This window comes from Lepisosteus platostomus, chromosome 3, assembly GCF_059453375.1.
Source record: "Lepisosteus platostomus isolate fLepPlt1 chromosome 3, fLepPlt1.hap1, whole genome shotgun sequence".
NCBI classification, from domain to species: domain Eukaryota; kingdom Metazoa; phylum Chordata; class Actinopteri; order Semionotiformes; family Lepisosteidae; genus Lepisosteus; species Lepisosteus platostomus.
This window is the reverse complement of record NC_142613.1, coordinates 43,868,791-43,940,879: the sequence shown is the minus strand read 5'-3', so window position 1 is coordinate 43,940,879 and position 72,089 is coordinate 43,868,791. Positions and strand designations below refer to the sequence as shown.

The 72,089-nt window shown below is 36.1% G+C and overlaps 1 protein-coding gene across 6 annotated transcripts; it reads left to right on the top strand.

The window, feature by feature from the left end:
• Nucleotides 1–29,460: 29,460 nt before the first annotated feature.
• prdm1a (PR domain containing 1a, with ZNF domain) lies at nucleotides 29,461–70,042 on the top strand. Of its 6 annotated transcripts, XM_088625697.1 has the most exons (8): nucleotides 29,461–29,517; nucleotides 33,074–33,154; nucleotides 54,917–55,165; nucleotides 58,796–58,915; nucleotides 61,212–61,464; nucleotides 66,069–67,171; nucleotides 67,398–67,526; nucleotides 68,071–70,042. In XM_088625697.1, exons 3-8 carry the CDS (start codon nucleotides 54,983–54,985, stop codon nucleotides 68,638–68,640), a joined length of 2,358 nt encoding a protein of 785 aa, XP_088481823.1. In that variant the 5' UTR covers nucleotides 29,461–29,517; nucleotides 33,074–33,154; nucleotides 54,917–54,982; the 3' UTR covers nucleotides 68,641–70,042. The 6 variants fall into 6 exon arrangements, with proteins under 6 accessions (XP_088481823.1, XP_088481819.1, XP_088481822.1 ...); XM_088625693.1 differs by lacking the exon at nucleotides 33,074–33,154 and having other exon boundaries at nucleotides 29,499–29,517; XM_088625696.1 differs by lacking the exons at nucleotides 29,461–29,517; nucleotides 33,074–33,154 and adding an exon at nucleotides 47,999–48,265.
• The last annotated feature ends 2,047 nt before the right edge of the window (nucleotides 70,043–72,089 follow it).

The window sequence follows — 72,089 nt, the reverse complement described above, 5'->3', positions numbered from 1 at the left end:
GAGAAATCGGGTAGAGTCGGGGAAAAGAGACGAGAGTCCTCTGGTGAGGGCAGTCTCATGACATCCGAACCAAATGCTGAGCACGGAGGATAGGGAGACCCGGAAATATATAGCCCCAGACAACAAAACACACCAGAACAACAAGGAAAGCACAGGGAAACTAGGAAAAGGACAGAGAAGGAGTGCCCTCTAGATGTAGAGGGCATGACATTACCCCCCCACCCCTTCAAGGGCAACTCCTGATGCCCAAAAAATAAATGAGCTGCACAGCACTGGGGGGAGAAAAAAAAACTCATTTAACTGAAAGGAAACCTCTGGGAGTCCACGGCTGAGAGCTACCCCCTCCTCTGGGGTAAAAACCTTTATTGAGTAGAGGAAGGGGGGGCCGGGTGAGGCTCTGGAGGAGCAAGACAAAAATACAAACAAAACAAGTAAAAAGGCATACACAACAAAAATAAACCCTGACGGAACAGGGGAGCAAACAACACATAAAAAAATGACTCACAACAAATAGGGAGACCATGGGGCATGAAAGTCCAGACTAGAGAGACCAGCGGGCAAGGGAGCCCGGGACAGGGAGACAGTGGGCGAGGGAGCACAGGACAGGGAGACAGAACACATAAAAAACAACTCACAACAAAAAAAATGATATGGAGACACAGAACCAGAAGCCAGGGAGGCCAGGAAATCAGAAGCTGGGGAGGCCAGGGAACCAACTGCGGGGTCCAGTGCAGGCTCGGCATTCTGCTTGTTGGTCATTACCCTACTGAACTTTCATTTATTGACAATCTGGCTCTTACAAAACAATTGTAAAAAAAATGCATTTTTGTTTCTTTTGCTTGTATTTCTCCATAGTACACAAATTAACTGCATTAAAATAATAATTCCTTACACTTATATAGCGCTTTTCTGGACACAAGCACTTTACAGGTAATGGGGACTCCCTTGCACCAATCTTCCACCACCAATGTGCAGCCATAGTGCACCAGTAAACTCCCCACACCCCAGCTATCACTGGAGAGGAGAACAGAGTTATGAAGCCAATTTATAGATCGGGATTATTAGGAAGCCATGATTGGTAGAGGCAATGGGAAATTAGGCCAGGATGCTAGGTAATACCCCTACTCTTTTTTGAGAAACACACTGGGATGACCACACATGCTCAGGACCTTGGTTTTGCATCTCATCCGAAAGATGGTACCTTTTTACGGTAAAGTGTCACCATCAGTATACTTGGTCATTAGGACCCTCACAGACCTCAGAGTCTACTGGCCCCACTAATGCCTCTTCCAGCAGCAACCTCAGCTTTACTAGGAGGTACTGGTACTGGACATCCAGGTAATGGACAAGATCACACCTTCTTAGCTTCAGTGGGTTGCCACTTTTGAGTTGCAGGGCAATATAGCTGCTGGCTATATCAAGGCAACAGGATGACATCTTGAGACGTTGTGGAGGACCCCAAATCTGACTGTTCATCTACACTATAGATTCTAAATTCTATGAACAAACAGAAACTAGCCTAAAAAACTTTTTCCACATGGCTTCAGAATCTCCACAGTGTTATATTACATACCTTAAACAAAACTCAATGTGGGCTTTTTTGAGTAGTGGCTTTCTTCTTGCCACTCTCCTGTTTGGGGTATTGGTGGCATGTACACACAGACCAGTCTTTGAGATAAGGCCCTGCAAGTCCTTCAAACTTTCCTTTGGATTCATGTTGCCCTTTGCGATCAGTGTCCTCCTTGCTCTGCCATCCTTTTTTAGGGATGACCTCATCTACGCAAGGTCTTGATGGTGCCATACACTTTCCACTTCTAAGTGAATGGTCTTGACTGTGTTCCAAGGGATATTTAAGGCCTTTGAAATATTTTTATACCCATCTCCTGCTCTGTCTTTCCATAATATTATCCCTGAGGTCTTCTGATTGCTCCCTGTTGCCATAGCTGACTCTTTAGTTTGAAGTACACTACCCACAGGAACAGCTGATTTTATTCACTATAGTTGAACACAAGTGGAGGCACATTTGCTTGCTGTGTGTTTTTGAAAGCAATTGGTTAGACCAGAGTTAACTTACAATGGCTATTACTAACAGGTTTGTATACTTATCCAACCCATTTGTTTTAGGTTTTTATTTGTAATTACCTTTCAGAATGTTTGAGCATTTGTTTTTTTACATTGAGGGTGTTATGATGTGTAAATAAAGGTATAAGGAATTCTAATTTAAGCCTTGATTTCAGGCTGTTAGGCCGCCAGATGTGTTACTTTGGAAAAGGGAGTATAGAGTATAGGGATTATAGAGGCCTTCAGAACATACTTCTATTCCAATCTTATTAAGAGGGGTCATAGTACTCCTTTCAGCCCTCTTTCACAATAAAAGCCTTGAATTTGCTAATGAGTTGATTTACATTCTCTATACCGAAAAATGCAAATAAAAATGCATGTGATTCTTTCAAAACCAAATACATAACATTAATAACTAATAAAGTTTCTGACTTTACCTCTTGCAATCATAAGAACCATGTTCTCTCCTGTTGTTCTAGGATTGGAATTCTCTCATTTTTCTGCTGTTGATGCTGCGTATTTTACTGAGTTGGTAGCTTAAATTAGACCTATTACCTTTGCTTATGGACCTTATTTCTATGCCCCTAGCTTAATATTCACTTCCTTGTCCATTTATTACTATCCTCACCAATGAGTCACCGAAACGTATTCTTCTTTCTGTATTCTTAAAGTATGCCGTCATTAATACAATTACAATCTCTAGGCTCTTCAAATCTTTTAAATCACGGTTTATACAAAGACAAAGCACTGAAACAACCCTTGTTAGGGTAGTTAAGGATTTGCTGATGCCTTCTGACTCTGGGTCACTTTATATTCCTATCCTACTAGATTTAAGTGCGGGTTTTGATACTGTCATAACACCATCCTACTGGTATTCATGGAATAATATTTGGAATCACAGATATTTCCCTTTGGTTGTTTGGGTCCTATTTGACAACAAGGAGCCAATTCATGAATCTAGAATATATTCTATAATAGAATATTTCCCTGTTGCCCCTTATTCTGATTATCTGATTTATAGTCTTGGCTTCCTGATGATGGATAATCAGAATCCTTCCTTACAAATACTTTCTTGTTCATGATTTTGTTTATTTTCTCTTCTTAGGAAACTTCAGAACAGTAGTTCCCAGTCCTGGTACTGGTGATCCACACACCTGTTGGTTTTTGTTCCAGTCGAGACATCAGTTAAACAATCAAACACTTAATTTACTTAATAAGCTTAATTTGAACTGTTTGATCCGAGCTCTGAAACATGTTGGACCTTAACCAACCTTAACCAATGTGTTTTGTACTGTAAGTGAAATCAAATCCCAAACCGGTGACTAGACAAAATGGAAATATTCAACTGAAGCAATTTCTCGGATTGAGTTAAGTGTGTGGGTCACCAGCTCCAGGATTGGAAACCACTGCTTTAAAGTTTATCCTGCTTGAAATATTGAAACATATTTATATATCAAGAGGTCCTGGCCCAACCCAATGATGGGCAAAACAAAATGTTTCGTTATCACCATGCTTCATGTCTGGTAGCTAACAGTAATTTGGTTAAGTTAATGGCTATTAGGAGAGTTTCAGTAATTTCATTTAAGAATTCAATTCAAAGTACTTTATTCATTCCAGGGGGGCAGTTTAAGAAGCCAAGTATTGTAAATAAATAACTAAAGGGAAATCTTTCTGAGCTACTGTGTTTGCAACAGCAATGATTATGTCATGGTGAGTTTAGTTTGGAAGCATCATTGTATGAGTCAAAGATTTCTCAACAGTCTGCTCAAAGAACATGGACACACTCGAATGCATTCAGAATGACGGATATAGAACATTTAGCCTTTTTTTTCTTAATATGATATTGTGTTTACTGTAGTTTACACAAAAAATCCCTCAATCCCTGTTTCTTTACTGAAAAGTTTCCTATGGTGCTTGAAGTGGTAATTTATTTCTATCTTTTTAAAAAAATGTTCTTTTTGAAGAATGTTTTGTTTGCCTTTCCATGGATTAAGACTTACAAAAATATTACCCTGTAAATTTAATGAAATGAATGCAGGCATCCTGTTTTCAAATATGTTTTTGCGGACTAAATATATAAATGAAAATTATATTTTGTTACTTCTTACTAATATTCTCTTGCTTGTATGTTAAACTATGCACCTGCTTTCATATTACAGTATTACTTTCAAAATTTGCATGTTTTGTATAACAGATTAAGATGTTATGCATGATAGATATTTTGAATAACCATCAACTCTTAATTCTGCTGTTAGCAAAACTGTTATCCTGTATAGTTGTAGTTGTGCAAGGATAGTAACCATCAGCTTCACATTTTAAAATAGAAATATGACATAATACATTGTGAATGTATTAATTAAACCTGGTAAGATTTTTTATAATAACAATATTATTTTTTCCAAAGGTTCAATGATGGAAGATGAAAGACAATATAATCTAATTTTTATGTGAACAGTGTTAAAATGCTCCCATTTAATATTAAAGCTTTGTTAATACTTAAATTATTACACATTACACTGTATCTCTGGAATTATTATTTCCCCTCTATATCATCAACAGTGAAGTGAATTTGTTCTTTCCCATCAAACCTCATTTCAGTAGTTTGGGTTAATTACAGTTAATGCAAAGAGATAATGAATCTTTTAGTGTTTAGTGTGAATATGACAGTTCTTGCCTGTAAAGTCAAGGCCACTAAAACCCCCAAAAAGGATTAAAGGAACCACAAAACACTGGTGTAGAGTACTTAAATGATGCAGCTATTGGTGTGTGAGCTTTGTTAGATCTGGTCAGTTCAGACATACAAGGTTTTGGAGTGTGTTCAATCAGAACCACATACAGTATGCAGTGGAGAAATGTGACCATATCACATTTTTCAACTACTCAGTACTCCACTACCTATGCTCTTGGCACTGCTGCACTTGCAAATGTGCATTGACAAGTGTGATGAGTAGTTTGTTCAACTTGACTATAATATCCCGCTCTGGAGTCCTTAGATCAAATTGAAATTGATCAAATTGAAATTGATCTGAATACTCAGTTCCTGTGTAATGAGAATGTGTTTATTTCAACATTTATATGGAGTAACACAGCAGTTGTGTCTCTGACCATTTGGACTATGAGTTTATAGCTTAGAGACCAGTTAGAGAGTAAAAAAGTTATTGATAGTTTTAGACTGTGATTGATAATTGTTCTCTCATACTATAAAAACAGTTCAGAGCACAGGCCTAAGAGTCTAATCGGCTAGTTATAGAGTTAGTAGTTCAGGTGGGTAGCTGCGTCAACATGCATAGGCTGCCAAGGAACAAGTAATAGGTTTATTCCATGCTGAAAAGAGAAGAAAAAAAACAACGTTCCGGCCGTGGAGCCTCCATGGCCAAAACGTTGTGTTTTCTTTCTTCTTTTTTTCAGCATGGACTAAACCTATTACTTGTAGTTATGGAGTTAGGTGAGTTTAGGGTTTCAGTTAGACCAGTGAAAAAAGTATACAGTAATAGGGTTGCAGGGAGAATCAGATTGTCTCTTCCAAGTTTGAAAGGAAAAAGTGTGTTTGCTTTCCCTTAAGGCCAAAGTCTCCCATCATTTAAACTTAATTTTATTACCAGGGAAATCTGGTGAGGCTGAAAACGTTCCACGTTTGTCTTGTCTGACCACAACACCGTTTGCCATGTGTTTGCTGTATCAGGTGTTTTCTCAGATGTGGAATCTGAGATTTTTTTCACTTCCATACAAGTATCCTTAGTGAAGTGACTATGGTGGAGTGACTATGTTGACCTAAGGACATTTTCTACCATCTCAACCACTGAACTCTGTAACTCTCTCATAGTCGCTGTTAGCCTAATGGTGGCATCCCCAATTACTGTACCCCCAGTCAATCTGCTTAGTTCGAAGTAACAGACGATCTAGGTAGAGTCTGGGTGCCTCCCACTTCCTAATGAATGGCTTAACCATGTTCAGAGAGATACTAAGGGTTTTAGACATGTTTAATACCCTTCTTCTGATCTGTGTCTTTATACTGATTTATATCTAAGTTGCTTTAAAAGCTCCTCAGTCTTCATGGTTACCTTTTTGTATCAAAATGTACTACCTGACTAAGAAACCTTAGGGAGATAGGTGCATGTATTCTGAAATCATGTGAATCTCTATTTTTTTCATGTAGACAGAGCACAGTGGCGTCTCATCTAATTCTGTGGCTCATTAATGTAATTTTAAGCCAACTAATCTAATTAAGGTTTGCCATAGCAAAGGGTATTAATACTTATACAACCATGACTTTTCCATATTTCTGTCATATTAATTATATTATACTTCTTTTTTTATTTGCTTTGAATGTGTGGACGGGACTATGTGTATAGCCTCATGACTGAAAGCTTGAAAGCAACCAAATGTAAAAACTGTGCAAGAGTCCAAATACTTTTGCAAGGCACTGTATACACTAATACTAATTGTCATGCATTCTTTAAGATTTTGTTAAAAATAATATATATATACAGTATCTCCACTATCTTTGTTAATTCAACTTTTTTATATAAAGTGTGTGAGTAATTGGAAGTAACTGTGTATAGATTTTACTGAATGCATTGCCATACCAATTTATTAGAGTATACCTCCAATAGCAGGGCTGGCCAACCCCAAGCCGCGATCATAGTCATAGTTTGTAATGCTCACATATGTTAATGTACACATTGGACCATACAACCAACAGATGTTGTTCCAGATCTGCATGAAAAATAGGTAACAACAAAATATGCCTGGTGCAACATTCCATAATATCCCCCATGTGCTCAAGAGTGTTAAGATCTGAGAACTGCGTTCATAGGAGGTAATATGAATCACTCCATCACAATTCTGGCTCTTTGTATAATGCTGCCATTCTGAAATTACCATGTAGAGAAATATTGAGCATTGCTGAGATGCCATTTAAATGGTCAGAATATTCTTTATTATACCCATTCAGTGTTCATAATGAAACACAGGTCAGGTGGTACTATGAAGCTGTTTGGCCCATCATACAATAATACCTTCTTTGCAATTCGTATGTGTTGTCCATGAATCCATATATCAGAAGCAAATTGTTAATTTGAAAAGGATGACCAGTTAGTGTTGTTGAGCTACATCATAGCATTATGTACACCCTCCAGCAACCCTTACCAACAGAACGTATGGCAGACCACAATGTTCCCAAAAGCAGCCTGAATGGTAGAAGTGATGTAAGTGTGTTCTAGGGGGTCCTAGCACTGCATGGGGTCTCTTCTGCACTGATTTATTTGCTAAACTGCTTGAAATGTGATTAATCAAATCAGTTCCCATGCTCCTAGTAATCAACCATCCAGTTTCTCTCTTCAGAGCACCACTGCAATCAGAGATCATATTTTTTCCTCAGACAAAAATGGTCATTCCAACTGTTTTGTGAGGATATGTCCCTCCTGTAAAACATATCTAATGAAATGCTTGATTGTCTTCACAGTCATGATTTCCTTCAAAGAAAAGGAGGCTATCACTAATAGAGAAGTCTCACATCACTAATTTGCTGAACTAATTTGCCAAATCAGTTCAATAGGACATCATCCTGACCTGCCTTTTGTAATCTAGAATCTATTGTGATGTGGTTTAATCTAACCAATTTTTACCTGGGACTGGTGGTCAGCTCACAGTGATCCTTATAGTCTGACGATTGCAAGTCATGCTTCAATCACCCAAGCCCCCAAAGTCTTAAACTCTTTAGCTCATAGAGGGTCATTGACACTACTGCACTATTCCCAAAAACACAGAGAACATAGTTACAACAACTCCTTTACCAGATAGTTTTACAGTCATTTATGCATTCTAAGGCCCACGGCTGTTAAAATACTGTTCTTCAATATTTTTAGGACAGTATATGTATTGGTCTATGTATAGTGGGTACTATACAGATGGGTAGATACTCCATTTGTAATTTTACAAGTATATAATTAAACATGTGGTTCAAATAAAAATATATGCAACCAATACATATACTGGTGCTTTGGCAGCAATATAATTTATTAACAACCTCCTACCCAGAGATACCACCCAGCTCAAGCATGAAGAAAATCTGCTGCTCAGATTTCCTCTATCTTTAATGCTATGCGTGTTCAGAGCAGTATATGGGTGTACCATCTGTAGTTGAGTATTCTGGTTCTTAAAGGGTTGGTTTAAACCATCTGCTTTCTCCTGTTCTTTTATTTCTTGTTTTTTTTTCATGTACTCTAATACATTTTATAAGTATATTTTCCGTTAACAATATTTCTTACCATACAGATAAACTGAGTCAAAAAACTAAAACCGAATTATTATTACGCATAATAGGCATTAACTTAGCTTCACACCTTTTTTCTTATTAGTAAAACATTTGTATGTAACAGTGTGCTATGGCATCTCACCTGATCACAAAAAAAAAGAAACTGAATCGATAACCTCTTCACAAGGGTAATTTAAGATTAACATTACTAGGCAGTCTTAATCACAATTTAGAAAAATATTGTAAAGTGTCTTTGGTGTCATTGTACAAGTTTCTGTGTGTGGCCTTTCAAGTATTCAAACATTTGTTTGCCAGACTGAGCTCTTTGGATTCAAGCACTTCATGTTTATTTTTTTTAATACATTTTATAGTAAGCCATTAAGTCTCTATTGAATACATGCCCATCCCAGAACTAAAACAAAGTAACTCATTCAGACAAAATGGGGACGATCAACAGATTAAAAAACTGTACCACATTTCAAATAAACATTTTGCTTCTCCTATGGGTTAAGACAGTTGCATTGAAATGCAGTAAACCAGTATACTAAATCAAGACAAGCTAAATACAGAAGCTATTTTATATAATATATTTAATACCTATAGATGCTAATAAAAACATTTTGTTGGATGTATGCAGCGAGAGGTCAATTTTAAGAAATTCAGCACATTTTAGTGTGTTTCTGTCTTCATTGTATAGTTTATATGAAAAGGGTTGATAACCGCCACCAACACCATACTAAAAAGAAACATTTAGTTATTTTTGTAAAATTCTGTAATACCAAAGACTGAATCTGTGAAATTAAACGCAGTTAAATTAATTTTAATTATGGCGCATTAAAGGCGTTTTCCTTCACAATACCTTGGGGATTTTAATACGTTGCGTAATTTGCAACTGTGTTAATTTTGTGTACAATTTTCACTAGAATATTTAATGCACGTCTGACTAAAGTAAAACTTAATACTGATAAATGGGATTCTTAAAAAGCTGCCAACGTTCATCAATGAGCATTTGGATATAAGATTATACCACCTAAACCTTGGAACGATAAGATGAAAAGCAGACTATTGTAACTCTGCCAAGGCCGGGTCTTTCGGCGGCCTTATATTTCAGTCATATTCTTATTAAAAGACTGGTATTTATTAATTTAATTATTTATTAACTGAAGATCTCCTCGTCAAACTTGCTCATTTTAATACGTCTGAGAATTTCACCTTCATCTAGTGAATTAAATATAATTAATTGCCTAAAACCAGCGCAACTATACACATAATTTACAACAAGAAACATGAGAAAAAATACTTTTGTTAGCGTCTAACATATTTTTCTCCACAGGTGAAACCTAACTTGAAAATTTACATTGTAGCAACATTTTTTTGCGATACATTTCTTTCAACACTGTGACTAAAAAGAATTCAGTTTTGAGTATTCTATTTACTCAAAACATACATTGTATTTAAAACAACAGATACTGTAGTTTTTTGTACTTTTTACACTATATAATTTACTTTGTAAACCTAATATTGCTAACAATTTGTAAAATTCAAATAACTGCCACATTTGCGGATTTTCTTTTATTTTAATGAAGCACACAACGATGTATTAGTATGGTATTTATAAACATTATTAGTTATTGATACAGTTAAAGTTAATAATTGTCAATTATTAAGAATAGTAGTAATTTCTACTTAGATTTAGGTTTAGAAGTAGATCTGTGCAAGGATATACAGTATGCAATTGTAAACCAAAGGATGAAATAAAAGTACTGCATATATATATATTTGAATTTAAACAAAGTAAAATTAAAGATTTCCAGTGTTTTAGAATTGATATCTTATAACATGTTTAGAGATGTTGAATGTAAGTTTCCTTTTCGTATCTGTTCTAATCTAATCAAAGTGGTCTAATAATAGACAGTGAAACACAATGAAAAACATCCAGCGACGTCTCATTTACAATTCACTTTAATTACCCCACCCAAGTATACCGTGTCAGTAATAAAGAAAAATATCTAGTGATAGACAAAACGTGTAAATCGTGTCTCGAAAAATCACTGTGAAGATAACTACAGCCTTTCAAACATACAGGCCTGTAAACAATTTTAAAACATCGTTTATTTTCTGATAAGGATTGGGATAAGCAACACATCCATCTAGATTAATTGAAGTATTGTAATATTTGTATTCACATTTTACTGCACGCAACACGGAGGTCGAATGTCTTAGCCTGTAGCTGATACTGACGTGCTGAAGCCAATGTAACTCTATAGCAAGGTTCTAGTGCCAACTTCTCACACCATCTCCATGCATAAAAAATTTAAGGTAAGCTTTCATACCTATCGATTACAGCTAATGACAACGAAATCGCTTTCTCATTAATGAAACCTGTAAAGAAAGAGAGAGGGGAAGGGAATAATATAAGCCTTAAACCATTTGTACCCTCAGATTAAAAAAAAAGTTGAAAAAATACCCAATGTCCATCTGATAGCGGATACATATGACCATAAACTAAAACTACACACAGGAAACTGGTTTATTTAGTTTGTCTCTTAAATAAGGAAGAAATAGTTTTCACTATTTTGCTTTTTTTCTTTTTTTAAATATTGAATAAACATTACTCCTTATAACATCATAATCATCTAAGGCATCGAAGAGACACCTCACGTCAGAGGTGCTGTCAGTATAAATCTTTGGAACACATAATCGAAAAACGTTACATCTGTTGTAAATGCCTATAAACTTGCATTATGGAAATATCTTCATTTTTTTAATTCCCGTTTCAGGCGAGAATATATGGAAACCAAATAACTGATCCTAGCTCCTGTGTGTTGAACTTCCATTGGTTCCGTACTTTTCTTACTTCGAAGAACTTTCATTTGTTTGGTATTTTTATATTATTTTATTTCTGAGAATTAGATTTGCAGTCTTCAAACTCCCTTTAAGAATCTCTTAAAAGGTTTCGTGGTAGAAGTTTCTTTCCTTCACATTTTCAAAATATGTTGTTGGATCATTCATTAACTATTTGAAACAGGTTTTTAATGCAAAGGTAACTAAATTAAAATAAAACTTAACTCAAAATTAAAGCAGTGAAGGAAAAATGTCGAAAATGCCCCGTAAATATCACACAAACTACCACAAATGTAAAATATAACGGCGAATTAAACGCATGTTACTGTACCTAAACACATTTGAAGTTGCTGATCACGTGTAGGAGGTGTGAACCATTAACAAACTTTTTCCCTTGCTCCTAAAATTGCGGAAATTATTACGTTGTGCCTTCAACATATCAACAACGTAACTTAGATCAGCAGATCAGGACTGTCTCTATATACACAATTAACTGACATTGCCCTTCTTAATATCGTAGTTCTGTAATTTATATGTTATAGTTTTTGTTGCCTAAATACAGTGAAATAGATTTGATCATGAAGGGATATTTTATATCAGTTTGGATGGTTTAAATAAACATCTTAGTAGTCTAAATGGAAGCCAAATCAAATCAAATAATACCATCGAATACTTAAATATTTCCATCGTTTTGCGAAAACTGTCATGAAAAAGCTTTTTACATTATTATGAAATAGTAGTACATACTGTGAAAGCATTGTGTTTAATGTAAAATATTTTTGGTTTAGTCAAATCGTTCAGTCATCTAACAAATAATATACTCATTATATTCTGAAACAGTATTCAAACCTTTGTCATCGTTTATAGTGTAGGTATTGCTTACTGGGACTGGTAAACGCAAGAACAGGTGTCTGCAGGTTGAGAAGTCAAGTGAAATTTCAAGTGAATACGTCTGAATGAAATATGTCAATAACAAGAGAGTGAGCACGTAAAAAACCTTTCGCAAAACACCTGTTTCTGTATTTTTATTATCGAAGTAGGCTATTTGTTTTGACAAATTGAACAGTATGGACTATTACACACAAATTTCCAAGACCTTAAGGATGCGTGATCAGTTGCTAAATTGTTGGCTTTTATATCGCTATTCTTTGCTATACTGCGTCGATGGTGAATTGCGCTCTATAAATAGAGGAGGTCCAAAATTACAGGTCAGTTTGTTAAAAACTTTTCTGGAGCAGTTGTCATATCGACATCCTTAAATCCACCACGAGTTTGTAAGGATTCATTCTATACAAAGCGTAAACAATTAAGCCTTTATACCTCAATAAAATTATAGCACTGGCTTTTACTTAGAAATAATAACATACGACACCAATATGAAGTATTGGGGAGGCATGTGTTGTATTCTACGGTTTCTGAGAATCACAACTGAGAACACGTCTAGATCACGTTAAGAGGCGCTCTGCTTTAAATTCAAACTGTTACTTATATAAAATAACATTAGTTTGTGATCTCCATGAAAACACTCACCTGTGTTTTTTTTCTAAGATAGTCATCTCTCTCTCTAAATAACAAAGGGTGAAACAAGTGCACAAATTGTACAAATTGTAAAAAAGTAATTATTCAATTTAATTATAAATTTATAGAGTACGTGGACTGCATCCAGTGTAGAAAGTGTTGTGAAGAATTACAGAAAAAAATAATGGATACATTTTAATATTGATAAAAATTCTGTATTAATGATAATTGTATTACAACATAAAAATATACGTGTACTCTGTGTTTTACTTTAAATATTTAGAGTACAGAGCCAATTGGTCAAATTAAATTATGTACATTAGCATTATTAAGTTTGTTGTACTTTTATTGTTTTACAGTAACCACAATTCCCAAACACACATGAAGTGGATTCATGAAGAAACAGTGAATATGCAATGCATGATTTTTATTACAAATACAGGATTTACATTTACATTCATCTTAAATAGAGGTAAATGACTACAAAGGTAATCATTAACTAATATTTTATTAGGAATTCAATAATAAATTACATTTACATTGAATTATTTGTTTGAAAGTTTCCTATGAGGACCCCAGTATGCAGAAAAATGCTTTACTCTTTTTCAAATTCTTAATTAGACCTATAATTTAATGAAATAATCACTTTTAAGTAACAGAGCGCATGGTTCATTCTGCATTCTATTAATTATTTTTTAAATCCATTTTCTATAATAACTCAGAGACAGACATCTCTAGTTCAGATTCCTGAAGGCTTGCTGGTAGGTTAACAACCTATAAAGACCAAAGAGAGAGTTGATTTGAGATCTTATCAAATAATCAGTATCTATTCAAATAATCAGTTCAATTATGTAATTAAGACAGGTAACGGAATGAGATCCAGAAGGCTTTGCTACTCCCAAGGACTACAGTCATATCTTTGACACAAAGAGACAGACGTCTCTCTAAAAATGAGTGACAGCATAATAAGAGCCTTACTGAATGCCTTGTTGACTCAAATCTACAAACTTAAACTCAAAGAATACTTAAGGGCAAAATTAAGTAATATTTTGGAAACACTTAAGAAGCTACAAAATATTTTAAGCAAATGTCCACTGAGTATAGAAGAAAATTCCAGAAATCATTGCTGTTGCACCTTACCATCCATATTGAGTATACTTATAAAAGCAAAAGATTTTAGTTACTTTTCCTTATTTGTGTGTTTTATTAAAAAAATAAAATTACTACATTATCTTTTATCCCCTTTCTGCTACGCTTGAGCTCACAGCCCTTGATTTCCTCAGGACCATGCACATTAGTACGAGGAGTCAAAACACCCCACAAGACTGTGAAGATCCACTTTGGTCTGATTGTCCACCTGCCGTTAATTAAAGCGCAATTAGTTCCCTGATTTCACCAGTTCTCTGTCATTGAGATACTTTCTGACCTCTGAAACTTCAGTCTCAAAATGGCCAAAATTGGCAACGCAATGTATTGAGAAAGGTATGCTTCCCAGCACAACTCCCCTACTTCCCAGAAGGACTCTAAGCCTCTCTCAGAATTCTGCTTGAGTATATCTTTGCCTGTCTCAAACCTGCCCTCTTTGTCAGCACCCAGTCTGCCTAGCTAAGCACCAAACTAGTGGCATGGAACCAAAACCCCCTGATAACTGGCTTCTGGGAATATTGGCCTTGGTGTGAGTGTGAATGTGCATGTCTATGTGTGCTCTATGATGGACTGATATTTCATCCAGGGTGTATCCAACCTTCTGACTAATGCTTTCTGGGATAGGCTCAGGCTCCCCTATGACCCTGTTTTGGAAAAAGTGGTTTGAAAATGGGTGGGTGGATGCATTTTCAAATCTTAGATTATGAATATCATTTAAGATGTCTACGTGCATCCAATAATTTATATTTTCCTGTGTGTTTGTTTTATCTTAGGGCACTGTACACCCCAAGGCATACATGTATTGCACTGACATATTTCCAGAGTCTTCTAGAAAAGATTTGTCATTTTATTTAGCCTCTAACTTTTATCTGCGGTTGTAAAGTAACAAGCATTTTTTCTTCAGCCTTTAAATTAACATTCAAAATTTGTGTTTTTCATGTTGAATCAGTTTTTGTCCACCATCCATGTAAAGTTGCAAAAACTTGTTTTGAAAGTAGTCAACCACCAGCACATTAATGCCCACTGTAACTGTAGAGCTCTCACTTTGCAGGTACCAGAAACTAAGCAAAGATGGGTCTGGTCATCAGCAGGCAGGGAGCCCTAAAAAGAAAGCCAAGCTGCTTCAGTAAGTGGCATCAGTAGACTTGTGCACCATACCACTATATATTAGGTGCTGTCCTTCCGATCAGACATTTAATCCTAACTACTTGGTCATTAAAAATTAAACGGCACTGTTTGTAAGACTGTGTCAATGCCAGTGTCTTGGCAAAATTTCATTCTGGATTACCCCTTAATTCAATTGGTGAATTAATTTTTGTCTTTACCACGTTCCCCATTGTGTAGCGGGGCAGTTGGCACATAATGCTTACTTAGTGGCTTTTTGAAAAATGCTTAAGGATCCTTCAGGATAACAAAACACTATATAAGTGCAAAAATTATATATGCTTCTTCTTTTTGCTGTTGTTGTAATCTGTAGGCTATTCTTTAACACTTTGTCTTCATGGATACTGTACAAAAACTGTAGGAATTCAGATATAGAGAGCCACTGGCCTAGACAGTTCATGAAAATTATAAGAAAATACTCTTCCAAGCGTGAATTGTATGAACTATGCACAATGAGATGAACAGGATGACTCCTGTGACATCTTTTACGGTAGTGCCAATCCCTCACTTCTTAAAGCTGCATTGCAAATGTGGTAAACAGTATATATAATTAACCTTAAGTGAGATAATTCATTTTCTCTTCCTCTGCTTCCCACTCCATACCTGCGCGATCCTATAGCAGCGTTACTGCCCCAGAGAGCTGAGTAATTTTGTTAATATATTATTGAAATGTAAGTAAATTGTGTGCTGCACATGAGTAATAAGAGGAATGTGTTATCCAGACATTGGAAACCTTTAGTCACGCACAGCATATGAAAGAGTCAGCATTGTATTTTGAATCTTCTTTTGTTTTCTCTGGCCTTTGGTTTAATAATGCATCCCCAAACCTCAGAACTAAAAATCCAATAACTAGGTTTAGATTTTTAATATTATCAGCAGCAATAAACTATCTGGATGTGAAAAAAAAATCAGCTTCATGTTTTCTCGAACTATTAAACTATTGAACTATTAAAAAATGATAATGTTTTATTAATGTAATAATAAATTACATTGATTTAGTGCTTTAAATCTCAAAGGATTATAAGGCACTTAAACGTAGCAGGGGACCCATTTCATACTGTAGTTCAGCACCCATCTGGGTAACACTATTCATTATGTACCACCAACCCCACTACATAGCAGATGTAGCAATTCAATTTAGCGGATCAGTCAATGAAGGAATTTTTCAGAATCTTTGGTACAGGTCATATTATGCAAACCCAGAACTGAATTATTTTAGGACATTGGTGTTAACACCCATAGCCTTATGAACTACACCACTGGAATTTTAATGACCGAGTAGTAAGGATCTCAGGTTAATGTTCAAAGAACGTATAGCACATGTACGCTCTATGAACTGTGATCCCAGTTGTCATACCGGGGAAATGGTTTGGCAGTCCAGATGGAAGAAGTCTACCTCCTGCAAATACAATAATAGCATATACAACTTGGATGAAATGTAAGATGTGTGAAAAGGACAGAACTCAGTGGTCAGAACTCAGTAGTCAGTGTGAATTCAGAATATGTCATTCCTTGATTTGGTGTCTGTCCATGGTGAATATAGCCTGATAGGCTCCCCAAGACACTGAATTGGACAAGGTGGTTAGGAAATGGGTGGATGGATGATTTGGTGCAGTAGGGTGTTATGTTAAAGGGTGTGTTTTACAGGATTTCTGTGATAAAATATAGGTGATTTTCTTGTCCTTGAAGGTCTAGCAAACCGTTTTCACATCTCGCTTTTTAAAATAAATTTAAGTTACCTACTGTACATTTAAACAGTGAATTTCTGGATACATTGATTACAGACACTTTGAATAAGTAGCCATTCCTTATACTAATATAAATATTTCAAGAAGAAATGACAACATTCTGCTCAATATTTCATATTTGTCTTGCTGTCATCCTGATAAACACAGTGCACATTATGAAAAGTTCACAGCCAGCTTGGCATGAGACAAGCTGCTTTTCCACTGTTTCAGTCCCCAGGCTAAACTACGTTCAGTTCAGGTTAGAATCAACAGCAGAGCTATTTTTCCAATAGTTTTCTTTCCACACGAAATTGTCAGGTAAAGTATCACCCAGTTTGTAACTCAAAGATTTATAGTATTGGTATGCTCTGTTCATCCCTGTGATGAAAAATAATGATTTTGTTTATTCAATCTCTGAGTAAATAAAATATCAAGTTAATTACATTAAAAAGTCGGTAAAACTACTAAAAGTTGCTGTGTAAAAAGTGAAACTGCTTTTTAAAAAGAATATCTGTATCCTAATTAGCAGTTTAAACACCAATCATTATTTATGAATACAGACTGAAACAAATATTTTTTTAACTAATTATACAGAAACACATCTGTTTTCCTCCCTGTAACTTTTTCAATGTGTATATACTCTTATAGCTTCTGAACTACCAAAGTTCACTGTTGAAATATTTATGTGCCTGGGTGGCATTGATCCTTGGTGCTAGACATTGTGAAGAAGAAACCTATACTGTTTCTGGCAGCTGTTCATCAACTGGTATCTCACCTCACTACTGCCCCTTTCTGTTATGGAGGTTGCACAAACATTTGCTTCAGTAATTATTTAAGGCTCATGCTGGCTGTAGCCTTTGCTCTGGCTAGCTGTTCCTGGATTAGGTGCACAAGGTCTGCCTGTGGCAGACACACGCACTGTGATAGCTCAGTGTTTGCTTTTGCACAGGCAGTAGGATTCTGGGGTCAGCTTGTGTGCAGTTATTTCTGGTAGATCTTCAGCATGGCTCTATAAGGAGAAAGGATCCTGGTTCTCACCAGGAGATCGTATTGTCTTGTGTTTTTACAGGGGCCGCAGAATCTAGATCAGAAAATTCCAGGAATTTGACTGGCAGTGAGTTCTGAATAAGCTTTGACCTGCTTCTGCTGGTGTCAGTTGCCATAAGACTTTTTTTTCTTTGTCCCCAGGTCTTAAGCTTTCTTTGAATTCTAATCTGAGTTCAATAGATGTCTTATGGTTACAATATAGCTTAATTTTTTAGGCAGCATCAAGGTAACAGCCTGTACCATAGACAAAAACTTGAATATGTTTTCACACTTTTTATGTCTTTTAAATATACCATATATATTTACTGAAGATGATTGATGTCTTTGTAAAGTTCATTTGTAAATTCCTGCATGTACTTTGGATACAATATCACTAGATATACTGTTAATTTAGCCTTGTGAAACTGTATTTGACAGACAGGAGCAGATATGCTATGAGTTATTCATATCTGTAGATTGAAATGGTTTATGGTTTTCTCCTCTAAAGAAGGGAAAATATTATTAAAGTATTGTTTAAAAAAATGGCTAAAGGGTAAATTTTTCTTCACTGGTGCAGAAACAGTTCTGTCATGAAGGAAAAACCAATTTGTTCCGCTGAAAGATGAATATCTGTGTAGGTTTGTCTCATGAGCCTATGGTCCCACAGCTGTATATGGGTGTAATTAGAATATGTAAAATAGTCATAATTTAACTAAAAAAAGCTTACGTGTTAAATATGTGTTTTCTTTTCTGCCGGCTTTAGATATCCCATTGACACCTTTTGTACCATGATGTTTTTGCCAATAATGTTTGGTTACACCTTGTTTAGTAATCAGAAAACATAATCTCAAGATTTGATCACCATCATGGTAAGAAAATGAACAGAAGCTACAGTACTGCATTTGGGGGCCATGTTGTATTTTGTATCATATTCAATAGTAACGGCAACCAGGAGCCTAACACAGAAGCCAAGGGGTCAAGGTAGGACTACGCCCTGGACATGAGACCACTCCCTCCCAGGGCACTTACAATCACTATGACTAATTTTCCCCTTATTAAAGTTACTGGCTTTGCTGATTTTCATTGATGTTTATAATATTTGTTTGGAGGGGAATTAAATTACACCATATAGGGAGATGAAAATCCGTTTCCATAAATATTTGTAAGGTAACATCCTTTCTTTTAATTGCATAAAATCCTAGACATCATGTTATTGTCAAATCCTGGCCTTGGTTATTTAAAAGTCCTTTAGCTTTGTCCTGTTTACCCAGTGTAGGTGCGTATATAAATAGCTTCCCTTACAATACAACATTTTCTGATTAAAGGTTTCTAGACACTCTGTTCTCCATAACCTCTTATTAAAAGCTTTTTTGATGCAAAGCAGGTTGGAGAAATGAGCTCATAAACAAGAAAATCTGCCCTGACGGTTTACTGCTTCATTGATGTTGCAGCTTTTGTTTTCCATTGCTCCAGTTAAAGGTTTAGCCATACCATAAGTTCAGGCTGGCTCTATTTAGATTTTATTGCAACTGTTGTAAAGGATCAGTTAGGCAGCAGTGAGGAAAGCTGGGTTGGTCACTTTCTCTCTGCCTTTGTATTGTGTGCTGGTTTGTAAGTTGAAGGACATCTACAAAAACGAGTGAAAATCTAGTCTTTGCTGCTGAGGTAGGTAAGTAAAGGTGGTGTATCTATAACGGAGATGTGTTAAGGTTAGAAATGGTCAAATGGTTACATACTGTACATGTATAGGCCCTTTAAGTTTTGTTTTAAGGTTTTCATCTTGTTTACCTTTTTACCTTACTTGTTTGATCTATTTAATAAAAACTTTTTTCAGACACATGCTGACTTCAAATTATGTGGGATTTTGGATCTTTGTTTAAATGGCTTTTTGGGAAAGATGTCGAAAATGTGTCTTTGACAGTTTTACAACTGTATTTAAGGCAAAGCTTTATGAATTAATCTAAAGCAGGGACTCTAAAATACTCATATAAAACTTTTTTTTTTAATTATTTTATAGGTTTTAGCTGAACAAATTATTTGGAATATATTCCCCTGTCAAATGACCACAAACTGACAACCACAGTATCTCCTGAGAAATACAATTTTCAATGTAAATTATTGAACAGATAATTAATTTGTTCAACATTTAATCAATTTTTTCACCGGAACTAATAATGTAATTTGTGCATCATTAAAACAGTAGAAGAGGGTACCCATGGCCTTGACTGCAGTCTTAATAACGTTTTTGCAGTTCACTGTTGTCATGGTCTGCTTTTGAATAAACAGAAACTTCAGCTGGTTCCTTTAGAGACATTCGTCTCTCATTATAAGTCATTTCAGTCATTTTTAACCATTATAAAATAGGCTTTTTTTATGTAATTTATTATATTCCAAGTTTTTCACACTTGATTCATACTGACTGATGTTCATTGGTATGGAAAGATGACATTTCACAATTTTGGAATTTCAGATTATAATGTACAGTATATGTAATATGCTTGCACAGTAAATTAGAGATTAATTCCTGTATTTGTAAAATCTACTGTCCACCGAAATCCCCACGTTTATAATATTTTCCTTTCATTTTCTGTACTGAGCCATATGCCAGTGCAGAATATATACCACATATTTAAAGCAAAACTACAGCATATACAGTGTGCTCAGAAACACATATTTAGGCATTTTTTACCTAAACAAAATATGTGACATCAGAATCTGTTTCTTTTATTATGCTGTACATAGCTGTTTATCTTTTTTTTTTAATGCAACCCAAGGTATCAGTTGGTAACAGTCAACAATATTTCTGGCTATTTTGTTTCAGACACCCACAACTTATTGTCTAAAATAATGCCTCTGGTTTTACGTACTTCCAGATTCCACTTATGTTGTCTGACTCCAGGTCCAGTTTTGGTTCTGAACAAGTCAATGACTTTGGGTACTATGACTCTTGATTTTGAGTACTTCTATCAAGATTCCTCATAGTCTTGCTTATCTTTGTGTGTAATAGAAAGCAAACCAATTGCTTTCTTTTTTAAATTTGTTTAAATCTTGTCTTGTAAATTAAGTGCTGAACAGAAGTTTCTGATCCCCAAACACAGCATGGGAAAACTTTATAAGATGTACCTTTACTATATTGATATCCATGGTTTCAGCTGCTGGCAGTTTCATATTTAATGCTATGTATTTGCGAATAAAACCAGCTCTTCTTGGGAAACTAGTTCTTACATGGCAAATTAGGCATCATTTTGCATCTCGTTTCTTTATTTTACACTCTGTACTTTTTCTTCTGGGGACGAAGCAAAAGTTTAGTAAAATTTTGAAGCTCTATGCAAAAGAGCACTCTGTGTGGTAAAGCTTATTGAATGGTAGATCATTCAAATTATGTAGTGACTACACAATAGCACTAATACAGCTGTATTAGTGCTGTTAAAGTACACAAGTAATCAGTTATAATTCAGTAACTCATAATCATGAATTACAAGATTGGCCAAATGTCAGTTTATTATTTTTCACCTTTCTTACTCCCCTACAACTCAAACTGGAACAAATAATTTTGAGTGATCCTCACCTAAAAAATCATTGAAGTGCTAGTTTTTAAAAAGAATATAATTTGCTTCTACAAATAGTAAATTAGTCCAGGTATGTATGAGTCATTTTCTTAGTTTGCAAGTCAAAGCTGACCATCAAAAATGCAAACAGTGTATGTTTTATTATTGTTGTTGTTGTTGTTTTTGTTGTTTGTCTTGTTTTATGTCTTTTTAAACAATACAAATATTGTTACTAGGTGGACAAAAAAAACTCTGCCATTTGGATCAGAGCCTGAACAACCAGTTGTAAAACAAAATTTAAAATTTCAATTTTAGCGAGGATTGTTCAGGTAAAAGCTTTCTTTTCTCTTTTTGTCATTCGGAATGAAATTAGACAATAGACAGTGTTTTGTATGACTAGCTGCCCTTCTAACCTCTGCTGATCACAGAATGCCTCCAGGTCAGCAGCTGGCTACACTGGTGTTTTGTTCAAATGAGGAACAGGAGAGGAACTTCAGAGCAGTGTTTCTGATGGACCTGTCAGCACCTCCATGCCTGGCCTTTCAAATTGGATAGCTAGGTCACCTGGTTTCATTCAGCCACTGATGTTGATAGGTTTTCCTGTTGCATTATCCAATCATAATTGGTGATAGAAAGTGATATCAGAGGAGACAAGGGAAACCCAGTGCCTCTGCAAAGGCTGGCTTGGAACAAAACATTTTTGTTTAGTTATTGGGATATCCTGAAGCCTATGTCAGCAAGTAGGTAGTGACTGGGCAGCAAACTTTAGTATCAAACTTTGATACTATATTCTTTATATGTCTTAAATCTTTTAATATTTAACTCTATCAGGTTAGCCTCCACCTTAATTATATAGTCTATAAATAATGGAATACTCCCTGTCAAGAAATGTGAAGAGATGTCTTTCAAAACTCTGTGTGGTTTCATTCAGTTCATGAAACTATTGGTTAAGCACCTGTACATTTGACAAACTATGATGAAGTTAGAACAGCAGTGGAGGTTGCAAAATTCCTAGGAATATACTCCATTCTAATGTTGATACATTTGATAAAACAATAGAAAGTTTCTTAAATATGTTTCTCACTAATGTTAATAAGTCTGTTAACAGAGATCAAAGATCTTTGGGACATGTGTGAACCATAACAAGGGGAAAGGGAAAGTATGTATTGTAGTTTGCCTGTACTTAGCCTTCTCTGCGTTCTACAGGGTCTTTTTTTTACTTTTGATCTGAAATTCACAGTGCTGTCTGACTCTCAGGGTGGGGCCCTGCTTTGTTTTACTTTGAAGTGACACTTTATCTGTGTATGTGTGCATTTGGAGGATGCTCAAGATTTGAATGCTGTCAGAAGCCAACTCAAAACAAGCAATTCCAACATATAACGGACCAATATTGTAACCAAGTCCTAATCTTTCACTAGGTGTTATTCTGTTGGGGGTTTAGAGTTCTATTGTTCTGGACTAATGAATGTGGCCAGGAGTTTAGAGCTGCTCAAAGGGTGAGATTCTCTGCTGCAAAGGTGATTGTTATCTGAGTCTTTAACGCTTGACAAATATTTATTTGCACAGAGAAAGCTAAGGAAAGGAGCTCACCTTTTCTTTTAAAAAATCGCAAATATTTTCCTGTCAGCTCTTGGTGCACTTAGTGTGGTTTGCTAGTTTTGTATACAACGCTGTCTTTATCATGGAAGTTTACCCTTTCCCTTAGAAATGATTTGTGTTGTTTAGTTCTCTGACAGTGCAGGAAGCTGATAATGTGAGAAAATGGTGACACCTGCGTAGTCTTATAATTTGTTAAACTCTTAGGCTCCTGCTTGTGTGAATAGAAAAGTATTATATTGTTATCTATTAGTGGATTGATGGGTTGCATTGTTTGTGAATAAAGTATCATTTCACAACAGGGATAAACTAGATTTATAAAAATACTTGGGGGTGGGATCTGTCTATTTACAGATTAAGAATTTAAAAGCAAAAAAATTAATTTTCCTCTAAAAGAAGTCCTGCTCCAAAAACGTATTTTTGAAAATGTTGTTAAGAAGGCAGAAAATTATTCTCCAATGCCCCTTTTGCTACTTTAAACTGAAAAACTAACACAGGAAATAACATAAACATTTTTATTGTTGCGCCATACACTGTTTTGTGCCACCTGAGGCTGAGGATGTTCTGCAATTTGAATCGATGTTTGAGAAATGGAAAGCTCGAGCAATCAATACCACTCAGCACTAAAAGTGCTTCAGTAATTAGTAGGTGCTTCTCTTATCTATTTAGCTACTTTTTCTGATATGCTTTTTTCATTAATAATAATAAAACTGTCATGCACAATTATTCCCTGTTCATATGTGTACTATGCCTTTTGAACTGAAAACCACTAATGATTTTAAAATGGGTTTATCTATATTAAATAAGCTATAAAGGGTTTATCATAAACCACATATTTTAATTCAATAAAATATGCTTCTGCATACTGGGATAAACTCCAGCTCCCCCATGACCCTGAATTGGATGAATCAGTTAGAAAATGGATGGATGGAAAATACACCTTTTGAATGTAGGGAAAAAAATATTAATGAGTCATGTTTTCAAGTAACAAATCAGTCCCTGCTGACATTCATGTATATAGAAATGTAAGTATGTCGATATTACTTTGTTGTTTAATGTTATCTGAAAGAATCTTCAAGAAGTGGTTTGTGTTCCTTAAGGGGAAGGTGGGATTGCTTCAATGACATTATTTCACATGCTGATGAATGTGTCATTCTGTACGGCGGTTCTTTTCACTAAGCCTGGCTCCCTGATTATGCAGCAGGCTTTTGTGCCTTGTTCAGCTCTGCATGGCTCTGTCTACATTCAAGTGGTGGTCTCAATGGTAGCAGAGCTAATCTGTCTTCTGACAGCAGGCCTTGGCTTCGGTTTCCCAGCAGGGGACTATGCTGCCCTGTAATTAGCAAGCCCATCAAACCTGCTGTTTGGCTTGAACTGATATTCTGCCACCCCAGGCACCATCAAACCAAGTCCGCAACCCCTTTTTTTACCTTGCCATTTGCTGGACAGAAGAAAAGGTTTTTTATGGCATTCCAGCAGAATATTGGCACTGCTTTTTAGAGCACAATTGTTTGAATTGTTGGATCCTATGGGCATGATTGTCTGTTGCTGTGGATGTTGGAAAGCTACGGACAAGTGCTTCACTAAAATGACGGTTCTTTATTTGAATTTTTTGCACACCAATTCCAGTGGCTTAAGTATTTGGTAACATGTTCACTTACTGGAAATTCGATTAAAGTGCAACTACAAATGCAAAAACCCTTAAACACAGTTTAGTTTAAGAATCATCATTTGCTTAGTTAAGTCATCTTTGAAAACAATGTATTCTACATGCTTCATCCATGAAAATGTAATAGCAGTATATATAAGAAACTAGAACACAATTTACCTCATTACTGAAATGGTTTAATGGCTTTTATAAATGCTGTTTTTACTATTGGGTTGTAGTTTTAATCCCCATTCTCAGTTAACGCTATATGCATGTAAGTTAAGGCTAAAAGAGTTTTCTTTACACAGGTTTTTTGCTTGTCTGAGAGGGAACAATAATCCTACTGGATTAACAGAGAGTCCACATGGACACAGTAGCTTACTTAGCACTCCCATTTTAAAGCTTTGGAAAAGACAGGCAAGAGTAAAAGACTGTAGACTTATGTAACTTTGATTAACTTCATTCCAGTCACCCCTAACATAATGAAAAGTATGGTTTTAAACCCCTACACTAAATCCTAAAGAGGCATGGGATGCCCAGATTGGAAAGGGATTTTGGACCTCGAGACACTAAAACATATGTCACTTCTGCTGTGAACATAATGCCAATTTGAAAAAATTCTTTCCCACCAGTTAAATATCAGTTTTCTAAATGTTGTTTCTGGTTTCATTTGAAAATGTGTGAGAGCCGCTGAACTTGAAATACAGGATTTGTTAGGTTTATTTAAAACATTTTTGGTTCTAGACTTTAAAAGCTACTTTCACAGGCAAATTACATTTTGCAAAAACCTCTGCGATAAATGTTTCTCAGCTGCAGGTTCCTGTGTATTCCAGAAATGTAGGATTGATGTGGATTTAGGGGTGATTAAGGCCAAGGCGTGGCCCCATTGTAACACTATTCAGATGTGAGAATCCACCACATTTGTTTCAATGCAGTTGGTTTTGGAGGTGTCTCTCCATTTTAAGTGACCTGTTACATCCCATGGGGTCACAGTTTCGCTTCTGCATGCTCTGTTTAAAGAATCTCTTTTCCCTGTCAAAGAGAGAGTAGCAACAGGAAGATAATGTTTGTGTGCACACATTGCTTGACTCCTCGTGCTTGTCAGAAGGCCACTGTGAACAGGTGGGTTGCAGTTCAGAAACTTTCAGAAACGAGGCCACAAAATTATTTTTCTGTAATAGAACCCAAACACATTCGGGGCACTGAGGAGGTGTTTCTTCATTGCCAACACACTGAGTATTTCATTGAAAAACAAAATACATAAACATTTGCATTTTCAAATCCTTTTTGTTCACCATTACTGAAATTGAGACTTCTAGTAATAGTGATTGAAAAGCTTTAATTAAATCTTTCTTACTATGTGTTCAAGAAATGGTGAAGAGAAGCAACATGTTTAATCAACTATTCCCCCACAACTATTGTGCTTCAGCAAATCCATTATATTTTTAAATCAAATCTGGAACACTTAACAATGTGTACAAATTCAGTAATTAAGACCTAGCTGTTCAACTGAAGTTAAAAGCGAGATAAGCTTTTAAGCTCATGTGCAGGGCAAAATCCTTCAAGGTTTTCTAGATCATGGTTTTTAAACCATGAGCATAAATGGTCAGTTTACTTCACTAACAGATAAATCATTTGTACTAAATAATGTGTAAATAATGAGAGTTAATTTAAAACTATGAATATTTAAATCACAGTGGACTACTTCTGATCTGTGTTATTAATAGTTAAAAACTACAAAAAAAATATTAAAATATGAAATGCTAACATTACAATATGTGCATTGTGTAACCATCAGCATTGTTAAATGAGAAGTGCTTAATGAATACTGGGAGGATTGTTGTGTTCTTTTCAAACAAAATGTAATGAAATTCTTTTTGTTAAAAAGTCTTCTGCTACACTTATCCCTACCATTACTGTGTGTATGTGCCTGCAGTAGACTCCCTACAGAGCATGACCCTGCTAATACCCTGATAGCACAGGCTGCTTTGCCAGTTGGGCCGTTTGTTAAAAGGTATTTATATCTTGCTGTGGTCCTGAACAAAGAAGCTGCCTCTGCCTCGAGCCACTAACCTGTCCCCTTTCTGTTCAGTGATGGATTGTCAGACAGGTTACTGCTGCCTGTTTTTGAGCTCCTAAGGTCACCAGCGGAAGCTGACTTTTATTTATTGAGATATTTATTTTTATTTAGCTCTGTTTAGGAAACCCTTCAGGGGTGTTGTTTCTGGGACCAATACAAGGGATCGGGGAGGGGTCACTGAGCACTGTTTTGTCTTTATAAGGTCCCATTTAAAAAATGGACAAACTGCAGTAAAAAAACATTTACAGCTGCAGCCAAGGTGGTAATATTTCAAACATACAGGAATTAAACTAAATTAATGTTAAATTAGGACAGTACACATATAGTACTATTCCATATATATATAAAATCGTATTTCCTCTTAGTAGATGAGGGCTAATTCAAACTTGGGCAATCACAAAAGTGATTAAATAATTCTTGTCACTTCCATCATCTGTCCAACTCTGTCCAGGTCATGGTTACTAAAAAACACAATGAAGGTCTTTTAAAGCAGTCTTTAATTTTGTACATGTACACTGTGTTCCAGTTTAGAATTTACTGGAAGTTCTAATTTCATTGAAGTTTAAAAGTATCTACAGCATATCAGTCCTAGATTCTTATCTCCACAATGCTTAGTCTGGATAGTATTTTATGAATACTATCTTCATCTAAATAAGCTGATGGCCAGGGTCATCTAACCTTTGTTTGTAATTGCTTGATTTCTTTTTCTATTTTTTCCCAGGCATATACTGAACAGAGTTAGAGCAGTAGTTAAAAAGATGCATGTTGCCTATTCCTGACCAGTGCTAGTAAAAGCAAAAAAAGATCAAAGCACGAGTAAAGGACTAATCTAGATGTTTCTCATAGCAATGGATTTCCAAAGGCAGTTGTAAATTCTGAAGACCCATTAATACTTTGAGATAGAGCTAATAGCAACCCTGCAGAAAAGTGCTAATGAAAGGGGGTGCAATGTAACTATTAACTTGCATTACTTCCTAAAGAATGCAGGCTTAGCCTTTTACTTTAGTGGGATGTTTTATGTGATCATAACATAAAAACAAGGTGAGAAAGTTGCAAATAAGTAACTGGATTTTCTCTTGAAACTGGTTGCTTTGAGAGTAAGTCAGGTTTTGTAAATAGAACCAGAATACAAAAATGTACATTTCCCTTGAATGCAATCCCAAACTGTAATGCTTATATTATCTTGTGTAAAAAAAAAACACATGTTGATGATGTCCTCAAATACACACTTTCGTCGCTGAACAAAGTAGAAAAACAAGTGAAGCAAATACAGTATAAGGCAGTAAGAACACAAGACTGAAGTGTCTCAGCCCCTGAATCAGATGACGTTAGTATTCAAACTGCAGGCAGCAGAACAAATGATACAATACTTTGTTACACCCAAATCCATTAATTCAAAGTTATGTTTTATGAGCCATATTTCAGCATTTGCATTACCTTCTAGCGCAAAAGCTAAAAAGAAAATTAAAAAAGTTCAGCTTTGTGAATGGTGAGAGTGGTGTTGGGTGGCACACTGTGTTATTGTTTTCGCCAGGAATCACACTACTGCATTTTATTTTTCAGTGAAACAGAAGCCACAGGGCTGGTTGTGAACTACAAATAACCTGGATAGAATGGTGAAACACTGTACTTCATAAGATGTTGTCATGTTTTAGTTAGGTGCTTTAGGGACTGGCCTTTCTTTTGCTGGTTATGTGGCATTTTTAGTGGAGACTCATTGTACCTTCATTTAATGATTCCGCACAAACCTAATTTGCCTTACCTGTTTTTTAGATGATAAACATTTCCTGTTTACATCCCCACAGAATTGTCTGGGGCTTCCATGCCAGGGCAAAGAGGACATCTTGGTTTTATTGGATAGCATCCCACAGAGGCGACAGCTTGGCCAAGACCCACAGGCACCTTGTTTCTAGGCTTCCAATTGTCTACCACTAATTGGTGTAAGGATTATCACGTCTTGAAAAGGGTTGCACTGTCTGCCCCTCCTATTTCTTTAAACCTTTGAGCTGGTTCACACAAGTCAACATAGCTGCTTTCTTCTTACACACATAGCACCACCTTTGTGGTTTTAAAATAGTAAACACTGGGGGGTGTATACTTTCTGGAATTTGGGTAAAATTAAAATGGAGTATTTCTAATTCTGTAAGTTGTAACATGTTCCAATTTTTTTGCAGTGTGTATAGAGTGGCCAAACTAATTGCATTGTTCATCCATTAGGGTTTGAACTTACTTTGAACACTGTTTCCTGGTTTTTATCACCACATACTGCATTATAGTATTTGAGGAAACAGCACGTATTTTAAACTATTATTAAGTATAAGCAGGACCAAGCAGCATTCTGTTTTACATTTCTCATGTTTACTTCTGGCGCTACTTAGCACATCATTCCCTTAAGTCCCTTAGGCAGCTGTTCACAAAAATGTCTGTTACATATTCATTAGAACAGATCCCTTTATTCCAGAGAATGAACTGCTTAGGGAAGTAAAGGTGCGTACAGAATACAAAACTGCTGAAAGGTTGCTATAGAAAACAAAAAGATTGAAAAGTGTAAATTAATGCCAGAAATCATCAAAATCCCCTATCATTTAAAGGTACCTTTAACATGGGAACTAAGACTTACTGAGAATATCTGATATTGGGTTGCATCCAAAGAGGAAAAAAAAAGTCAGTGTGCAAAGGAAGTAGAGCAGATCAGATGAGGCGATACAGGGACAAACACAGTAATCACAGAGTTGTAAGCAAGTGTGGGAAAAAACTTATATAGAGAATTCCTAAAAAAAAACAGGAAGTGTACAGCTGAGTCTCAAACCACGAATCTCTGCAGTGGCTACCAGTGGATGTTTCAACTGCTCCCAGCCTGCGTCAGCTTTCCTCGTTGCAAAGGGAGGAAGCCCCCTACTCAGGTATTGCTTAACTACTAGTTACTTCTGCTATTGGCTTCTTTCTCCATTAAAACTGATTTACTGTGTCAAATAAAGCCCCTTCATTTCACTATAGTGAAATGCCCCCTTTGGCTCCACTCTGTCAGTTTATTTGGGTTGTGTTTAGAAAAAAGCTTCACTAATGTCCTGACTAGTACAAACAAAGTGACAGCTGATTTATTGGAATTAGCTATAAAGGAAATGCACTGAATAAATCTGCTTAATTTGGCTGGCACTGACATTCTGTAAAATGTCAAATAAAAGCTGTTTACAGTCTTAAACAAAAAGATACTTTACTGGGAAATAAATTGAAAGGTTTTTTTTTCATTTATAAAATATTTTAATAGAATTTTAAGGGGGTTTTATGTTAGGTTTTGTCTGCTTTAATATATACTGTATATACAAAGCTTGATTACCTTTTATTACCAAACATTGCATTCTTTTGGTTAATAGTGCAAGTGATGACAATTTGTTCCCAATAAACATGTTGTGTGATTTGAATCGTATACAAATTTGCATAGCTTCCACCTATTTTGAAGAGGAAAAATTAATGTCTTTAACTCAGTCTGTATAATCATCAATAATTCCCACAGCTGGAAATGTGAAAAATCCTAAAAATAATTTAACTGTATAACACATGTTAATGTCCTTAATTAATGCTTTAATTCTGGAATAGATAAAGTAAAATATTTTCAAAATGTATATCATGAAGATAAGAGATTTCTTATAGTGAGAAAGCTTCAAACTGCTTAACATTTTACTGGAACAGAAATGCACACAATTGTTATCCTCTTTGTAATCAGCTTCTCAGTCTTTATCTTCTTAGTGAGTCTGTGTTTAACCCATTTCTCTAATGGTCCTTAAAAATATTTTCATTTCCAATGAGAGGATTTTCAAAATCCACAGATTTTATTTTGCTATCTGGGAGAGCACAGTCTTGGTGTGGGCTGTTACCTGTGCCTTTGATTGGCCCAACAAAGGGTGAAGAAGACATGATTAAGAAGTTAAATTTTTAAAATCCAACTAAATACACAGATTATGATCTGCTTAGGGCTTTCTTATCTGGAACTGTGCAGCAGCTTAACAGCAGCCCAATTGTTGTCATCTCCAAGGAATTAATGAGGAAATCAGGGCAGTAGACCTGATGTTATTAGGTGGCAGAAAAAGTGGCCTCCAGCCACTCCCCTGAACTGGTTCACTGGCAGGTTTAGTTAGAAGGAAAGAAAAGGAAGGTTGAAGTTAAGTGTCTGGTAAAAGGATTGAGATTGCTTCTAAGTATCCTGCTTACTGGATACACTCTTAACCCCCACGCTAATTCCCGTCTCGATCAATGTCCTTCCTTACTCTTACATGTAATTATTTGAAGGGCTTTGTTTATGTTTGTTGATGTTGAGAATTATTTAAAGACCTCTGTAAAGACATTTAGCTTCACAGAGACTTTCTCATTTCTGTCATATTGTAGTGTACTTTCAGATTTACCTTAGCATACCTTTTCTTAAGAGTTATGAACAAGAAGGTACATAAGATCCCAGTATATTATACATTCAACTTTACTAATGGCTAAAGAAAGAAATCTAAAGATTAAAATACTAGATGAAAATACTGTATTAAACAACTTTGTAAGTACTTTATTCACTTTGCTGCCCATTAAATTAGACTAAAACATTTTTATATAGAAGGAACATTGTAAAACTAATTTGATTACAGATGCACACATTTGTTTTGGAAGGGACTCCACATAATTTCAGAATCTCCTGCAAATGTATTACACTATGATGTAACACTTTTATAAACTTCTATTAAACCTTTATCTTGTTCTGAAGAATTAGTTCAATCACTCTGTATTCAAGAATGTTATTAGTTATTATTATACCATAATTTGTAAAGAAAAGATCATTTATTTTATTTTCATATTTTTAGTGTTCATTTCCCACACACAAAAACATTCCCCAAGCCACATTTCCATACATAATCTTAAAAAGTGGTCAAGCTGTTGTCTTCTTTGTGTGAACTTCCTTACCTGTGAACAATAACAGAGATGTGTAACACGCTGAACTTTATCACTTATGACATGAAAGCATAAAAGGTACCTGATGAATTGGAGGCAAAAGTGTGTTCTTACTCTGTTTGTCCAGAAGATAAAGTTGAATTACGAATGCTGCCTTGGAGATTACTTTCATGTGGGGAGAATTTAATCAAGGAAGGCCTTGTACAGGACAAATTTGTTGCACCAATCCCTAATTCATCTTGTTATTCTATGACAGGCCTTGAATTGTCTGTGTTCAAACTGGGAAGTCCTCATTGGACACCTAATAAAAGGATGAATTGAACCTGAAGGTCAGGCTGAATGAGACCCTCTCACAACCTTGTATTTACTGTACATCAGTTCAGCATCCCTACAGTACATACAGTAAGTGTCTCCCTTACACATTTGAGGTTATCTTAAATATCTTAAGACTAAAAACCAAAACAGACTGTCAAGAGATCCAAGTGAACATATTGTTTTCTTTTCCAGTATTTTTGAGCCTGCATTTTCTCTATATTCACCAAGAAAGTATGTCCTGCTTTTATCTTCTTTTGTACTATTTTAGTAAATATTTCTGTCCAAAACAACATACATTAGTCTTCTGAAAGAATTACAATTCGGTGTTTCTAACTTCTGTTTGCACAATATACTTGTTCTGTTGCAATTTTATTTTTGTAGTAGATGCCGTGTTTTGGAAAGAATACTTTCTCAATTTGTTGTGGACTCAATGAAATTAGTACATGCAAAAGGAAAGATTTGGGACAACAGCAATATGTGTTTTCTAATTCTCCAGGGAGTAAGTATGAATGCAGCAGTTGTACCATTTGTGGTTTTACAGTAGGATGGTCATTGCTGGTAGTTTTGTTTATCAGAGTCCCATGTGTAGCCTGCTAATCAAGACCTTTGAAGGCAGACCTTACCTTATTAATTTGGTCTAATTAGAATCTGTCAGATTATACTGATTAGCCTGGCTTATGAGTCTGAGATGACCAACAGAAGTAGTGAGTTGAATTGGGGTTAGCCTTCCAATGAAAGACGTATGGTCTCCAAGGTGATCAAAGCACTCCCCCTTATCTGTCTTTCATTACTGCTGGAATAATTTCTGTGGTCTTTCAGTTCTGATTTACAGCACATGTGTGTCTGACAAGTATCCCATGATTCCACACAGCCCAGGTAGCAGCAGCAGGTATTGGACTCTGATTAGTATTGAGGGGAACAAAGGGCTGACCTCTCTTCCCTCTTTGACAGCTGGGATACAGATTAAACATTTTTCATCAGTGGATGTTCCTTGGCCCTCGTCAGGTTATGATCATTTCTGAACTGAGAAATGGGGGGGGGGTTGATGGCATTGCAAAGCCTCAAAGACTCACATCACATGATAAGCCCCCCCAGATCCGAAACACTGCCACCTCTTTAATATTATTGTTGGTGACACAGATAAGGGTTTTTGCAGTTGGAATTTTTAGAAGGCAGAGCTCAGTGTGACCATATGCTTCTCTTGTTTTGCTGTAGGACAGAAATAGCTGGCAAGAGCACCAATTGCTTTGATGAGTCAGAGAAGACCCTAAGAACTCTTTTAGAAATCAGCTTCCAGTAAGTACTTTTTTAATGAGTCACTAACAGCTGGAAAAAGTCTAAGAAATGTTATATTACTTAAAGTAAAAATAATTAATCCTGAAAATACCATGAACTGAAACGATGTCCCAAGACATCCACTTAAAACATAATGTGAAGGTTCTGAAGATCTCAGGCTATCTTGAGTTAATAGGTATGCTGCTGAATTGTGCAGAAGAGCAATATCATTGATCAGCCTCTAAAATTGTAAAGTGGGAACATCTGTCTTTACCTTTTGCTTGTTTGTTAGTCTTTCTTCTGTAACAGTTTAGGTATTTAAAATTGTTCATCTTAAATAAAGTTTTTCATTTGAACAATGATAATCATAAAATCTAGAGTTCTTTAACTTATACTAACTTATGTAATAATCACCTTGTGATCAATATAGGTAATAACCTCATGACCAAAGATTATAAAAATGCCATGATGAAGCTATTGCTCTTTTTGGAATATTTACATATTTACATAATTCTAAAACTTTGCTAATTGCCTTTATGTGCATTTGTGTGTTAAGGGACATGGTTGATTAATGTTGGAAAGTTATGTCTTTATGAGAGAAAATAACACAATTTGCCTTACTAAACCTAATTTTGTGGATACTATGATTATGTTTGGAGCAATATGAATAGCCATACTGCCTACAAAATAAAACAGATAAGATCTGGGTTTTAAGGTCTTTTTTATAGGATTAAAGGTAACTGTGTCAAGGATTTTAGCATATATAAGATGATACTGCTTGGAGAGTTTTCTGTGATCTACTAAGATCTAAAGATAGAATTTTGAAAAACAAGCATACACCACTCTAAAATTAATGTGAAGCTTCTATCTTAAATGAAAAGTAAATTGTGGGTGGCCCCTATGTAAGTAGCAAGTCTGGAAGAGTGCTAACAAGTGTACAAGACAAATGTAATCTGATCACCATGGTGTCAGTTAATGGTTAACAAAAGCTCAAGTGAACCTGTTCCCCTTGTGTAAATGGCTTAAGGTGGGATGGTTTCTGGTCACTGCTGACAGGATGCATGAAATTGAGGCTGAAGGCTTAGCAGGGCTAGAAAATGACAGTGGCATAGCAGCAGGCTGCTTTCACTGGCTGTTGTGGATGCAGGAAAAGTAAAGAATTGAGTTACCTAAAAAAAAATGGGGTCATTAAAGGGGAGTCTGACAAGTGGTCGCCTGCCGCGTGGATGACCTTACCCCCCTTCCAACCCCCCCCCCCAGCTGTTGTTTCGCTTACTTTACTAACCGTGGTCCACAACAGGTGCTTGATATTATGAGAACTGCTTGAGATAGTTAGCATGACTTTCATTTCACACTTCAGAGGTAGCTAGGAAAAAGACAAGGACATGCTTTGTTTAGAAACTTGAAAGCACATTCTACCAGAGTAGCTGTAACACAGTGGTGTCTTAAATTGGTGGTGTTAAGGGCAATGGCTTGGCTGTGTACATCATATGAAGGTATCTGTAACAGATGAAGCCATGCCTAGGGAGAAAGGTACTTACATACTTCACTGCTGGCAACCCTCCAGCGAATACTACTGCGCACTGATTACTGAGTGATTACACTATCAAGATTACGGACCTTAACTCTTTGCACTTACATATGAATGAATGGGATTTTTGTACAATTGCTGTGACACTATGAGGCTGTTTTTCTGTCCTTCTTATCATGAGTATACAGAGTGCAGTACAATAAAGTACACACAGAATCCCTAAAAGTGGTAGCTGATGTCATTTAGAGGACTTCACAAGGCCTATCTCTTGTCTGTTTTTTATTAAACAAAAAGCAAAAATGTAATATTACTCAATCAAAATGAAACAATATGTACACCCTTAATAGTCTTTGACAGAATGTGTTCATAGTTTTAGGATTTTTAACTTTTCTTAAGGGTAGATTATGAATTCTGGCTCTGTTATTTGTTCCAGTTTAAAATAAACAGTTTACAGTATTAATATTAATTTAGGTTATCAAAGATCTGTAAAATAGGCTGAAATATCTTCATTACATTGAAGTGATTTATTTTCTTGAACAAGAGGGATAATAATCATTTCAACTCTGTTCACAGGACTAAGGGTAAAGCTGCAGGTAAGGGTATGTAATGATTTGCAAGTCCACATAAAAAACCCGTTGACCTTCCCATGACCAGTGTTCCATAAAGGTTATAAGCTTTTCTGTTAATGTCCTTTTTATTGCACTTTTTATCAGTGCCTGATATGACCTGGGCCTTTATAGGTCCTCTTTAAGGTAGAAAGTTCATTGAAAGTCTCCTGTCAATACAGCATGTTGTGAATATTACACACTACACAGCCTACCTTTCCTAACACAGCGACATGAAAATGAAAAGTTCTAAGAAGCTATGTTACCCTGTAAGTACAGTATGTTCATGAACTTAAAAAGAACTGCATGTAGATATAAGCCAAGAACAACTGCTTCTATTATGCCACATTTTGTGCTTTTGAAAATCCTGAAAGTTTGTCCTACAATTTTTACAGCACCAATAAAGAACTCAAATTTATTAAATGAGAAGGTACTTTTTAACCAATTTAAAATGCCTAAAAGAACAAAATTAAACAATAGAGCTTTTTTTTGTTTACAATCATCTTTTGTTTACAATCATCCTTTGAATTGGCAATCAAAAAATACAGCAGAGATGTTATGCAAAATTATACTGTAAATACTAAAAATGTACTTTTGGCCTATTGAACTCAGCTCAGTGTAGGTTTGAGCTCAAATGAGTGCTACCTTCTTTCCTCATAGGACAAAAAGGAGCCACTAATTGTTTTGTAGAATTACACAGTGCTAGCTCATGCTCACATGATTTGTGAGCCCTATAATTGTTGCCAGTGAGTATTTGCTCAGTGATGCAACAGTTTGCTAATTAAACAGATTGTGTGTGCTTGAAGCAAGAGTCTGGGACATTTAGCCTATTGAACATTTTATGGTTCTAATTGGAGGTCTGTTTGTGTTCATTAACTGACCTTCTGACACGTTTTATCTGGGAATTATGGGAGTGACCTTTGGCCCCAAACTTTCTATTTCAATAAGAAAGGAGTGTGTTGAAACCATGTTTGTTGTAGTTCAGTTACCCAAGACAATAAATTCATTCTTTTGCTATATTTATTAGTGATGTATTAGGTTTTCTTTGTCAGAAGTGCTAAATCAACATAGATTGAGATGGTGAAGAGAAACACTTTCTTATTTATTAACGTATTATATAGCAAATGGAATGTATTACTCATTATCTGTGTGTTTGTATTTAACATTCATTCTCACAGGACTGCGGTAAGTGAAGCAGTCTGGAAATATTAAAATCTTCTGAGGTGGCAAGTAGTGTGGTGATTAGTGCTGCTGCCTCACAGCTTTTCAGTCTAGGTGTAATTCTGGACTGTGTGGACTCTGCGTGTTGCCCCTATGGTCATGTTAGTTTTCTCTAGATGATCTGGCTTCCTCCCACCTTGTAAAGACATGTTGTTTAGGTTAATTAGTGTCTCTGTCCTCCCCTCGACATGATGCAGTCTTTTCTTACACCCAATGTATGGCTGTAGTTTAAAAGTGGCTGTAGTATTATTTTTTCAACTAGATTTTACTCTGAATTTGTGAAATTCTTATAATGTCAAAATTTGTACTGTGGTGGTATGGTCATATTTCGGAATGTATGATAAAGATTACAAAGATTTTTCATTGAGAAACCTTTTGTCATTAGAATGTACTGTATAGCACAAATACTGGTAAATATGTTTAGTCAGATATTGCACTATTCACTGTCTATTCAAAACGGCAGTGGGTAAGTCTGAGATTAAGTTCGTCTTGGGATAAATAGTCCTGTGAAGATTATCTGGTTTTGATTAGTGAGGTATTCATTATGTAATACTATAACCTCTGATGTTAATAATAATTTACAGTAAAAAGGCATTGCTCTTAACCATAGCTAATTGAATGTCTCTGAAGTACAATTAGAGTAGATTTTCATCTGCCGGTGTCAGACATAAAATCAGCCTTTTGTCTGTTTGTTTGCCACCACTAGAGGAAATCTCTAACAGTTATAAAGAAGAACTTGAAGAATTATACAGTAAATTGTACTAATTAGGAAGACATGAGTATTGTTTTTTTCTAGTCCTTTGCTGCATTACCAGTGGTTGATCGATATCAAAAACTCTTCATGAGCTAATATAGAGTTTTATAAGATTTTCTAGTTTTTTAGTTTGGGTTTAACAATGCCACCATATATGGAGTAGTTTGGTCAGCACTTGTCATAAATAAATATATACAGATTGTTTGCTTAAAACTTCTGGGAAGAACCCACACAAACTTATGAATGTCAATAGTCATGTTATGTTTATTATTTCCTGCCTTGTGTCACCAAAGTGTAATTCAGTTTTATCATTCATTTCTGTATATAATGATTAATACACTGAATATTCAGAGGAAGATACTTCCCTCTTCTATTTATTTAGTCATGTTAGTGATTTTATTTTTGTAAGTCTAACCCAAAATTTTACTTTTTCTCACAACCAAGTTCTTAATCAAAATGATTTTTTGTAGCATTCACTTTGAGTTTGTTCAAAACTAATTGCACACTGCAAAGGTGAGAAGGGATAGTGCATGTACTGAATTTGTTACAGGTTTTACTTTCAATTTGTGTAGTGAAATTGGCTGGATCTCTTCTTCAGTAGTTGTCAAAGAGGACAAGTATGACTCAAAGGTCATAAATACTCTACTTGAACAAACTGATATAATTCTTTGCAAAAGAAGGCAAATAATTAAAGATCACATTGCATCATGACTCACAGATTGACACGTATCTGAATTCTAAGAATATTAAACTAGCCCTCACAGCCATTCTGGGTGTCTCAGTAAGCATGTAGCCAGATAAGACACTGCTAAGAAGCCACATCTGTTTTGTACCAAGGGAGAGGGTCAGAGAGTTAATCAGTGTGGTTGCAATTTTAATTCAAGACCTTCATTAAAGGTTTCATTAAAGTTTTCTGCACAGTGGACAATAAATTGTAAGACTCATGACAGGTGTCAGTGGTGTTTAAATTGTGGCTATTAAAAGGCAGAAGGCCGCAACATCACTGTAGTGATGTGTCATCAGGGGTTGTTCAATCTACATGAGGACTTCACCAAAGACAGCTTGACAGCTCTGTACAGGTTATTACAAGATTATATATAAATCGTATTGTGTATACACAGAAATCAAAGAATGATAACTGTAATCAATTGGCTTACCAATCAGCTTTCACTGCACCAGTCCACAGACAAAAATAAAGAAACTAAAACTCAAGTGCCTGCAGCTTGTTGTGATGCAACATGTCTTTGAGCAAAACAAGTTGTTTTGAACACTAAAACCTATGTATTCTCCCTGCACCTCTCATGCACTGTAAGCTTGAAACAGTATAATTATTACATAGTTGACATGTAATTCTTAGTAAAGAGCAGAACAACAGTGAGGAATGTGTTGATATAAAAATGGCAACATCAAAAGAAAAACACTTTCTGTAGTTTGTAAGAAAAATTCAGTGGATCGAAACATCAGTTTGTTTTAGATATAAACAGGTTTGTAAATGCCACAGTATTTAGTCCCCTCCATATAATTTATCTACCAATGCAACTTATTTTCTGTACTACCAAATCCATTGGAAACATCATCATAATTTATTGGAAACGTCAGTAGTAACTCTTTTTCTTGGGCAGATAATGGTATTTTTTAAGAGGCAATACAGTATTTTGAAAAAAAATGATTGGGAAATGTGAGTGCAGTGTTTACTGTACACACAGACATAAATGTTTTTTCATTTGCTTTGAAAAATGTTTGTTTTTCTACAAGACTCGTTTTTTCCTTCATAAGAAATCCAGACACATTGAATTAAATCTGAACAGATAATTAAATGCAGATTTATGATAAAATAAGTGAAGGTCAAAGATGGGTGGCTTACTGCATCTTAAATCTGAGTGACCTGTAGTAGTTTCGCCCTCTCTCCCTGCCATGAGCAAATCTGTCGAAGAGCCATCTTTCACTCTGTGACCTCTCTCCATCCCCAATAAAAGACCTCTTATTTACATTCGGGGGTCAACTGTTGGGGACTGTTCACGAGCCATCCAACGTGGGTAGAAATAGTCAAAGAAATGTTGCCACACTATTGAACAGGTCAGACCAAATCTCTGTAAAAGGAAGTAGTAGCCAGGACAGGAGAGATGAAGATTGATGATTCCCTGAAGGAAGGAGGGGATAGATTGCATCAGGAGCAACCCCAGATTGACGGCTGACTTCTGGCTCCCCTCAGCCATCGCTTTCCAAAAGAAGGAGGCGGTAGAGGGGTTTCAAAGGGCTACTTCTCAAGTACTTCCTGCCTGTGACCGCAGAACATTCGCCATAGAGCAACATGCATGGGTCAGCCAGAGGCCATAGTGAACTAAATCAACACCATGTTCTCTGGAAATACAGCTTGGAGAGCCTGTGATTGATACAGGTAGCTAGCTGGTCAATGCAGATCATGACCATGGGTAGGAGAGCTTTAATTTGGCTTCTCACTTGATAAATGGTTAAAGTGACCATTCATCTTAGAGTTATACTGAGAATAGATAACAATGCAGAGGATGAATAAATGTAAAATGACTTTTAATACTAAGGTGTTTAAATGATAACTGAAAATTGTCATTGACTAAAAAGGAGTCTTTCAATAAACATACTTCTCTTTTAATTTCCTTCAGAAAACAGACTAACCAATAATTCATAGATTCATAGATAAGTCTTATGTCTTCTCTCTTCTTCTTCTTCTTCTTCTTCTTCTTCTTATTATTATTATTATTATTATTATTATTATTATTATTATTATTATAAATAATATCCATGTTCACCCCAAAACTGCTATATAAAAAAAATTGCCATACCTAAAAAAATATATAGAATTACATAAATACAAATTTTGAGAAGTCCAATATATTTCATAGTCATGCTAAATACGAGCTTAACAATAGCTGAAGTCACAATAAATTTGAATTCCTGTATTAGAAATATTCTAATATATTTCTATATTACAACACAATGTATCAATATTTTTTTAATTTAATTAAGATGCTTCTTGGCTTCCTTTTTTGACTATGGAAGAGAGTCGGTATAAACATTATGCAGTGGCAACTGATCTTTAACAGCTGCAAAATTAAAACTATGAGTAAATCTTAAACACTTGTCACCATAAATAGATTCTGGCGGATCTAGATAGTTAAGTTGTCTCTACAGACGAAGCACAAATGATGAGTGCACAACTTTGTCGGATTACAATCATTATACATTTATTTCTTGTAATCTGGAATTGATTGGTGGTGCTGTTTGAAGGAAACAGGAACATATTACAGAGATGAAAGAGGAAATTAGTCTCCAAGTCACAAACGGGCTCCTGCAATTCCACTGTGTTTAATACATTAACATCAATAGAAGCCTGGACTGAAAAGTAGAGTTGGCTTGGTCATAGGAAGACAACATAATTAAGGATGGTGGCTGTTTCCTCTCCCATGTCAGGCTCAGGTGGTGAAAGTTTAGAGGAGCGTCACTCTGATAAAGGACTGTAAAGTTTGCAGGAGTTACAAATGTTTTTCTTTTCTTCACAGCACCTTGAGCTGTGGACAGACACTATCCAGACCTGCTCTCTTTGTGGCCTGCTGAAAGCACAGCCATGGCTTTTATCTTTTAATTCATAAACACAATGCCATTAAACTAGACATTGTAGTAAGCAAATAAAAAAATCATATTGTTGTCACCTCACCGTTTTCAGTGAGGAATCTGAGGTCGGACACAACAGTTTCAGTCACTTGCTAAGTGGAGAAGAGCTAAGTGTCAAAAGAATAGAATAAGTGTCAGGCATTATGTGAGGAAAGTGGGTGATCTATGTCTTCATTTGCTTCACTATATAATCATAGAAAGCATAATTTAGAAATGTTTCATTGTATAGAGAGTACATGTTCGCTATATTGACCCTGAATGGGACTGTTAATTAAGAATAGAGCAAAGCAGAAGACAAATCAAAACCCAACTATTCTGACGCATAGAATATTGACTTACTAAAATCAAAAAAGGATTTGTATTGATAGAATCTGGTAAGTAAAAAATACAGTAACTTTTGTGATGGATTTGCTTGGAATTACACTTGTTTCTTAAGGATAGCAATACAATAAATATTAAAATGCCTCATATAAACCTATCTATATAATATTAAATACCTTAATTATTTGCTGGGATCACCAGCAATATGATTTAATTATTTTCCACAGATTAACATTTGAAAGAGAGATTTTGAATGATTTATAACCAGTCATTTCAGCAGCTACAGATACTTGCTGTTTTCAAGTTATTTATGTTGATAATAAAAAAGATCAAATACATGCATCCTACATCCTTGACATAATAATAATAATAATAATAATAATAATAATAATAATAATAATAATAATAATAATTGCTTACATTTATGTAGCGCTTTTCTGGACACTCCACTCAATGCGCTGGCAGGAATATCCCTTCAATAGTTGAGCAAACATCAGAATAATAAAACACGTTCAAATGTGTATAAATCAGCTGCTTGTTTTCCTTATCAAACGTGTGTATTTTTAAACATTTTAACCATTATAAATGGGTGTATAATTAGATTAATTTTGTCTGTGCTAGAAGTCTCATGACGCGTTTGGTCATTTCACAAAGAGCAGTTGTGTTTTGTCTCAAAAATGACAGGTACAAAATAATTTAGAATTGTTCTCCAGAATTCAAATTTTTGGAGAACAGCCACATCAAAGGTGTCCAATGTTATATTAATCGGTTTATTTGATTCTTAATTCCTATTAAACTGGTTAACACGTTTATCCAAAGTAATTTAGATATCTGCTCATTGATACACCTGGGCATTTTACTCAATCAATTTGAGCAAGTACCTTGATGAATACATCAGCTATAACCTACCTGGGAATTCATCCCACAGTTTTCCAGTTTAGGAGTCAAGATCTCTAATATCTACTCCATGCTACATTTTTAATAAAGATTTAGTTTGCAATACCTTACATAGCAAAAAAAGAAGATGAATAAAATGTTCATTTCCATACTATTCCTTTTACTGTTCTTTCTTACGATTCATTTGACTAAAGTAATTTATTTAACAAAAATGAGCAAGAGTTTTCTCAGATATATTTGAGACTCTGAAAATATGCCATCAAAGGAATCCCATTTTAAAAATGATCTTTCTTTACCCAAAAGCGATTATTTACAATTCAAACTAACATAGCTTTATCCCTGACTCTACACCTATATCATAATTCTACTGCTTGCATAAAAACTCCTGTCTTAATATACATTTCAGTCCTTATTTGATGTTTCCAAAGCTTCAACCTGTTACCTTGCTAATCTATGCTGAAAACAGACGGGTAATGTTTTTTTTTCCTAAAAAAGAGAATTAGAAATTATTATACAAATTAATCTGTGAAGATAAAATGCTAGAAAACTATAATGTTTGTTTGGGAACCTGGCATTTCAGCATCAAAGATCCAGTGCAACAGAAAGGCCATTTCAGTATGTCTTCCATTTGACACCCATTGTCTGCTGTTTGCGCACCAGAATAGTAGTGCAGGTAGATCTCTCAAAGGATAAGACTGTCTCCTTGCAATCTCCACACGCATTAGTAGCAATAGCAAATTAGGTTGATTAAAAGTGAGCAATTCAGTATTGCTTAAAAGTACTGTAAATACTAAAATACAAAAACTTGAAATGCTATTTACATATTTAAAACACATACTAATCCTAGACATATATTTGACTTGATTTTTGTTTTACAGCTGTATTTGAATTTGGTGCCTGAAGCTTAGCAGTTTCTGTGTAAAAGTGCTAACAACCTCCAAATAAATGTGCAAAGTAAACCAACGCCATATTGAAATTAGAGGATATAAATTGCAGGATTTTCGTTTATTCTGGAAAGTAAATTAATTTACTAGGAAGACAATAAATGTTAACCAAGTAGTGAGAGATTATACACTTAGGAATCCTTCCTTATTAAACATTCTGCTCTGTGCACTGTGCTATCACAAAAAAAAACTCATAAAATAATAATTCCTCATTATTTATAGCTCAATTAAGAGATCCACATTATAAGGGACTAGTGGATACTTTGAAAGCAACAGTTTTCACAGCAAACAACTTGTAAACATTTAAATGGAATATTGTGGAAGAAATGTCAAAAGAGATGAAACGTGAGTTATTCACTTAGGTTGGGGTGGTGTGAATAGATAGTAATTGTTTAAGTAGACTTTAGGTTCCAATTATGTTTCATTAAAAACGATATATTACACAAGCCCTGTAACAGAGGAACAGCAGTGGATCTGAAAAAGCTTTGTTTGAGGTATCAGCTTGCCCTTCGTCCAGCCAGACTGAATAAAGAGTGATTTTGTAACTGGTCATTAACGGACACTGAGGCCTGATTTTTTTTCCCCTAGTTAAATGGAAGCTTTGTCTTACTCCTGCTGCTTAAGCCTCCTTCAAGCAGCTCCTCACCTGTCATATCTATCATAGATTTAATTCATCATGCTCTCTGGTCAAAAGCTATGCTGATGGTGTTGGGAGATCCTTCTTATAACTTTGCCGATCAAAGGAGCTTAGCAGTGGCAAGCAAGATTTAGTGAATAAAAGCAGTCTTGTTCGATTGGAATTTAATTTATAAGTTTTATCTGTTGTGTTAATCAATAATTATAGTACAGTCTTAGATACACATTGGTTTAAGGCAGACTAGTATCTCCTATATGTGCGTGTATAAATGTCCATTTTGTATAAATGTGTATATACATGAATGGCTACATGCTATACTGTTTATACAAAGGTCACCCAGAAAGTACCCCACATCTTTTTCTCAGTTAAACTGTCTTTGATGAGTAATTATTGCAGGAATGTTGTAACACTGAAATTCAAAACATGATGAATTGTGAAGTTATTAAATTATTCATATCGTTAAGTTCACAATTGGAATGGAAAGTCTTTAACCTAGAATACTCTTGTCTACAGCAGCCACCAATTCCAGAAAATATCCCATAGAAACAACATGAAGTAAAGTGCTGTCTGACCATTTCTTTTCCACACCCACAAATGCACAATATAGCCTTATGTTCCAGTTTTCAGCTGAATCATGTTTAAGGCATACGATATCAAAAAACATTAAAAATAACAGATATAATATGAAAGAAACGCAATGTGTAATTGTTTGATATAGAGGTGTGATGAGGGACATTTTGAACTATTCAGAAAACATCTATGCACTTATCTATTTTTTATATATCAAGAAGCACAGTTATATATTGTTAAGAATTGACTATGAAATTGACTCTTGGGCTCAGGTCAGTTGACATTTGTTAAAATTGCAATTTATGGTATACATAAATTTTCTGACACAAGATTTGAAAGTTAACTTGTTTTATTTTCTAACCAAGCTTCTCAACGCTGCAAATTCATGTTTAATTTTAATGTTTTAATGTAAACCTGTTTAGTGTTTAACAGAAAAGACGTGAGAAGAGAGCTGGAAGAGACACCAGATTTTATATTAAACTAAGTTTTGCTTAATCTTATCTGCTTGCACAGGAGGCCAAAGTACTAGCTAGTTCCATTGTGTGAAAACCAACAATTTCTTTTAAAGCAGTTTAAAATGCAGTGAGGTTTAAATCAACAAAGCTTTGGACAGATAATAGGTAAGTGTCAAAAACTCCGGCTTTAACTGAAATGTTGTTTTATCTTGTTCTTGTATTGTCTGAAGAAAGGAGTTAAGTTGATTCAATCTGCCATTTTTCAAAAGACAATTTGGGTTAAAAAAGTACAGTAAGCACTTTTTCCTCCACCCTGTTCTTTTTCATCTTTATGTGTCTTTCACTGGTGCAGAGAGCCAAGCTTTTCTTGGCTTCTAGTGACGCGTGCCAAACACGTGGAAGGTAAATCCCCTAATTCTGTCTATTCTGCCAGAATTCCCTGGCCAGCCGCCAAACTAAATATTTCTTCTGGATGAAAACACACTTGTACTATGCTCCACTCTCCAACTGACAGCCCTTTACAAGTCTGTAGAGGGGTTTCCTCATTCAGACTATGAAACACCTAATACAGCATGAAAAGGCCTTTTTTTGTATACGTGTGTTTTTTTACATATATACAAAGCTGTGATTAGAACAGCTCAATGAACCTCAGGAGAAGTCAGAGTTTCAAATTTTGCCTCTCCTCCCCCCCATCCTCTCCATCCAATGTTTGCCTCTTGTGTTTCCTGGCTGCATGCCAACTCCTGTCTGTTGGCTGGTCTTTGGATAAATCAATTAAAAAGGATTTAATATTTGGGTAATTGGAGTACAGGCAACATGTACCTCAGCATATGCCATTGCTTCCATTCATGTGGCACTTGTGGTTAGTCTTAAAGCAATCATTATAGGTGTTACAGTTTCTCGTGTATTAATGAAAAAAGAAAATCTGATACAATTATAGACTTTGGCAGGCATCACTTTTTTCCTCCACTTAAAAAGATATCTCAAAAACTGTCTGTAATTAATTCATTGCTTGTAAGAAAGGATCAGATAAATCACATTACATTTGTGAACAATCAAAAAAGGTGGTTTCGCAAAACATTTAGCTACTGTTAAAAAACTCCTATGTTACGTGCATAACAAATATTTCCAAAAGCCCATGCAGATGACATTATTATAAGCATCTTCTATTGAACTTGGCTGTTTTAGATGTCTGTTTCATAAGAATTACCCAAGCCAGAGGAAGACAAGTGCCAAGTTTTATTTGACACAAAGCCTAAATTGTCATCACACCAGTGGAACATCACATACAGTAAACTTGGAAACTTGCTGCAAACTTGCTACCATTTAGTGTGTGCTCTGTCATTTCAAAATTATCAAAGCATACAACATCACAAATGCTGTTAAGTGTCCTTTTCAAAATTGTTTAGAATTTGATAGTTTTTATTATCTCCACTCTGTTGTGTTAATTGTGTGCTGTGCATAAGGTAAACATTCATGTTAATGCCTCATTTTTTAAATGGGCAACTTCATAATTTAATCACAATTGTTTAATCATTTTATCTGATTACTTTATTAGATCATAGATCAGTGAAACATTTGAAATGTTGTAAAATAGTTAGAAAATGATTTTTTACAGTAACAATTTTTACAGTTACTGTTGATGTGTTTCTCTAATAAGCTACAAATTTTAAATTTAGATTGTAGGTGATTAATTTATTATATAACTTGAGATATCAAGGTTGTAGCACTGGTCTGAAAGCCTTTTCTGGGCTGGCTTTTTGCAGACTGATAGATAAGTGCCTGACGCACCCCTTACTCACAAGAAAAAAAACATTAGAAAAAAAACTGATTAATTCCAGCTGTCGACAAAACCTCAGCAACACTGAAAGCTGAAAAGTGAAGGATGTCATCTCCTGTTCACCAGCCTCCATGTTAATTTCAAGCACAGTACAGAGCTGGCATGAATAAGATCTGAATGGGGGGTAGAGTTTGTCTACAGACAGGGTGGTTTAAACACTATACAAATCCCACACACACTTCCAGGGCTTTGATGAGGGGAGCCCTGCATCGTGTGGAAGTTGAGTGGCACCGGAAGATTTGGTCTGTTTTGTGTAAAGATCTGAAACAAAGGGTGGAAGGGAAGTGGCCAACTGGGGTAAAATTTTACATGCCTTTTATTATCTGCCCACAGTGCTGTGGTAGTGACTCCAAGACTGTGAAAGACTCCGAGATACGGTCCCGGGGGGTGAACAAACTAGGCTTCTTCTTTTGAAAAGAGTCTTTGTAATAGGACAGAGCCGTACCTGAAGCTTGTCTGTACCTCTGTGTGCAGATACCTTGCAAATCATAATTGCTCTGGTTCTGATTCTCACTTTCTTTTACAATGTTCCATTAACAGCATGTTTTATATTTTAATATGTGGCTGGGTTATAATTGCCTTGAACGATTGCCAAGTATCTCTTAATTTTAAAAGCATCTGAGTTTTACTAACAAAAAAGTAAAAAATGAAATGGATAAAAGTGAAACATTTAATATTTTATTATATATTTTATTATTTTGCAAATAGTTTAGACAAAACAATCTGACATCATCGTTTTAGAACTGAACAATCAAATGTCTTTAACCCTTAAAGTCTGATTTATATGACAATTGCCAGTCATTGGAAACACAGTTTTGTGCATTTTTACAGCGTTCATTATTAAATACTGGATTAAAATGTAATTGATTGGTTCTAAAATATGTGATCATAAGCTTAAATTTATATAGTGTCTGCTTGAAGTTCCGTTTGCTACAAGACATAATTGTAATTAAGAAACAGTAAATGACCACATTCTGTGTTATGTAAATTACATGTGTTAATTTAATACAGAAAATTATGCTGATGCTGTTTACATCCTGCTGTGTCATCACCAAAGTTTAATAAAGCTGCTGGGACTCATTTAAATGTGATAATTTACTTACATTTGCTTAACGGATTTGTTAAATGAAGGTTTCAGTTCGGTTGAAGAGTTTATTACTGCTACTAGTGCGTATATTTTCTATCATTATCACATAGGGCGACAAGTTCGTTAAAATTCGCATTCATTAAACAATAAAGAAAAATTAAGACAGCTGAGATGTAACGAAATCTAAATTATCTAAGTCCGTTAATGTGTCAAGCAATAAAGGATCCATTTTTTAGATCTCTTGTGTGAAAAATATGAAGTAGTAGGGAATTACCATTTATGAATTTCGACAGGTATTAATTTAGTCACTATACTTGCTAAAGAGCACAAAGGCTTTTGAAAACAATTAGTCAATCAGAGTGATCAAGATAGTCAGCTATGGGAGAAGTTTGTTTTGTTAATTGCTCCTGTTAAGCCTAATTACTGAACTGGGTGGAGCTGTCAGGACCGGGAGGTGGGGGGACGCTCTTTGCATATGGAAAGTGTAAAATCCTATCTCCCAGTCCTTCAGCACATTCAGACTGGAAAGTAAGAGAGTCAGACGGGAACTTAGATTTGGGATACCAATAAGAGCTCTGGTACGGAGCGTCTCGAGACTGGTGATTCATGGAAATGCTAACAGGTACAAACATGCGCCGTGCGGAGTAGTCTACTACAAATTTCTTCAGCCTTGATCAGTCTTTTTATAAATGATTCTAACAGATCTAAATTAATTTCGTACAATATGTTACAGCCTTTCAGTATACCGTATTTCTACTGCTTTCTTTATAAAAAGATCTTAAAAGTTACAGTGATTCCATCTTAATTGCAGGGTTTTTACTTTTGATATAGAAGCGTTTTGGTTGGAATTTACAGTTAGTGGGTATTTGTTTTTTATCTGCAGCAGTTTTTAACAGTGAACGTAATACTAGAAATACTGTCTTATTTCACGTCTTACCGCTGTAATAATGACTCCTTGTTTAACATTCCACGAATTTGAACTCTTCATGATTTAAAAAAAAAATATTTTGTTGAAGCGTCAGAAGGTATGCAACCAGGTAAGCTGGTTTCATACCTTAACCTAACACATGATGGAAACGACGCTTGAGCTCAGTTCTTAAGATTGGTCTTCCTACGATGGCGTGGGCTGTGTGTGTACAGAACTGCGATTACTTGATTTACATAATATAAATGTAATACTTGGGCGCAATGCATTTAGAATGAGATACCCCATTAACTGAGACATTGTGTCAGACTCTTGGAAAAGTAAATTGCGGAGGACGAGTAATGCGTATTTCTGACGAATGGCCAGCTTGTTTTTCAGACTAGGCTATTTAAATTCGTGCAGTTTATTACATAAATTTGCTTCCTAAATCTATCGCTCATTCTTGTCTCTGTTTGACAAATGCTTTAGGTTTGACACCGTTTTATCAGTTAGGCCCCTGCTGGGCTCTGCTTAACGTGTTTTGGGGTTTTGGCCTGTTTAACTCCTTGCGAGAAGTATCCTTGCGAGAGGTTTCTTTTCTTCATGTCTGTGCAAATGACATCTTGACGTCTGCAATAACATTATTTCAGGCTACAGCTGTCAAAAGGCGAGTGTATATCCAATTACCCTACATCACATTAATTGTACCATTTTTTTTTCTACCGGACTTCTTAATAATTTACAAGTTAGCTGGAAACTGGCTTTGAACTTCGTGACATAAGGTGCACATGAAGGTATGAGGCATTCCTACAGAACTTTATTTTCGTTACAATGTGATTTTAGAACATGGTGTGTATAAAATTGAATATGAAGACTAGGTTTTGTTTTCTTATGTGAGGTGCTTGCTAGAGGTGTGCCTTGCGACTTTAGCCTAAGATTTCACATAAGCAAAAGCATGTGATAGAAAGGGGAGCCATCAGTGACTCATGAAAACAGAGGCTATTTACCGGAACAATGAAATACCTACTACAAATGTGTTAGTATTTAAATAACATCTGGAAAATATATATATATTTTAAAAATCCTGATTTTATAGACAATTGTGTAAAAAAATATTTCTGTACATTGAAAGTCTGCCTTTGATAGAAAAAAAAGAGATTTGTGGAGCTTTGAACCTAGGATGACATTTATCGCCTGTGACGTTTGTGAAATCTAAACATACAGTTAACTCCGAGCTAGTTTCAGGATGACTAGCGCTTCGTGTCGCTGGTGAGCAAAAAAAGTGATGTGCACAAAAGCCTTTTCATATTTTCAGGTATTACATCCTCACGCAAGAAATTCTTCTTGGCATCTTTTAAATGATTTTATGGTGTATAAAATAACTTACAAATTTAAAGTTTGATCATTTTTTATTTGTATGTCTCCTGGAGGATGGCAGTTCAACAAAGGTATTTCTAATTGTGTGTTTCCTTCTTCTGTTGGCAGCCCCTATTGATAGGCACAATTGATTTGGGTGGCATGTGTCTGCCTTACTTGTTGTCCATAATGAAAAGTACAATTTAATCACTGGTGTGCTAAATTGAGCATGATTAGCTCTTACTGAAGATTAAGGCCCTGTCTGGGGTGCAGTATTGATCTAGCAGTGTACTTCACCTCTCACTGGGATAGTCAGCAGCCACTCCAGATGGTAAGGAAAAACTCAGTAGCAAAGATTGTCATAGGAAGTAGGTCAGATTTGAGGGATTAGGAAAGCTAGCTTACCCTGCAGCCCTCCTCCCTTGACTCCAGCGTGTGGCAGGAGGCATGGTTCAACAGCCAGCAACGCTCATGCAATTACACAGAATTAGACCAGCTACACGTTTGGCAGCTTGATCGATTTGTAATTGTGCACGGATGAGTTGGTGGATCATTGTTGCCGCTAACCTCTTTAATGCTTTTAATGGATCTTCCATTGTGGGATTATCCCTTCTCAGAACAATATCTAAAGCACTCCTTCTACAAGTACCCCGATGAAAGTAGCGGTAGCTTCTGTCATTGTTTGGTGTCACCCCCTATAAGGCAAGTGTTGAAGTTTGTGAAGAGCTCTTCTTTGCTATAAATGAGATGGTCAGGCATTGAAATGTAACCCTTCAACCCACCTCACCTAAATAAAGGACATTAAATGACAATAAAATGGTAATATGAAACAGATCAGTAACAACTTGAGCTTCACAAAAGAAAGTGCACTTTTAAAGCTATAAGATAATTCTGTACAAAAGATATTGGTTATAATTAACTTTTATTTTATGTGTACACCTGATATAATGGTAAAAACAAAGAGAGAATGTAAAACGTAAAGGGCTATACGGTTATACTTGGCAGTGCATGCAAATCATGCAATTGGAAAATTTGAATGTTAAGCCTTAACCAGTAAGTAAAAACCAGTGCTGGCTAGGTTTTATTTCCCCCTGAAGTCAAAATGGAAAACATTTTACAATTCAGGTTTAGTTTATTTTCTAAAAACAAATAAGTAGACTTGCTTTATGGCATGCTGAAAAAAATGCAATTCCATGTACAGAAAATAATTTATGCCTTTTTCTTGATGTCCTATGTACTCCCCATGTGTTTGTTAAAAGCAGGAGGGAGCCTTGCTTGTCATGTGCCTGGTATATTTTGCTGCAAGTGTTTAGCTCTCTTCTGGAGAACAAAAGCACAGTCTTCAAATGATATCAAACCCTTGAAAAAATAACAAAGCAGCTGGATGGGATATTCACTTTTGTTTTAAGGAGTTTCCCTCCAGGCTGAGAAGCCACATTAAACTATTGTATAAACAAAAGAGCAATTTGAATTTCACTTCAATGCAGTTCCCCACCCAAACCCAACTCCCCTCTCCTCCCCAGTCCTTTATTAAGTGGGTTTCTGAAGTGAGCCCTGAAGGAGGCAAGATCAGCTAAAGTGGGTTTTGTGAGTTTTTTTAAAAATGTGTGTGTGAGTGGGGGGTGGGTGTCTTGTGGGCTAAATACATAAGGCAAGCTTTTTAGAGAGATGGGTCTAACTTTTGAGGTTTTGGGATGAACCGCATTTTGGTTTCAAAGGGGAATTCTTGTTTTTTGTCTCAATCCTATTTGCTGTGTAATAACGGCAACTGGAGCCCAAATGCTGCCATGTATTGGGACATCGAAGGCTTTTAGTTTTTAACAGGACAAGTCGTCCGCTTCCAGGAAGCAATTGCCAGAGAGCTTGTGAGTGATGTGGTCACAGATCTGTCACTGACAAGAGGAAGGGGGGGGGTGTTTGAAGAGGGTCTTACGTCCCTTCCTCCTCCCCCAGCGCTTGTTTTCTTTTTTTATTATTCTTTGCTACCCGTAGCCCTCCTCAGTTAGCCCATGCCTCACACAGACAGCAGCTGAAGCTGTGTGGCATCTGTCAGTTGCTGGAGTGGAGCTGATAGCATCAGAGGAAACCAGTGGGGATTTCTCAAACAAAAATGTAATACTGTGATACAGCTATTCATAATGCACCCTGCAGCGTCAGACAGAGAGCTACGTGTTGTACACATGGTTCACAAACTGCTGATTAATGAGCAGATTACTATTTATATAAAAAGAGTGAAAACTGACAAATGGCCATTTTTATGTTTATGCCAACTCTACGAATAAAAAATTCCTTCTCGCAACAATTGTTATCAGAAGGACTTTCATTCACTTCATTTAGTAACATAAGTTACTTTGGTGCTCTGCTCTATATCGCCTAGCAAATATTAGTTTGGATTTTTGGTTGCCTTGACTTATTTTTAAATATAATCACTATTGATTGAACAAACATTCAAACAATAATTGACAAAAAACGTAAAAAGTGCATTACATCAATGTAAGCTAATTCCCTCGGGCTTAGCAATCATCTGGGTAGTGAAACTTATGTTCAGTTCTCAATGGTTTCAGTTTCAGAGTAAGACTGGTACAGCTTGCAGGTGGCACATAATGGGCAAGTATCCACATAACTTTTTCTTTTCACAGTCCCTGTGATGATGGCATAGGGTTATTAGAGGAAGTCAGGATTTGTGGTTTGTTTTGTAATAAGAAACAGGAATGGCAATCTGTGCTCCCCACAGTAAACAACTGAGGGTATTGTCTCCCTTCTTCACAGGATGTCCTTCCGTGGGCAGCAAATGGTTGCGTAGGAAGGAGAAGATCAATAATGTCTGCAATAAGAGAGAAATAAGTTTAGGTCCAAAGGATCCCAGGGGAAAGTTTTAATTAACGAAACTTGGTTAACATTAGCCATACTTACTATTCTTGATTTGTGCCCTACATTTTACAGCTATTAACAGCAACAATTATTTTAAACCCCTTTTCGGTGTAAGCTGAAGTTCTGCCCTTGTTTAAACTTTCTCTGATATCATTATAAAAAGGGTTCTATAAGTTGTTTCTCCTACATTGAGAAACCGAACGCTAGTGTTAATAACAAAACGAGAGATTTGGCTTGTGGGAAGGAGTGACAAGGAAAAGGTTGCACAACACGGTGTGTCAGTTAAAACCCTTTTATTGTTAATGAAATATCAGTTAAGCAGCTGGAAAGGAAGGCAATTGTTAAGCATTTTGGAACTGAAAGCATGTTAGCGTATCATTTTCCTGAGGAGGAGTCAGAGCAGGCAGGGCAGTGGAGGATTAGACCTTAACAAGCGAGAAGACACACACAGAGCAGGAGCTCTCCACAGCAAGGGAGAGGCGTGAGTAGAGCACCTGTCTAACACGCTGAGGAATGAATACACACTCTTAAGCTCTATGTGTGGCTCCACTCAGAGTTTTCCAGTAAGTAAGCCCGCACCAGACTACTATTTAAAAAGTTATTTTTGTGTGGTCTTTTAGAATTACAATGTCTATGGCATATTTTGTACTTTTTTTGTTTTTTGAGTCGAAGTCTTTTTTTGTGCTTCTTAAAGTCTTAACCTTTTCAATCTTAAGAGTCTTGCTTTAGGGTGTACTTCTGAGTTTCATTATTACTGCTTCATGGTTTAGTACAGCTGTCATTTATCATACACCCTACAAACCTAATCAAGGTTCCACTATAAAAAATAAAACATTTAAGTTCCTTTTTATTTCAGATGACTGTTTTAAAATCTTCAAAGCCAGTTCATGCTTGGTATATATTTTGTGTAAATTGTTTGTGTTTACATTTCATCAGTCTACATATTATTTTTCTTCTAGAATATGTTTTTAGTTTGTGTCTTCTAAGAATCCCACCAAGAAGATATGAGAAAAGAAACTTGTTTACAGCTTTTTTTCTTGTTCTGTGACGGAACACTGTGGCCAAACACTTGCCTTTTCAAAACTGTCCTTGCTGATCCATTTGTTTAGATTTCTTGTAATGATTATCACAAATTGGCCGGAGCCTTGCAGAGGAAGTTTTTGTGATTTACAGACTTCGGAATTGCTGGTTTACTCGTGAAAGTCTGTTGTCATTGTGACGCGTACAGGAACTGCTTCTGTTGCCTACAGTCCCATTCACTCCATTGAGGATACAAAGAGGACGTCAGGAGAAGGTTGTTTTTTATGCTTGTTTGTGCCTCTGCAGCCGGTGGGAAAGTTTCTGCTCCCTCCCCTTCTTGAGGAAGGCTTACCGGTTCCGCTCCTGCAGCACGCTGCTTCCAATTTTAGCTCCATTCAGACGCAGACTGCAGTTCCTTCCTCTTCCTTCCCTTGTTTGTGACACTTTTTCCACAGTCTGGAGAGACCCTCAGTGGCCATGACCCCAAGAACAACTGCATGCGTAAAAGGGGTTTAATTGGATTTCGGTTTTCCTGTAAAAAGAAGTACATTGTAAAGCTGAAGTTGGGGGAGAATCCAAAGTCTGTTGTGTTTTTTTTTATTCCTGTATTGATTTATTAAATTGTCAGTCTTGTAATGATTTCCCAGTTAAAATGTTTTAAAAGCTAGTCACAGGCAACAAATATCAAATAAATGAAAAACTCCCTTTGCTAAAAAAGCTGCTTTGCTAATCAGATTACTGGAATCAGTAGCTCAAGTGTCTATGTAGTAAGAACCATTGTGCAAAAGTTATTTAATCATAACTGGTTAAACATTTGCTACGTCAGTTTTTTGTATACATTCCATAATTAAATCTGATGGAACAATACTTTTAAGAAAAAGTCCTATTGTCTTCTCACAATAAGTATTTTCTTATCAGGACAGAGGCACATCCCCACACTTCATAAATGGAATTCAGGGTATGCTTTTCCGAGTCTACCCCACTGCCTGTTGCTCAGCCTGTACCAACTGTTCCCTTTTTGCATCCTGAAGTACAACAGACTTGCCTATTAGTCACTCTGTCTCGAAGGAAACCACAGGCTGGAGGACAATGAAGATAAAAGCCTTTCTCTTTTCATTTTAGGCTGCCTCACAGCATAGCTCGGATATTTTAACTGCAGAGGAATCGCAAGAGACTGGAGAGTTCACCATGAAAATGGATGTGGAAGATGCTGATATGACAAAGTGGACAGAGTTAGAATTTGAAGAGAAGTGTACGTACATTGTAAAGGACCATCCCTGGGAATCCAGCACTGACAGTGGAAGCTTGACCCGAGCTGAAGCCTCACTACCAAGAAACTTGCTTTTCAAACATGCACCTAACTCCAAAGAGGTAAGCGTGGATATATGTTTCCTTTATAAATACACTGATTTGTAGGTATTGTTTTGGGTAAATAGAAACTTTTGAGTTTTGGGCCAAAATACTGCTGTTTTTTTGTTTATGACCTAAACTGCTGCTGCAGCGTGTAAAGCTTGTTGTAGAAAACGCACAGCAAATATAAGATTCATTTTCACAATTATAATGTTAAATTGATCAATGTTGTTTTCTGTGTAAAAATAAAATGCGTTTAGAGTTTATATATAATAAAAATATTTTTTATTAGTGTTTGGTAAAAGTGTACTGATTTTCTAAGCTAAAAGTATGCTTCAATATGATTAAAAGAGGCTACAGTTACCAAACCTCATCTGAAAGAGTGCAGGTATTTCTGTAGACCATGATGTGGTACTGTAATTAAAGCCCATTTGCTTAACTTTCCCACTGTCGGTCTTGTTTAAGACCGGGTGGTATACTCTTCTAGCTGATTCAATTAACTATGATTTCAGGAACTTAAAGCTTGTTAAAGATGGCTTTTGCTTTATTTACAGTAAAAGATGAGTAGTAAAGTTCCCCAAAAGATTTGCTAAATAGCTTTTCTCTCTGTGTGGTCAGTAAGTGCACAACTCCATCAATCTCTGCCAGAGAACATATTACAAAAGAGAACACTTGAATTCAGGTATCAATGAACTCCACCAAATCAAGAACAACAATAGGGGTTTTGTAATGTGAATATAATTTGACATCTCTTGTCACGTTAACTTTGATGATACAGTAATACAAGTTTCTACAAAGTACTGTTTGTCTCCAAGCAGTTTATGTCAGCACATCGTATATTTGTAATTAATCTCCTTTATCTGTTCTGTTGACAGTGTTTTTAACTAGTCCATGATAAAATAACAAACCTCCATGTTGAGGTTCCACATACTTTTCCCCTTGTTTCCATTTGACAGTATTAAGGGAATGCAGACTTCTCACAGATTCAGAGGAAAAGAAAAGATAGAACAGTATGTGTTGGACCACATTGTAGCTCGCAACAGACTCACCTTCTATTTTTTTTTGCTAGACTCACTCGATTATATTGAATTATAATGTAAACATTTAACTAATTGCTAAAAAACAAAATATATCTAGTTACAAGCATTGGGGAATTAATTAAATTAATTTAAATCTTTCTTTAAAAATGTTTGTAATTTAACACAGACACCTCCTTAATACATTTTTGTACTGTTGTGTATTTAATTGCCAACTTCGTGGTATCAGAGAAAAGAGGTAGTTATGAGTATTTGTTAAATCTGTGACAAAACAAGGCAGTGTTTACACTTTGAGGAGTTGGGAGTTGGGAGAAGCTTCTTTAGAAATCATTGGTTGATGATCAAAGTATATTGATGGACTGTTTGGAAGACATTGTGAATCTTTGTTAATAAGTTCTTAGAGAGTTGACTTGGCACTAATTTACAAAAATGATCTTTTAACGAACATTTTCTATTGATTCTTCGGGGAAATTCCTTTCCCCCTCCCTCTCCCTTTCAAGTGTTCATTGCATTACTAATAAAAAACTAGTGATTGACTCTACTTGTGATTTTGTTTCATCAAGAGGTGTTGTACCTTGAAGAGATTAAGATAAAGAAAGAGTGATCCCTGCTTTGAAAGAATTTAAATCATAAGCATACAGTTCCTTTGTCATTTAAGAAAACGTTTGAAGGCTTTAAAACCTAAAGGTATTTAGAAAGCTATACTTTTTTGATGTGCTATTTTGTTGTATTTTCACTTATCTGTTCCTCAAGACTATTTTTCTAAGACTGTTTTTATTATACAGCCAAAACATAAATTACAGTCATTGGCTTAAATGTACTATTAATTTCTTTGAAGATGTCAGATTTTCAGTGACCATTGCCACTGAAAAGGGCATTATGCACTGCTATGGATTTTTTTTGACTAGCTGTAAACTTTGATCCTAGAACAAAAAAGGAAATGTTTATGTTCCTTTTCACATGTAGCCTGACTGCAGAAAGAAATGAAATCAAAATGGAACTGGACTGTTTGAGTCTGGGAGGATGGCTTAGGGAGGGTCGAGGTCTTGACCTGAACTGACGGTGACAGATGCCTTTTTTTAGACAGAGCTCAAAGTTTCCAAAAGATGGCTTCTGTAAAAGGGGATTGATACTTGGCCATTATTTAAAGCCTTCTACCTGAAGTCAGTGATCTGTTTACACTGAAGGGCCAGTGTTAATTCAGGAGGGCACTGGTCAGCCAGATTTGCTTTCCCTTCACAACTACTTCCTCCTCTTCATTTAAACTGGCAGCACATACCTAAAGGTCATGAAATAGCACGGTACAACAGAGTATTTTAACTTTAATAACATTTATAATTTCTTTAATAATACCCTATTTAGTGTATACAAGGACATTGTTATATTATCTTCGTCTCATATAATTTTCATTTATAAAGCTCTTTTCCAAGCCCAAGGACACTATACATAGTGATAAAGGAAAAAAAAGAGCATACAGATTTATGTAGAGAGAATGTAGAGCAATCAGACAGGCCCTGGTAAAAACTAAATTAAGTATATAATGTTGTTATAGAACAATGCAGCGCTAGATAATAATAATTCTGTTCAGTTTATCTATTTTCTAGTGTTTAGAAACGTCAAAGATAATTTAGTAATTGAAGTTAGTTGTTTTGTGTAGGTTTCATAGTCTTCAAAAGGTTTCTTTTAGTTTTCTTCTAGTCAGTAACCAGGGAGTATAACAAAAAGACCACTGCAACAGCAAACTGCATATTGGACTATGAAGTAATAGTTAAAAGTGTCACATCTGTTTTCCTTAAATGATTTCACTAACATTCTGAAAGCTCATCCTACCTTGTCATTTTTGCTAAGGGTTTACGGTCCCTGTAAATTGGTTTTGCCAGCACTACCTGTTGATGTTCTGCTTAACCACCTGAACTGTATGACTGTTTTTTTCCTCCACACCCTGTGTACAATGCCCACCAGCATTCTGATTCATCAACAGTGAGCAGAGTAATGGATTAGTCCAGGTATTAAAAAAGCTTAGTTTTACATTTCATGAGTTCACCTATATGACTGAAGGAGATTTTACAAGCCTCTCTTACCTAAGGCAAACTATGAATGGGAAGATTTTCACCTATATTTTGAGTAAAGGCACATGAATGAAGTGTCAAAGTATTATTAACCTTTTTTTGTGATGAACACAAAATGGTCAGTCTGCTCTTTAGTGAGTCTTTCACTAGCTTTAGTAAATTAGTGAAATCTATTGGCTAAAAAATAAAGTGGTGTTGCTTTGTTATTAGTTTTATAATGGTGACTCCCCAGCACATCAAAAGTAGTTAATTTAAAGAGATGTTTAAAGATAGTGTCCCTTAGAACTCTGTGCTGGACTATTAATAAACTTCAACTAATTACTTTTTTTAACCTTCAATTTGATATTATGCATTTCCTTAAGTAAAAAAAAGTCTTGTCAGGCATGTTTTCTATGCCATTTGGGTCATAGGGCCGAAGAATCCCTTTTTATCAGTTGTGTCTGTAAACAGCTTAATATATCCTAAATGTCTGCAGTTTTATTTTAGGGACATGCTTAGTCTTTCATTTAGAAAACAAAAATCACATAATACTTTCTTCTTTTTAGGTGATTGGTGTTACAAGCAAGGAATACATACCAAAAGGAACGCGCTTTGGGCCCCTTGTAGGCGAATCATACACAACTGAGACTGTTCCCAAGAACGCAAACAGAAAGTACTTTTGGAGGGTAAGTGTTTTTTTTTTTAAAAAAAGCTTCAGAATGATGCAAGATCATTTTTTCTTTTTCATAATTCTTAGAAAAAAAACAAATTGGTCACTTCCTGTTCTGTTCATCTAGCACAGGGGGTAGGGGTTTGACTTCCTGTGTGACACTATATATCTGCATATTTACAAAAAGTCACTAAAGCACTCTTATTAGTTATCATGGCAAATTAGCTGAGCTAATGTCTGCTCTTTTGGGAACTAAGTTTTTCTGTTGGTGTAGAATGACGAAGACACAGCCGGGGCTATACTTGGCAGTGTGTGCTGCAAACCACTCTCAAGTAATGAAAGAGGAAGTTAATTTAATCCTTTCACACACTCTTTGTTTTTTGTAGGTGACTTGCATTTGTTTATATAGGTTATACTTCTCAATTCTGAAGCAAAAAAAAAAACAGTATAAGAAAGTTTTCTGGACAGAGCATTGAGAATTAAATTGCTGTCTTAAAGGAAAGACTTAAACAGAATCTGTTTTTTTACACGGCATCCTTTTTGACGTAGCAGTAAAATAGGTATTTCATGACGGTAAATCTGCAGACAAGTCTACAGCTCAAGTTGACTCAGCAAGGAAGTGGGTTTAAACTTCACTCCACAGGCAATGTCTGCTCTCCAGAAAGTGCATAGTAATAATAGCAGTATGCTTTTTACAATAAGCTTTGTCATTAGACATTAACTCACTTCTGTAGCTGTAGTTGATAATTTTACGTATAGAGAGAATGAAACCAAATGACAGTGAAAGAGATTTTTTATTCCTTACAAATTTACAACCCCAAAAAAGCTAAAGTAAAAAAGAACAAGCTTTATCATTGGTATTATTTGTAGTTACGTCCATTTGATATTAAGGTGTTTATTTTCAGGATTATATGTATAGAAACACATCGCTATGCACTGTCTTTGTTGAGCTGATAGAACTATATGTTTTTATAAGTGCTATTTTCATTCTTGTTATGAACTTTCCTTGTGTTTGTCTCTGTGCTCATAGTTTTATGGCACTGGTATGAATTCGGTAACAGTGGCACACGCTTCTGGCAAGTACAGTAAATTACGCTATGGAAAGGTACCGGGCTTTCTAAGTAACTTTAGAAAGCAACTTCCTTTTTAATTTACAGTGTGCAGTGTAATGGTACTAGTGTTCCTGGAAATGAGATGTTCAACGTAAACAAAACAAAAAAAATGTCCCCGCCTCCCTACCTTAATATACATTAACACCTTGTAGTACCCTTGTTACTGTTCCATTCATTTTCTCATAAGAACTACACCACAAAGAGAATTATCTCTCTCTAATCTCTTTGAAGAGACCACATTTATTTCCCCCTTTCTTCATTTACAGGAAGCTATGTATCAGCAGAAATAGAAAAGAAAGTTCTTCATCTCTTACTGATCTACTGAAAGTGACCTGTGTGTTTATCATTTTCACCATATTTAATCAGGAAGCCATACTTCTGCTTCTTAGCTTTTCCGTTCTTCACTCTAATTCAAAGGGCAAAGCTGTAGTGTTCTTTTCCTATTTTTGTACCAGTATTTTTCATTGCATTAATTTTAAAAAACAAACATCCATATGATATCAAAAGGGAACTGTAGTAATATCCTATAGTTGAATAAAAGAAATATTTAATCTGTTTTCTCTCTTCAGAAAATTAATGGCACAAGTTTCTTTAATGGCTTGTGCAGTCTTGATTAGTGTTTTAACCTAAGCAGGATATTTGTGGAAGTCTGCATGTGTTTTTCTATTGTTGCACCACTGTCATCACTTCTGGCATGTGAGCTCTGTATTCTCAACATTCAAAATATTAAAAGATAAAAGGAACATTTTGCAAAAAAAAAGGCTGCAGAATTGCTTTGTGGTAACCTTGTATGGGGGCGTGAGGAAACTGCAAGTAGAGAGAATGCAGAAAAAAAGACTGAGGCTATAGATTCACTATGAGACTTTGAGTGACGTCAATGTACTTTATAAGAACATTCAGAACTGAAGAAGTAGTAGCACCCACTTGTCTGTGTGTGTTGAAGCAGGAGGATTGTAGAATCATAGCTATCAAATTCTTTGGAAGACTTTTTTTCTCACAATGATATACTGAATTACAAAGATGGAAAAGGTAAATGGCTATTACTAGCCCCTTATTATTAGCAAGGTCTAACTTTTCTCTCTACATGTATACAGTGCCTAACTTATAGCTGAAATACTAGGTGGGAGAAGTGGTGACAAAACTTTTGTAATTAAAGCTGGGAAAAAACTTACTTCATTACTAAAACGCATTTATTTGCAGATCTATTGCAATGGAGAGTTCCATCACTTTGTGGATGGTTTCAATGAGGAAAAGAGCAACTGGATGCGTTATGTGAACCCAGCTCACTCTCAGCAGGAGCAGAACCTGGCTGCCTGCCAAAATGGAATGAACATTTACTTCTACACCGTCAAACCTATTCCAGCCAACCAGGAGCTGCTGGTGTGGTACTGCCCAGAGTTTGCTGAACGTCTGCATTACCCACCCTCTGGGGACCTTATGATGCTGAAGCTCAGTAAGTGCCTTTATCCTACGATATATTTTCATTATACTTGTACATGTAGCCTGCTGTTTTGTTTGTCAAGTTAAACACAGTATGACAAATGCCAATAGTGTTTCCTTTCAACAGCAGTAATAAAAATCTAATACTGAGAACATTTGTGGGGAAAAAATGCTTTGTATAAATTAATTTTACCATCAAACTCTATACCATTCAGTTTCTCATTGTTTAACACAGACTGTAGCTTTAAATGTGTTTACCTCTAAGACAAAGATTTATCCTTATTGTAAATTATTTCTGAGTTTAAAGGTATAAACTGTAGCGAGACAAACAGGTAGGGAAAAGAGAAACTCATGGGAAGTCCGTGATTACTTGATGCATCATATTTTATGAAATTGCTTAAAATGCAAAAGTACTTTCTTAAGCAGAAAGACATTTTACTGCCTCAGACCCTGAAATGAGAAGCCTTTTAAACTGGTGTTTTCGTCAGAGGCTTTTGAAGAGATTTAGTAATAGTATTTAATTACATAGCACACTTGGTGTAATGCCATAGTCATCTGTACTTAAAATGTTCTTTCTTTGTAAAAGATTGCTTAACATACTTTCTGTTGTTGCTTAACTGGTAATAAAATCTAGTGTTGAAGGGCTTTGAAACAAAGTAAAAGAAATCCTTGCCTATAGGTGTGGCAAGACAAATTTTAGCTTCCCTTCCTTGTGCAGCTCAGTATCTACAATACCTAAGCTATTATTTGAATTGTGAAAGATTAGTTAGTTTCCATATCAGGATACAGAATGAAGATATACTTTCTCTTCACCAGACAGCTCTTATTAGACATCTGTTGCTTTCTGTGTTTTTGTCACTCTTTGGAGTATAAAAGGTAATTTCACAAGTACATTCAATTAACTTTGTACACAGTGGTAAAACCTGGTGAGTGATATCTCAAAACTCCCTGCTGTGGGGGATCAAATATGCTCAATCATACCAATACAGGTGCTAACCAGAGTTTAAAAGTGAATATCTGAATCAGCAAAAATGTATACATTGGCAGTTAATGAATCTTCAGTACTACTTCTGTCAAGATTTGACTAGAGCTTCCTACATCAGTTTGCAATATTATATATATATAGAGAGAAATTAAAACCAGGTCTGTTTGCTTTCTAAGGGAGGTTTACCAATACATTTGCAGAAATAGAAATGATCTCTCATTTGGAACTTCTCTTTCTATGGTGTGTAATGCAGAAATAAACAAATGGAGAGCTACATATATTTTGCATTTTATATTATTTATTTTTAATTACTTTTCCATTGGTGAACAACTGTGTGCCTTGACTTACACTGAAAAAGAATCTGAATTTGGAAGGAATCTCAAATAGGTGTTTTTTTTACCCGTTTAGAGAAATGTTATGAAAATTAATAAGCACTATTTGCAGACGTGCATGTCGGTCCTATTTGCCCACAAAACTATATTGGTTCGGCACTCAACCTTTCTAATTGTTTACTAAAATATTTGTATTTATGCACCTTTATTAGGAGAGGTTGCAAGGCTAGAGCCTGTCCAGTTGTTTGGCACAGTTATTTGGCACTTAAAAAATCTTCATTGACTACTTGAACTTCCTGGCTGCCCAGCCCTGATGACAGATTGATATCTTTCTGATAAGCCACTGTTTGTTTTTTGTCTAATTCTCTTAGGAGATTTAAGTCTATTATCTCTGGCCTGATCAGTGCCTTCCTGATAGTGGCACTTACTGTGTTTATTCACTGCTGCTGTCCCAGCCAGAGGCATTGATAACTCAGAAACACCACTGTTGTAAGCAGACCCGAATTCCCGCAGTGGAAATAAACCCCCTCCCCTTAGCCCTTAGTTTGGAGGTGTTAAAATAGTAAAAAGCATTTCAATGGTCATGTAAGAATCAAGTTCTGCCAGAATGAATACCCTTAACAGTGAAACATCTGAATTTAAAGAATGGAAAACAAATCCCTAGCCTTTTTGCGCTTTATCTCTAACTTAATCAATGCCATTGTTTGGCTCCAGTGTGCTTTTAGTAGATATCCTGTCCACACCAGAGAGTACGGATGACATTCTTTTAAGAATTTGAAGTTGCAAGCGACAGACAACAAGGACTATAAGTTAAGTTGGAATATGATATTACATTGTAAAAATTGCCATCAATGTAAAAACAGATTATTTTAATATATTCCTCACATAGAGCATTGATGCTAATTTCATCATGAGAGACATTTTGGCACTGTAATGTAATTCTGTCTTACAAAAGGGTAATTTGTAAAATTTTCCAGCCCTTGTTAAAGTTAAAGCTAAAGCTGCTCATGTTTACCCTTTATTTAAATACAATAGGAAATCCATTGAAAAGGTCCTTTGCTGAAGCTTGTTTGTTTTTGCTTCATAGTGATAAATGTTTGACAGGGGCTTTCATGTTTTGAATGGCCTGCTTTCTCATGTCCTCCTTGACAAATCTGGCAACTTGAAACACTTAATATGGAGGACTTACCTGTGAGGTACTTTGATTGACAGGTCCTGACTGATACTTCAGGTGCCCCCCACCTCTGCCACATAAAAAACTATCACCTTTTCAGATTTGTTGACAACATTTGTTATTGATGGGAGGCTCAGGGGATGGACCATAAACCCCAGACAAAAGATGTTCCAAGAGACGCCATGGCGCTGCTACTTCGTGTGAGAGTTTATAAAAACAAAAAAGGAGGTTTGAAGTATAAAGGAGACCTGGCTGTTTTTCTTGCAGGCCACTCAAAAGAATATTTAAATAAGCCTTTGGCTTGATCTTATCTGTCTCCTGACAATTTTTTAGCTGCCTGTACACTCTAGTGCTTTAATAGTTCATCTTTATTTTCTCTTTGCCCTTTGGCTACATAGTTCTTCATTCATCATCTAAAATGATTTGTCAATATCCCACTAATTAGGCCACTTATTTGCTTATTCTATAGCTAAAATGTCCAAAAAGAGCATTCCCTAGCATTCCAAAGTCAATTTTGATTATACCTAGAGTATCTAAATTAAAAAAAAAGTTTAGACACGTGTTACTAAAATATTGTTAAAAAGGCTTGCCTGAACAATACTTAAAAATAAACAAATGTAGAAATATTGCCAAAGCTGGCCTGCCAAGATTGTAGACACCAAATACCGTATACTTAGCTGTGTTGTGTTGAGTACTATATGACGTCCCTATTATCCTTCTCCTTCTCTGCACCAAACCCTTGTTTTTCATTGCTAAGCGGTTGAATTGGCTAGCGAACCACCCATTGTGGTTTGGCACAAGCTGGCTCACCATGCCTGTCATCTTCAACATCGCTGTACCTCAGGACTACTGTTCATACAGACTTTATGACTCGATACTGGATAAACTGGAAGTGGGGGGAAAAAAACAATACTGTAATGTCTTTTGTTGCATTCAACTTTCATGTCGGGGGTCTCCAAAAGGTGAAAGAAAATGCTAGAGCAATACATAAGTCTGCGAGGGAAATTAATGTTGATGATAATTCTTTGGAAGACAAATTATAGACAGTGGTAAGATACAGTTTGCATAACAGAGCTACGACAAACATCTTTCAGTAAATTCATTTATAGACTGAATGATATATGATTTCAACACATACTTCAGCAAAACAAGGGGCACAGCGTCTAAATGATAAGTTATTACTACTGATGTTTATTTGCATAGATGCTTTCATTGTAGGTGCCCTGCAGTATAAAGAATTATTACTTAATATAATCAGTAAAATCATACAATCGTTGGTGTAATAATGTAAAAGAAATCAGTTTTTTTTAATTCATCCAAGAGCACCACAAGTGCCACAGAAACAAAATGAAATATTAAGAACTAAAAAAAACATGTTATGTTAACACCCAGCTTGTTTGTGTTCCAGGTTTACAGTGAATAAGAACAATTAACAAGTTACATTACCTGTCTTAAGAATTAAAAAGATTAGTACAATGTAGTGTAAGAATTACTGAAAAATGTCTCTGGTAGATTACAGGTGATCTACAGTAATTGCATGCAAGTCTTGTGAGTCAGCTTCAGGTGCTGGAAGGTTGATTGGGGTTAGCTGTTCAGATTTCTGTGAGTAATACATTCCAGCACCAAAGAGAGAGAAAGAGAGTGGAGAATGAAGGGGCTCTGGAAGTGTGTGGTACAGTTTGAAGATTGAAGAGTGCAACAGGAGGTGTAGGGAGGGATAAGAGACAAGCTTAGGCAGCAGCAGGATGGCTGAAACCGTGGTTGGCAATAAAACATGAACCTCTAACTGCATCAAGTAAATGGGAGCCAGTGGCGAGCCAGCAGTAATGAAGACAAAGTGTCAGGAACAAAGAGAAATCCAGAAAACAGAAGGAGAGAGAATGGTCAAGAGCGACACTGAGATTCTTGGCAGGGGGGGAAAGGGTGGTGGTGGATTGCACTGAGTGATAATTTAATTAATTTGGATACTATTAATATTAAGTTTCATTTCAATTACAACATAATGCAATGTCAACTAAAATGTGTCTTCTTTATTGACCAATTCAAATACAAATTGAAAAAATTAAATATGAAAATGATTCAGTGGACTAAATAAAGTAATGAATTGCTTTTTTTATTCTTCACAGAACAGAGCCTTATGGAAGCAAAGCAAAATGCAACAGAGACTGACAGTATCCAGGAGAAAAGCTCAGGGAAGAAAGAACACAGTGTTTCAGAGATCCTGAAGGGAACAAGAAGAGACCCCGTGCGACCACAGTCAAGTCCCACAAAGTCCTTGCAAGATTCACCCAAGAAACCCAGCTTGGAGCAGCCTTTCTTCCCCCGAGTGGTCTACCCCGTTCGCCCACACATCAATGAAGAATACTTGAAAGCCAATACTGTGTATGGTTTAGACCGTCCAAGTTATGTCACCCACTCCCCTGTTCAGTCTTCTGCCACTCCCAGCCCTTCAGCCCGCAGCAGCCCAGAGCACAGCCTACAAAGCAGCAGCCCACACAGCAGCCCAGGCCTCACCCTCTCTCCTCCTACCCCCTCCTCTCAGGAACACAAAGAGGGCTTTCCATTCCCCAATGGACTTTACAGCCGGGGCGGTTTGGGTCATTACCCAGGTTATACCCCACCTAGCCACCTTGGCCCTGCCTTCTTACATTCATATAGCTCAGTGAGTCCTCACTATTCCAGGTACCTGTTACCCCACTATCCAGTTGGTTGCAACAGCATAACCAGCCTGAATGGGTTGGGTGCTGGGCCAGTGGGAAGTCTCTTTCCACGTATGTACCCTCTCTACAGCAATCTGCTGTCAGGGGGCAGCCTGTCCCAGCACATGCTAAGCCAGTCCCCTCTTCCCAGCATGCTGCCTTCAGAAGGGGGGCGACGGCTCCTGTTCCCCTCTGAGCCTCACAGGGATTTGCTTATTCCGGCGCCGAACAGTGCCTTTTCTGCCACTGGCCTGGCCTCCTCCCTCAAGGATAAGCCATCCAGCCCCAGCAATGGGTCTCCCACTGCTGGAACAGCCGCCTCCTCCTCGGAGCATGGCATGCCTACCAAACCTACCTCAGCCATGCTTGCCAGCAGCAGGAGTGAAGAAGAAGCCATAAACCTGACCAAGATAAAGCGCAACATTACCGGCTACAAGACTCTGCCTTATCCCTTAAAGAAGCAGAATGGAAAGATCAAATATGAGTGCAATGTCTGCAGCAAAACCTTTGGGCAGCTGTCAAACCTAAAGGTGAGTCTACTTTCTCAATCCATGAAAAAATTATATATTTTTTTAATTTCTCACACATTTTCATTTGTTTTTATTCTAAATTAAAATATTAAGATATTGTGGCATTGCACCTATATAACATTTATCCTTGTGAGCTTCCCACTTTGACAAACTAGTATTTCATTGGTTTACCTTCTTTGATTGATAGGAAAGTGTCTTCACAATTTTATATGTTTTCTTTCCTCAGGTGCACCTTCGAGTCCACAGTGGGGAGAGACCCTTTAAATGTCAAACCTGCAATAAAGGATTTACACAGCTAGCACACTTACAGAAGCACTATCTGGTCCACACAGGGGAGAAGCCTCATGAATGTCAGGTAAAAAACCATTTCACATTGTTTAAAAAGCTTGGGACATTAGCAGGATTTGAACAAACAATGAACAGATTTATGCTTGCATTCACGTAAAAGAAAGGCTACAAAGAAGAGAAGGCTCATTTGGTTACTAGTAGCTGATTGATCCAAGGATCTCCTCCTTGAAAGATCTGATGGTATCCATTTCAATAATGTAGCTGAGCAGTTTGAGATCTTAACCCTGAATCCAGTGATACTGTGGATTGTGCTAACAAAACCAAGTTTTGCCCTGAAGTGCAGCTGTCTCTGGAATGTAACACTTCTTAGAGTGCTTTACATTGTAAATTTTCAGTTGCGATGTTTTTTAGATTGTACTTTGTCATTTTATGTCGACGCTTTTAGATTTGTTAAGGAAACGGATAGCATTGAGGGTTATTTTGTGCTTCAATTTTAGTATGATATTATATTTAGTCATTGGTAGTATTTGTCCTTTTTCAAGAATGAACAACCCAAATCTAATCGTTACGCTGGAGAGTTTATGTCCTTTTTATTCCTTGTGTTTTTTTAGGTTTGCCACAAACGCTTCAGCAGCACCAGCAACTTAAAGACCCACTTGCGGCTGCACTCTGGAGAGAAACCATACCAGTGCAAGCTGTGCCCAGCGAAGTTTACACAATTTGTCCACCTGAAACTACACAAGCGACTGCACACCCGTGACCGGCCACACAAGTGCCTGCACTGTCACCATAGCTACATTCACCTGTGCAGCCTCAAGGTCCACTTGAAGGGTAACTGCCTGGCTTCCCCAAATCCTAGGGGCCGCTCCCCCGAGGAGCTCAATCATATCAATGAAGAGATCGAAAAGTTCGACATCAGTGACAATGCCGACCGCTTGGAAGAGATGGATAACGTGGATGTGGAGAGTGCTGTGGAAAAGCAGATCCTTAACATGCTGTGGAGGGAGATGGACCTCAAGGCTTCATACCACAAGAGCATGGGCAATGGGCTGCGATCCACAGGCTATGGCTTGTACGAACCCAACAATGAGACCTCCGTCATCAAGTTGCCTCACAGTAGCCCACTACCTCTTTTACCTATAAAGGTTAAACAGGAATCTCTAGAACCGATAGACCCTTGAAACTGACTGCCTATCTTACTAAAAATATTAAAGATATTTATGACTCTCTTGAGAGCCAGGGTGCCTGTAGCAATTCAATGTACGCAGTCAACGTCATTGTTACATAGCAAACTTGGCTTCCTCTGTCAGGGGACCTCAATTCTCAGGGCTTAAAGAGGCATTGATATGGACTATTTATAGTCATTTTTTCCACTTATGTTAAAGACAATCATTAATAGATGATTTTGTTTTGTTGTTGCTCAATTATATATCTTCCTTAATTTATTAATATTTTTCATTGTTAAAAGCAATAATTGGAAATAATGTTTACAATGACTGGGTGATTCATTGTAATTGAATATGTTATTTTTTTGTTGCCATTCTTTATAGATGTATACTTTCTGCACATCCCTTTGTCACACTAGGAAGTAATATTCTTAAGAAAGAGAAATGCACGGTAGTGACAATGAGAACAGTATTCAGGGTTTTACAAAACGGAAGAAAAAAAGAAAGGATTTTTGCTTTGCCAAAGGTGGACATTTGAAATGATGAACCATGGGATCATTTGTGTAAAAATGTGGTGTAGTGTTTTGTTTTGTTTTACTTTCTTTTTCCTTGTGACACTTTCCTCTTCCTCAGTATTTGTATTTGTATAGAGTTGTGGTTAATTTAATTGAAAACAAAAGGGCATTTTTGTATATTTTCAACAACAGTTACCTCAATTTGTGTGTCCAGTGATGATGGGGAGGAGCTGTAATATTTATCGCTTTGCTACTTGAAGAGTTAAACCAAATGTTCAAAAGCCCAGCTTTCAGTTTGGCCCAAAGAATAGGAGAAATCCTTTTAGATGTAGCATGTCAGCTGCAAAACTGGGAATGTTATTTATAAAGAGAATTAAAGCAGTCAACACCAAAATGAGATATTTGAACTTGGGTTTTCTGATATGAGGCTAGTTACCAAAGTTCAGTTTCTTTCATATACCAAAAAAGAGAAAATACTGCTTATGTAAATAATAGTTAAGTTACTTGGCCAGCATCTGTAATATAGCTTTTTCAGTGTTTAAAACTCCCCGTTTCTCACATTTATAGCACAGACCAAAGCATCACTACTCTGTCTCTGGACACACTACTTCCTTATTGTTCACTCTTTTGATAGAATTTCACACATTCTTTTCGGCAATAGCTTAAAGATCAAGCTTTACGATTGTCACCCTGCTGACTGCATTATTACAACAGCGCCACTGAATGTAGCCACACAGCAGTTGAAAGCTTTTCTTGATCTATGACCAAAGTTTCTTCAGCTTCTGCTTCAATCAATAGAGGAAAAACTGTTTTGTATGTTTACAAACTGGTTTACATTGTTATTTATGTGCAACTTGTCAAAATTGTAAATTATGATATAAATGTTCATTGTTCTAACAGCATTTTGGTGTTTTTACTCTGATCTACTGATGCATAGTGTGTAGGAAAACAAAACATTTTTAGAAGGCAGTTATTTTTACAGATCTGCTACTGAGAGAAAATTAAGAATTGTCTTTCTACTTGTAGTTGTATTTTTTTTTTAATTGTTGAATACATCACTCCTTTTTTCGTACGTCACTACTCTATAATATCCATCCATCTTCTAACCGCTTCATCCAACTTAGGGTCAAGGGACAGCCGGAGCCTATCCCAGCAAGCAACTCATAACCTGGCAAAACTCATTATAGGCATACGCACACCAAAAGTCAATTAATCTACCATTGTGTCTTTTGATTGTGGAAGGAAACTCGTGCACCTGGAACAAATCACATGAACATTGGGTGAACATATAAACTCTACACAGATAGCGCTCCAGGTCTGGAATTAAACCCAGAGCCCCAGTGCAGTGAGGTAGACATGCTGTGGGCTGCCTTATTTGCTATATACTACAGTATATACACTACTGTAAGCCAAAATGTCAGCCAAAATGTTTCTTCTTTCTGCTTTTCAGGTTGGATTCAACCATTATTTGTTACTTTATTACACACCTGAAGAAGGCTCCACGGCCGAAACGTTGTGTTCTCTTCTTTTTTTCAGCATGGAATAAACCTTTTACTTGTTCCTTTGCATAAATAATTTATACCATGTTTAAGACATTTTCTAAAAATAGGCTTTCTGGCCATAGCTGACCCCAGTCCCAGTTTGGCACCAATTTATTACAAAATAGTTTCAGTAATAAAACAGTATCACACAAATACCTAATGTCCTATTATCTGGTTCAATAGAAGTAGTAATCATGTCTTTACACACTTTGTTAGAAATTACATAGGCATAAAGACTTAGAAGAGTCCAGCTCTGTAGACTACAATTACAGTAGTGTAGTCTCCACTTTGCTTACTGCCCTTCAAAGAAATGAAAAGGCACTGCAAATTATTTTAAATGTAAAGCATGAACTTTGAGAACTGTTTTTTTCATGAAAAGTCATCACAAACCATTACAAATATCTGTTATACTACCCAAGAATTCTAGGTTTTTTTTTACTTTTGGCTTTTTAAAATGTAAATTGTCCAATTAGAATTAGCTTGAGGGTAAATTATATTTTAATGTGGTAGATCAATTTTCTCTCATTATTTACCTTTTTAAGAAAAAGCTAACTATAGCAATCAAATGAAGGGAAATCCTAATGGTAACTTGAAAATTAGTTAATGGGTAAGAAACAATATGGGGGAGTTACAGATGTGAACTTCATTTCATACTCCTACACTTTCTTCAAAACTCCTGCTCAGACTTCAAACTACTTCAAAGCCCACAGCAGGTTCTCAGACTGAGTACAAAAAGATGAGTTTTCTTCTTAGCCTGACTAGGAGGGATTCAACTAAATATTTGACAGTACCACGCAGATGATGTAAATTGTAGGTAATTCAGGGCAAACTTTTTTGAATCAGTGCCACACTGCTTATTAAGAGACATAAACAAAGAGCTGACGACCTACAAACTATGTAGTGTAATCGGAAGCTTTAACAACATAATTTGAGCTCCTTGACATGACTTGGTATTTTTAAAGCTAGACCTGTAAATGACAAGTCACTGCTTGTCACAAACCACCCCTTCATTTACATTCAGGTCATCACAGCTCTTTTTACCCGTGGTAAAAACGAAAGCTTGTGGTATTTGGCTGTCAAGTTCTGAAAAACGGCTTGAATAGTGTTCTGCTTTTCTCCTGCTAGTTCTTACTAAAGTGTAACTATGTATTCTTATCTTGACACAGCAAGTTCCACTATAGCTAAATGTCTTATCGCACCCAAGTGTGTGATTTGTTATTACCAAAATTGAGTGGGCGAAAAGAGCAGCAGATGGGATGACCTAGGAAATACCTCATTTCATCTACACCAACAGTGAGTGAGACATAACAAAATGAAATGCAATCTCATCCAACCTAAATGCATCTCTTTGAGTTCATATACCGTTCAGGGGTATAATGAAAGAGGGGAAGGCAGTGGGTTATCTGGC

Coding starts and splice junctions, on each gene's coding strand:
- prdm1a (XM_088625694.1), top strand. CDS start 53,311: ATGTGTGGCTCCACTCAGAGTTTTCCA. Junction 53,338..54,916: donor GCTCCACTCAGAGTTTTCCA/GTAAGTAAGCCC, acceptor TTTTCATTTTAG/GCTGCCTCACAGCATAGCTC. Junction 55,166..58,795: donor ATGCACCTAACTCCAAAGAG/GTAAGCGTGGAT, acceptor TCTTCTTTTTAG/GTGATTGGTGTTACAAGCAA.